The following is a 72,089-nucleotide window of genomic DNA, read 5'->3' on the forward strand; positions in this document are numbered from 1 at the left end:
ACCCGCTGGGAGTCACATGGTTGTTAGAAACAGACCTCAGAACAAGAACTCAGGCCTATTCATGGCCCATCACTGTTCTGAAGCCTTAGCAATTACAGGTTAAGGTGGCAATAAACATGCCCTTTCCTTTATGCTAGACTCCTACAAAATGCTCCCACTCCATGAGGCTGCTGAAGGGACACACAGCTGGATGGAACTGGAGACAAAAGCAAAAAAAGCAAGAAAGCAAGGCCCCTCCTGCCACTCTCCTCACTGAGAACAAGGGAAATCAAGTTTGCCACAGATGAGCATCACTATGTGGACCTCTCAGGAGCTGTGCAGCCAGAGCCAAGAAAAAGCCTCAGTAAGCACCAGACAGATGGGTCTGTATTATTCATAAGCTGAATTTCTGCCCTCCTACAGGCATCAGGGGGATCAGAAATTACCCTTTTGGAAGTTCTGCACACATTCGGACAAGCTTTAGGAAACATCATCTCCACATGATGGGGAGTGGAGGGAGGACCTGGGGTTCCCAACCCAGAATCAAAAGCTCTGTGAAGATCAGGCAGAAGTTTCTTCTCTTGCCTGATAACCTGGCATCCTTGCTTACTCCCCACTCATCCCTAATACTTTCACTTCATCTTCTTCCCAATACTCCCCCAGAGCCAAAGACTTCAGCAGCCACAAGCTCTGCATGACATCTTTTTTTAAAAAATATTTTTTTTTAAAGAGAGAGTGAGAGAGGGAGAATTTTTTTTAATATTTATTTTTTAGTTATATCTTCACTCTCTTTCACTCTGCTCTCATTTCAGAGGCCTCCTTGCTTTTGTCTATTCCCAATTCAAGGTCTTTGCATATGGCTTATACTTCTGCCAGGAACACCCTATCTGCAGATGTCTATGTCCTCTCTTCCTTCAGATCTCAGCTCAAATATCATCCCCTCAGACATCTAGCAGACAATATCTACCCTTGTTCTTGATATCAGCTCAAACATCTTGAATGATAGCTTTAAGTAAACCCTATCATGCCCATACAATCTCTATAGCTCCCTGATAATTGTTCAGGAGAGTTAAATGATGTGGGCAGGTTTTAGTCCTACATAGACTGAAATAAATGTACCTTTCTGCCTCATTTGTTTCTTTGAATGTACCTGATCCAAGCCATGTTTCCAGTGACCAATACAAAAATCCAAAGCTCTTTCCTGCTGCTCTCTATATGCAAGGACCACAAGAGCCTGTAAAAGTAGTGCTTCAATTCTAACTGTGCCAAGCACCACATAATACTTCCACAAGAAGCGAGGAATTAGACACTGAATGTTAGCACAAAGTCCATCCTCATCAATGGGCCAAGCCACTTTACAGGTGAGATGCTGAGGCATCTCAGGAAATTTGTTCCAGACAACACATCAAAGCAACTACAAGCCCCCACATTTCCTCTGAACCCTAAACATGCATATGAAAAATTTAAAAGAAGTGAGAATCATTTACTTAAGAAGAGGATGTGCACATATGACAGCTAGAAGGAGCATAGTGGGCATGGGTTACATTAGCGTCAGATGACAGCAGATTTTCCAATTTTACCATTGCAGATTAAGCATCCCTAATCCACAAATCCAACATCTGAAACCTTTTGATGTCAACTTGATGCCATGGGTAGAAAATTCAACACCCAAACTCATGTGACAGTTCACTTCAAAATAACAGACCCAGAATAGCCAAAGTAATCCTTAGCAAGAAAAGTGAAGCAGGAGGCATCACAATACCAGACCTTAAGCTATACTATAGAGCAATAGTGACAAAAATACCATGATATTGGCACCAAAATAGACATGTAGACCAATGGTACAGAATAGAGACACAGAAATCAACCCACATAAATACAGTTATCTCAAACCAGACAAAGGCAACAAAAACATATATAGCCTCTTCAACAAAAAGTGCTGGGAAAACTGGAAATCCATATGTAGCAAGATCAAATTAAACCTCTATCTCTCAATACACACAAAACTCAAAGTGGTTCAAGGATCTAGGAATTAGACCAGAGATCCTACACCTAATATAAGAAAAAGTAGGCCCAAATTTCATCATGTCAGATTAGGACCCAACTTCCTTAACAAGAGTCCTAAAGCACAAGAAACAAAAGCAAGAATCACTAAATGGGATGGATTCAAACTAAAACAATCTTCTCAGCAAAAGAGATAATCATCGAGGTAAAGAGAGAGCCTACAGTATGGGAGTGTAGTTTTACCACACATACATCAGATAGAGCACTAATCTCCAGTATATTTAAAGAACTCAAAAAACTTAAAATCAAACAAACAAACAAAAAAAACAATCCAAACATTAAATGGGCTAAACAACTGAACAGAAATTTCTCAGAAGATATACAAGCAATCAAGAAATTGATTATTTGTATTTGTATTGATATACAAGCAATCAACATCTTTAGTGGTTAGAGAAATTTAAATCAAAACTACTCTAAAATTTCATTTCAACCCAGTCAGAATGGAAGTTATGAAAAATACAAGTAATAATAAGTGTCAGGATGTGGGGAAAAAGGTACACTCATACATTGTTGGTGGCTGCAAACTAGTGCAACCACTTTGGAAAGCAGGATGGAGAGTCCTCAGAAAACTTGGAATGGAATCACCATTTGATCCAGCTATCCCACTCTTTGGTCTATACCCAAAGGACTTAAAATCAGCATACTATAGTGATATGGCCACACCAATGTTTATAGCCACTGAATTCACAATAGTTAAACTGTAGAACTAACCTAGATGCCCATTAATAGATGAATGGATAAAGAAACTGTGGTATATTTACACAAAGGAATATTACTCAGCCGTAAAATAGAATAAAATTATGGCAATTTTAGTTAAACGGACGAAGTTTGAGAATATGATGATAAGTGAAGTAATCCAATCCCAAAAAAACTAAAGGCCAAGTGTTTTCTCTGATTAATGGAGCTGATCTATGATGGAGAAGGGGCCATACAAAGAATGAAAGAACTTTAGATTGGGCAAAGGAGACAGTGGGAAAGGATTATGAGGATAGGAAAGATAGTGGAATTAAATTGTACATAATTACCCCTAGTACAGGTGTAATTGCACAAATGGTACATTACTACACCATGTACAACCAGAGAATTGAAATGTTGCACTTCATTTTTGTACAGTGAATTGAAATGCATTCTGCTGTCTGAATACATTCTACTGTCTACTTGTACAACTATATAGAACAAATTTAAAACTTTTTAAAAGCCTCCAGGATTTGAATACAGCTCTGCCTGAGCCTGAAGTACCTTCTTAACCTGCTTCACTGGTCCTGGGTCCTGATGGGTTTCTAGGTCAGCACTAGACATATTTTCCAGCCTCATACTCTTATGCCAAGTCCTTAGTGGCTGCTGAGGATCAGGCCAAACTTGGAAATTGTTCAGCTTATCTAGGAAAACTGATTAAGACTCACCTTTCAGAAAAAAAAAGGGTGAGGCACTGACAATCAGGGAAACAGCTCTTCTGAACCCAGAGGGAGGGAAGAGAGAAGACCTGATTTGGTGCTCAAATTTCTGAACAAGAGCTTTCAATACTATCCCACTGAAAACTGGCCCTCTGACATTGGAATAGATGTCTCTTGCCAAGGAGGTAAGTAAAGGAACAAAAGAATGGAGGAGGTCTGCTTTTAGGGACATAGATGTTTTTTAACCAAGCCCTTAGGGAACCCATGCTCAAAAGAGAGCTCAAAGATTGCAAATTTGAACCAGTTTCCCTCCACTGTATTTGTGTCCGTGGACCATTGCTTACTCTCTCAGGGCCACAGGATTCCAGTCTATACATTACAAATTATGCCCCCCTCACATTCCAAGGATGTGGCGATGTGTGGGATTGGATAGAAACATTTGTGGTACCGGGGCAGTGGGTAAGAGCTTGGCTCTGATGTCAGACAGACCTGGGAAATAAGTCCTAAATCTGCCCCTTTTTGACGGGATGCTCTTGGGCAAGTCATTGCCCCCTGTGAGCCTCAGTTGAACTCTCTGTGAAATGGGGACAAACTACCCAACTCATAAGCCTATTGTATACTCGAGAGTATGGTGCATACTATTCACTGGTAAATGGAAACTCTTATTCCTAAAATGAGGGCCCCCACCAATTCCGGATATTGAAAGCACCACAAATTTTCAACTGTGATTCCAGATCTGGAGTTCAACACATCTGTCCAATGTAGCAAGGTTAGGCCCCTGCCCCTCCAAGACACCAAGCAGGGCAACTAGAGGTCTCTTTGAGTATGAGTAGCTCTCAGCCTATAGCCACACAGAAAGCTTATTCCAACCCTAAACCTTTCGGACCCCAGGACAGAGGCCCAGAACTCTGGCCACTAGGGGCAATGCACAACCCACAGCCTGTTCTCTAAACCAAGCTGCACTGACAAGGACCGGACTGGGACATCAGGATAAACTCATCCTGCATATGATAAATTGAGTCCTAGAGAAGGAAAGAAATTAGGGCACAGTTCTGAGGAAGCTGGTGGAAAATCTAGGACCAGAACCTGAGCCAGAGCCCTCCCAGAAACTTTGCTGACACTCTCCCATGTGCCATTTCTCAATTCTGCCCTTCTCATTTGGACTAGCCTGCAAGTTCCTTACAATCCTGGGCCATTCTGAGGGATCCCAGATATCTTGCATATTTCCTTATTGGAAAACACCAGGATTACAAACAGCCTTGGATCTGATTCATAACACAAAAAAGGAAAATCCACACACAGAGACACATACACACCCATGCTCCCTGCACAGAGGGCAGCAACAGATCCCAGTCTCCAGGCTGCCCTAGGGGGCTATCTGCCTCCACACAGAAAGGGACTCCTTCATTGTGCTCTTCCACTGCATGCTTCAACCCCTAATGCACACATGCACACACACACAAGCACACCCATGCACACACAAGGAGCAGGTTGGCCCACAAGGTCTACAGCCATGCATAATCTTGGGCTTACAATTCCTAAGATTTATACATGGCAATGTAGGCCAGGCTGAGTAATGGGGGGCTGACAAGGGAAGGGCCACACACTCTCCACACAAATACATAATCATAGCCTTATTGATTCACACATATTCACACTTCATACAAATATAGACTCACAGAAACAGATCACACATACAGATTCACATACACACAATACCTAGATATACACTTGGACATCTCCAGACAAACGCATATATGTTGTCACATACTCCACCCACATGTCCTCACACACCCACACAAATACACACACAATCATAGCCTTATTGATTCACACATACTCACACATATTCACTCATAGCCTTATTGATTCACACATACTTATTGATTCACTCCTTTCTGTATGGAAATGTTTTCCTTAGCCCCTGCAACTATAAACATGCCCTACATCTACAGGTACCTGGGAGGTGATTGTTATGAATCCAGAGGCCAGACTTAGCTCCAGGCTGGCCCCAGGGAGAGTGAAAAGGCAGAGGAGCAGCAGAAGCCTGTCATCTTCCTGTGTGTGTGTGTGTGTGTGGGGGGGTGCTGAGAGGAGAAGACCCTGCCTAACAAGAAAGCAGTCCAGACTACGACTTGGTACCCTCAGTGAGGGAGCTTCCTGGAGATGGCTCTAAGGACTGAGAATGTGGAGGTGCAGGAGAGAGTCTTTATGTTTCCAAACTGAAACTCTCTCCTTTGCTGAAGGCTGGGACACTTTTTGCAAGTTCTTTAAACATCCTCCCCCAACAGGCCTGCTTGTCCCGAGGAGCTTGTCTCTCCTTTAAGATCACATTACTGAGACCCACACACATATTCCATCACAAAACAGGCTCCCACCCAGACACCTCAAGGCATGCCTCCCACCTGAATAATCCTCATGCTGCATCTGATCCTGTATATATCTTTTTATATATATTTATTTTTTAGCTGTAGGTGGTGGACACAGTTCCTTTATTTCATTTTTATATGGTGCTGAGGATTGAACCCAGTGCCTCACACTTGCTAGTCAAGCCCTCTACTACTGAGACACAAGACCAGCCCCCTACACAGATCTTAAAGATGCCAGAGGTATACCTTGCCTCTAGCCCCACAGACCCCAAACTCACAGGCCACACCTCCAGCCCTGCTGAGGTAGACACCCACAAAGGGTAAGCCCCCTTCTAACATGTCGGGTCCTGTCACCAAGTGGCACCTCTAGAGAAACTTCATTCTCCCACCCAAGGCACCTGCACCCTTTGCGATTAGGTCCCAGTACCTACCACCTTTTCCAGGTTGTTCTCCAATTTCTGCTGGGTCTCCAACCCTGAGAGACACAAAGCGGCAGAGACTGTCCTCCCTCACGCCTCCCTTACCCCATGGAGGCCACAGCAAAGCCTTGCACAGAGTTCATTTGGCTTGGATCCTGTCGTGAGCCGCTTTAAGGTCTGGCGGCTGCAGCGGCTGCGGTGGCTGGGGCTCCTGCCTTCCTGAAGCTCCTGTGCTTCCTGGAAGCCGAGATAGCAGAGTCCTTGTCTCCAGCTATCTGGTGATGCCGGCGGGGGCTCTGGCGCTCAGGACGCAGCAGGTGGCTTTGGCTCCTGTGCTCTAAAGATGGTTGCAGTGACAGTGACAGCTTCTGCGTCCTGGAGGTGGCTTTGGCTCCAGTGGACCTTTGCTATGGCGGCAGCAAGGCTGCGGCATTGGCTCTTGGCTCCAACAGCAGCAGCGGCAGCGTCGTGGGTTGCAGCGTAGTGGCTCAACAAGGTGTTAGCTCCAGTAGTTCCTGTGCTCTGGCAGAAGCGATGGCGCTGGCATTGGCTTCTTGATCTGGTGGCGGCAGCGGCATTTGCTCCAGCGTTTCCTGTGTTCTGGCAGCAGTGGCGACTTTGTGCTCTTGGTGGCTAGGATGGCTCGGTGAGGCGGCGTCAGCGATTCCTAAGCCCCGGACTAGGCGTTGGCTCCCAACAGTTTCTGTGCTCTGGCGGCGTTGGCTCCATGCTCTGGGGCTCTGGAGGCGGTGGCGGTTCCTGCGCTCCCGAAGAGGCGTTGGTTCCAACGGTTCCTGCGCTGCGGCAGCGGCTGGGGGCGGCGGCGGCAGCCGGGAGCGGCGGCGGCGGTGGCCTTGGCCCCAAGGTTCTTGTGCTCTAGCGGCAGCTGTGGTAGTGGCGTTGGCTTGGTGTTCTGGTGGCAGCGAAGGTGGCGTCAGCTCCCTGCTATGGAAGTGACAGAGGCATTTCCTGCGCTCCCAATGAGGCAAGGTGTTGGCTTCAACAGTTCCTGTGTTCTGGCTCCAAGATTCCTATGCTCTAGCGGCAGCTGCAGCGGCGCCAGTTCAGTCTGTGCTCTGGTGGTAGTGATGACGGCGGCTGCTGCAATGGCCTTAGCTCCAACGTTCCTGTGCTCTGGTGGCAGTGACAGTGGTGTGAGCTCCCTTCTGTGGTGGCAGCAGCAGCAGCTCCTCTCTGCTGTGGCGGCAGCGGCGATGGGGCTCCCTGATGTGGTGTTGGCATTGGCAGCGGCAGTGGCAGAGGCTTTGTGCTCTGGTGGCAGCCACTGTGGCTTCCTGCCTGCCCTGGTGGCATTTGCTCCCTGCTGTAGAGGCTCTGTGACTGAGGCTTCCTGCTGAGGCAGAGATGGCTGTGGGACTCACTGCTGTGGTGGTGGTGGAGCGACCACAGCTGCTTCTATGATCAAAACACAGCTACTGCAGCAGCTGTGCTAATGGTAGCAGGGAAATGGACACTTGCTGTTGGTTAGCTCAAGTGCCCTGCCCTGAAGTGCCATGCCCTCAGGGGGCATGGTGGCAGAGACAGTTCATAAATTTGGACCAACAGTGTTGCTACTTTATCCAAATCCTTTTTAGCATAAAGTAGAACCAATAGCATTGACAAAAGAGATATGTACATGCTAGCTCCGCACACTCAAGCACCAAGCCTCTGTGCAATGTTAGGAGACAGATTTTGGCGTTTGGATTCAGCATACTCAGCACCCCCTAACCCTGTAAAACAAAATTGGTGGTGAGCTTCTGTGGTCTGCTTGAATACCTGTGAGTAGAGCCTGCTATTAAGAACTGCTTGGCTGTGCAGTCCTGTCACTAACTAGGAATTCACCCGCCAGTACAAGCAGGAAACTACTTACACTACAGGGACGTTTTAGCAAGGTGTACTTATTTATATATATGAATACAAATAGGATTTTATTTTCTTCATATAATTTCGCATATTATTCATTCAAAAAATTGATTTAAAAATTAGACACAGGCAATACATGGTGGCACATACCTGTAATCCTAGTTATTGGGAAGCTGAGGAAGGATGGTTGCCAGTTCAAATTACCTTGTTATTTTAAATGACCAAGAGAAAATCTATTTCCTAGAATTTATGTGTTTTGCATAAATTGCCAAATTTGAGGATCAAGAGTTCTCTAGTATTATATCATTTTCATATCAATATCTGTAGGGTCATTGAAGGTGCCTCTTCTTTTATGTAGGATATTGACAAATTTTGTCCCATGCCTTTCAATCAGTATGGTTAAAAATTTATCAATTATGAGGGTTGCTTTAATATCCAGGTTTACACTGAATTTTCTTTATTCATATTATTTTGTCTGTTTTACTGATTTGAGCTTCATATTTTTAATATTTTGCCATAGATTTAATGTTTTCTTTTTTCACTGTGAATGCTCAGGTTAATTATTTTAAAACTATTTTCATTCTAATAGAAACATTAATGCTACACACATTCCTCTCAACACTATATAAAAGCACTCCATAGATTTTACTTGTATCTTCAACCTAGTCTAAATTTTTAAAAATTCTATTTGTACCTTGGATTCATGGATTATTATAGTATGCTCTTTTATTGCCAAATTGTAGGGATATTACACATTAACTGTATCTCTTTCTCGTGTGTATATGTGTGTTGCCCACAAATAGACCCTGTGCCTCAAGTAGGCAATGTGAGTGCTGTACCACTGACCTATTATCCCAGCCCCATTACTATTGAACACATACTTTGTATTGTGTCCAGAATAAAACATTTTGAGGTTTGTTTTACCTGTGGTCTAGATTGTTGAATATTCTGTGTGCATTTGAGAAGTGTCCTTTTTGCTATTGGTGGGATTTTTCTGTAAATAGCTGATGATTTTGTAAAAGTCATTTTCTTCTATGAATTTGCTGAATTTTTGTGTAAGTTTTCTATGTGTTGTTGAACAAGTACTGTTGAAATCTCCATATTTGTCATTGGATTTAAATAGTTTGCTTATAGGTCTATAGACCTATAAGCAAACTATTTAATATATAAAATAGACCTATAAGCTTAAAATATTTAAAATTTTTTTGGGAGAACATGCAAATTTAGGATTGTTAAGACTTATGGAATTTTTCTGTTAATCAGGTAATATGCGTTCTATCTCACATAGAAGTTCTGAGGCTTATTTCACATCACTAGACCTATTTTAGACTTCTTTTGGTTAATGATTTCATAATACAGATTTTCTTCCCATTGCTCAAAAGATGATAAATGATTTTAACTAAATGCCTGCCAATACAGAAATATCCTTATTGTAGTAAGTTTTTATTTTATTCTACAGTATCATGGAAAACATTTTATAGCTTTTTTATTAATATTTATTTATTTATTTAAGTTTTCTACATTTTATAGTTTTTTAATTTTGAATTTTGTAAATAAAGTATTAATATTACTTTCAGACGATGCTTATTAATAGTGTGAATTTTCTATACTGTGAAAAATTCAAATTTTATAGTAGTAAAATTTGCACTGATGATGACCAGTCATACTGACACTAAATTTGACTTTCTATATTTTGTAAATGTTTGACATAAACTGAAGCAAATGTGTCCAGAATGAAGAATGTTTTTAAATTGAGTGTGAAAATAAAAATTTGATTTTTACTCTTGTCTATTGAAGCTATTTAAGTTGAAAATAGTAGTAAAAAGGATAATACTATATTGCTAAGCTAACACATTTTAAAAATAAATCTAAGATTATGCAGGCATAATATTGGAATTGGAACATAAAATAAATGAAGGACAAAAGGTAAAAGTCAAGTATCTCACCATTGGAGTGGAATTTTGTTCTGTCTTTTCAATTTTTCTCTAAATCTTTAAAGATTTACCCTAAAACTCTCTCTCTCTCTGTGTGTGTGTGTGTGTGTACACACATACACATAAATGCACACACATATTCATTCATTCAACAGAAAGGGTTCTAGAATATACTTTATGGACAAACCAGAGAAAAGTTTTAACTGAGGAAAAAAGAAATGTTAAAAGCAGTAAAATGTGAAAACTTTATTTTTGAAGGTAGAAAACTAGCAAAATGTCCTTTATAAAATAAAATACCAGAGCTTCAGGAAGGTGTGGGGCGGTGAGTCTTCTATGGAGTTGCTTTTCACTTAGGGATACATGTTGATTCCAGAGAGTGTTACTTAAAAACAGGATCTGCTTTACTTTTGACAGCTAACATTTAAAAAAAATATTGCCCAACTAAGTTGAGACCCAAGTAGCTATAAGATAAAGAAAATGGAAAGTCAGAAATTGATAGGCCTTTACAGAAGCTGTAATTAAGCTTGTAATCATTACATACTTTGAAATTGCAATCTTGTATTTTCAATTCCTGGAACTCTGAGTAGTAATAGCAGAATTAAATATACATCTATTTTTAAGGAAAATCATATGAACTAGCTGTGTGTACAATGATTCCTATACTTAGCACTTACAATCTTCTACATTCACATGCACACTCATACAGACATGCACACAAACAAAACACAGAATGAAGACATGGAAGACAGCCCATAGATATAGGGTTCTAAGACACAGGTTTTATAATTTTGTTTACTTTATTTAAAAAGTAAGAAGTACATTTTGAAAATGACTGCAGACATAAAATAATAAAATAGTCTAAAAGGAAATGCTGTGTTTAGCCAAAAGGCAATTAGAATATTTTATATCTCAGTGGCAAGTTTTATCTTAAATTTAAATACACTGAAGCATGAATTAAAGTACATGGGCTGGGGAGTAAGGTTGGAAATTGGAGGAGACAGAAATAAACAAAGAAGTCCATATTTAACTGTGGTACAATGCCAAGTTAGGATAAAACATAGACATTAAAAATTGCATGTTAGGGGGCTGGGGTTGTGGCTCAGTGGTAGAGCGCTTGCCTTGCACATGCAAGGCCCTGGGTTCGATCCTCAGACTACATAAAAATAAATAAATAAAATATCTTAAAAAAGAACATATATTTTTTAAAAAATTGCATGTTAGGACTGGGGTTGTGGCTCAGCGGCAGAGTCTTCACCTAGCACGTGTGAGGCCTTGGGTTCAATCCTCAGCACTACATAAAAAGAAATAAAATAAACAAAGGTATTTTGTTCAACTAAAATATAAGATTAAAATAAAAAAATACATATTAATGAATGGATGAATGAATGAGGTACAAAATATATTCAGTGAATTATCAATTATCATGTATTTGTTTAGCATTTATTTTTCTCTGTTTGGTAAGTAATACCATCATTTATGATGCTATTCTTTTGACACAATTTTTTTTAAATTAGTGCTTGGGATGTAACTCAGTTGAGGGGTGCCCACTTAACATCCATGAGTCCAGTGTGTGATCCTTAGCACTGAAAATAAGGAGAAAAAAACTTATTGTTTAAACCAAAACAATATCAAAAACTAGTTATGTGATTATGGACAATTCAGAAATACCAATGAAGGTCTGAGATAGATTTATAAAATTTCTGCCTTTATGTTTGGCACATGAACCATATATCCAGTCATAATACTCCTAATATGGTCTAATTTATGCCAGTACTTTGACTTTTATCAGCACCTATATGGAACCTAAAGGGAAGGCATTGATTACTCCATTTATTAGATATAAGAAACATTATTTCAGTAAGAGAATTCCTCAATATTATCCTTCAGAGATATTTTTAAATAAATCATTATTATTTAAGTGAAGTCAATGAAAATCATTATGACTTTAGTATAGAAACATTTATTTGCCTCATAAAGAAAAAAACTCCAATATTTGACATTATTTAAAACTGAAAGTCTGGGCTTGGGTTGTAGCATGTGGAAGGCACTGAGTTCTATCCTCAGCACCACATACAAATAAAAGTAATGGTTTTGTGTTCACCTACAATTAAAACAAATATTTTAAAAACATTGAATGTCTTGAGTAAAATTTATGAATGATGGTTTTATTCTAGAATTCATCTCCTAATGAGACATATCATTAGGATATTTAAATTTTTTTTTAGTTGTAGATGGACACAATAGCTTTTCTTATTTTTTAATATTTTTTAGTTGTAGTTGACACAATAAGTTTATTTCATTCATTTATTTTTATGTGGTGCTGAGGATCAAACCCAGCACCTCACATGTTCGAGGCAGCACTCTACCACTGACCTATAGCCCAGCCCCCCAACAGGATATTATGTCACCTAAAAACAGTACTTAATTTGTGGCCAGCACTGATGTCATCTTTCAGGAAAATTCCTACTGAATATTTCCTAATATTTTCCCTACTCTCATGTCTTTTCCAGACTATTTCATATGCAAACAACAACAACAAAATGATCAGCATGTTTCCTGAAACTCCATTCTTCTCACAGAGCAGAAAGATAAGTTGGTCTGACCATTTTTTTTCTCTTCCTGTCTACTCTGTCATGAGTTGAGTCTTCCTACCTGAAAATAAATCAGAGTGTATGAAATTAACTTCTGCTATTTAATTCTGTCTGCTTCAGGAAATGAAATGAGTTATCAAACCTGAAGCAAATTTATCTTCTTCCTCTTATTTCCCTCCTCTCTTTTAGAAAAACTTTCATGCAATTCTATTTTGTAAGGATGGGATTTAGACCCCATCACTGAATTTAATCTTTCTTATAAGATTAGCATCAAACACTGCTTGAAAGTACTTGACTCATATTTTCAGTCAGTAACATTTACAATTAACCATGATTTTTGGAAGACTCCACAAGTTCTAGGCATTTACTGCTACATATTTAGATACACTTAATTACATGTAGACCTTCTATTTTTATTGCAATACCCTACAAAATATTTCAGTGTTTTAAAACTATTTTACAAGAGGAGAATCATTTCACCAAATGAAGAATTATACCTGCTAGGTGGTAGAAAAGAATTGAGAAATGATATTATAGTACTAAAAGAGAGCTTAGAAATCAGTACAATTCCCTTATTTTTACAAAAAGATAAGGCTCAGAAGTGAAATGAAATGAAATTTTCAAAAAGTATAACATTTCTGTTCGATCTTCTCTGGATTCAAAACCATGAATTGTGCTAATTTCTACCCTCATTGGGTTCTTTCTCTTATTATCCATACTTTTCATTGTTTACTACCTCAATTCATCATTCCAACTAACATTGATGAGTACCTATTCTATATCACATACTGTTCTAGTTTTTGAAAATACAAAAGTGAGGGAAAATTAAATTTTCTTTATCATCCAAGCTTATATTCTCATAAGGAAGATGGGACATAAGAAAATGAATAAATTAATTGCATAAAAGAGGCAAATGAACCATGGAGCTAACAAAGCCCAATTTTTCAAAAAATCTCCTAAGAGCAATTTATAAGATTATAATAAATTTTATTTAGTCACTATGTAGTATAACATACATACCTCTTCATCTTATTCCTCCTGTATAATTAGAAATCTGTGTCCTTTGACCAACATCTAATTCCCCAACTCCCTCTTCATTCAAATTTTTAGATTTCATATGTAAATAAGACTGTGAATATTTGTCTTTCTGTTGAAGCTTTGCTTCACATTAGAAATGTCCTCCTGATCCATCCATGTTGTCACAAGTGATAAGACTTCTGGAAAAAGGAAAAAAAAAGTCAAATAGAAATCCATTCTGTATATGTACCACATTTTTACTCATTCTCCAATTGGTGGATAATTTGGTTTCATCCAAGTGTTGAATATTTTGAACTATGCTGCAGTAAGCATGGAAATACACATATCTTTTCAAAATATATGAGCCATATATTTGTAGGTAAGTACGTAGGTAGATTGATTCATTCCATGGAGTATTGCTGAATCATATATGACCATATGGCCTCTTTAGTTTTAATTTTACAAGAAGTCTCCACAGTGTTTTTCATATGGCTGTATGTATACTCCTACCATTAGCATATCAGAGGTTCACTGTTTTACATTTCTTCTCTGAAAATTCTTATATTTTATCTTTTTATAACAGCCATTCTAATGGTGTGAGGAGATATATTTCTTGTAGTTTTATTTTTCATTATGTTTATGATTAGGGATATTGATCATTTTTTTCATGTAAAATTTTTATCATTTTTATCTCTAGAGAAGCATCTGTTCAAATTCTTTGCCCTATATTAAATATTTTTTTTCATGTGAAATTGAGTTATTAGATTTTCTTATATCCTTTACACATTAGCACCTTATGAGGCATATATTCTTCAGATAATTCTCTTCCATTCAATAAGGTTTCTCTTTACTCTGTCAGTTGTTTTCTTTCCAGAGCAGAAGCTTTTAGTTTGATGTAATCTCATTTGTCTACTTTTACGTTTGCTTATGTGTACATATCTTGGTCATTCTTATGTCTTGAAGTTTTTCCCCTACATTTTCTTCTAGTAATTTTATAGTTCCAGGTCTTGTCAAAAGAGTTGTTGCCAAAACCAACATTATGGAGATTTTTCTCTATTTTATCCTTTAGTAGTTTCATGGTTTCAGATATTTTAATTTAAAATTCTAATCCATTTTGAAATCTTTTGGTATATTGTGATAGACAAAGTCTAAATTTATTCTTTTCCATTTTGCTATGTAATTGTCCTAATACCATTTATTGAAGACACTGTTCTTTCCAGATTGTGTTTAGTACTTTTATTGCAAATCAAATGACAGTAAATATTTCTGGTCTATCTGTTCCATTTGTCTATGTATCTGTTTTTATGTCAGTACCATGTTGTTTTGGTTACTATATCACTGTGGTTCATTTTGATGTCAGGTGGCATGATGCATACAGCTTTGTTCTTTTTGTTCAAGTCCTTTTGTTATACTTGTGGTCATGTTTCATATACATTTTCTGTTTGAATTTTCTGTTTTTCTAAAAATTGTTGTTTCAGGGGGCTGTGATTGTAGCTCAGTGGTAGTGTGCTTGGCTAACATGTGTGAGGGAGTGGGATCAATCCTCAGCACTGCATATAAATAAATAAATAAAATCCACTAACAAGTAAAATAAAATATTATTAATAAAAAATGTCATTTGACTTTTGGCAAAGATTGCATTGTCTGACTCTTTAAGAGAACTTTGTGAATTGTAGATCTTTAAATGTTACTAGTTCTTCTAATTCATGACCATGGGAGGTTTTTCTTTTTTGTATCTTCTTATAATTACTTTCTAACATGTTGTACTTAGCCACCCTAAAATACCTCCTATCTATTCTCCTGTTAATAAACCTCTTCATTAGAGTTATCCTCCAAATTAGCTAAGATATATTAATCCCCATACCCTCACATCTTTCCTCCTAAACATAAAGTCCTATACCTGATCCTCAGTTCTCTATATGCCACCAGAATCTGTATGCCTTTGGTGAAGCTAATGAATATATTTTAAACTATAATTGAATCCAACATCTCTAGACATTGTCTCCCATCACAAAGGAGAGATCTCGGAACTATACAAGAGCAATACTAATTTATAGGTGAAAAATAATAACACAACAGTCACACAGAGCTGGAAAAAAACATGAGCAACATGAAGAAACAAGGAAAGAAAGGGCCACAAACAATGCAGGACAACTCAAAAAATAGAGGAGATAATAGCTATAGCAGAAAAAAATGTCAGATAAAGATTTTAAGATATTCATGGTTCAGATGATATGGAGTCTTAAGGAGGACTTTAGACAGCAAATTCACACAATGAAAGATCACTTTGACAATGAATTACATAAACAAATCCAAGAAGCAAAAGATCAACTCTACAGGGAGATAGAGATTATACAAACAATCAAACAAATAGAGATCCAGGAAATGAAGGAAATATTAAACCAAATTAAATACTCAAATGTGAGTATCAGCAGCAGAGTAGAACACTTAGAATTCAGAACATCAGACAACAAAGGCAAAGTATATCATCTTGAAAAGAGTGTAGACAGCTTAGAAACCATGAGCACAACATCCAAGAAATTTGGGATAATATAAAGAGACCAAATTTAAGAGTTATTGGGCAAGAGGAAGGTATAGAGGTCCAAACCAAAGGAATGAGCAACCTCTTCAATGGAATAATTTTAGAAAAATTTCCAGACATGAAATGTTGGGAGTCACCCCGGCTCCAAAGACTAACTTCCTCATCCCCCAAGACAGCGGCAGGAAGAGCCATCCAATAGTGAGCCCTGCTGACTCACATGATCCTTACCCACCAATCACAAAGTGCCCCATGCCAACTGTCAAACCATTAAACTGTTAAACTCTCAAAACACCCCCAGGTCTATAAATGTGAGAGCTGTTCCTCAATAAACAGGTACTTCTCAGTCGATGATCCTTGTCCAGTCATTCTTTCATTGGTACCAGAACCTGGGAGGGGGGATTCCTCACTGTTTGAGGGCCCCCTCTCTCAAGGCTTGCCGTCCTTGTGCACTCTTTCGAGTGTTACTACTACTCTACTCGCACAACACTGGCTCATCAGTAAGTGAGTTCCCCTACCAGGTATCCAAATTCAGATGGGCTATACGCAGGGGCTTTGACCATGATCATCCGTCAAAACTCTGACACCCAATCTGGAGAGAGAACACATCCCGCCACGACTTTCACAGTCACAGTGGACTCTCTGGAACCTGGTCACAATTCTCAGAGAGCTGTTTAACTTCTGCCAGCACTCAAAAAAGTGGAAGGAGATCCCCTATGTTCGTTCTCACCCCAAACTATCCAGCAGATGAACCCCCTCCCTAATGATCTCCCCTGTTAGCTCTGTCCAGCCCCTCAGGTGCTCTCCCTGACTCGGCTGAAACCTTTAGTCCCCCCCAAACTAGATCTTGCTCCCTAGTCCCACAAACCATGGCCCCCTTAAGAGAGGTTGCTGGACCTGAGGGCATTATCCGGGTACATGTCCCATCTCTATGAATGACCTCACGCAACTCGAGCGAAGTTTGGGCTCATTCACCACAGATCCCACCACTTACATAAGAGAGTTTCAATGGGTCCTCTAGGCTTATAGCTTCACTCACCATGATATATATATAATTTGCTAATACTCTCCTTCTTGAGGAATGTACCGGAGTCTAGGAACTTGCCAGAGCCCATGGGGATGAAACTCAACGAGGTAATCCCAATCACCCTCCGGGGCCACTTGCTGCCCCAGATCAAACTCCCAACTGGGATTATAATACACAAGCTGGCATACAGAGTAGGGACCGATTCTCCACATGTATTATTGCTGGGCTCAAAAAAGTGGCACATAAAGGCCATCAGTTTCCAAAAATTACAAGAGATATTCAAAACCGAGAGGAGACCCCATCAGAATTTCTGGATTAGCTTATAAAAGCCCTTCAGCAGTATACTAACCTAGATCCTGAAACCCCAGATGGCCATCATGTCCTTATGACATATTTCCTCTCAAAGAGCTACCCCGACATCCGGGCCAAACTAAAAAAGCTGGAATAAGGCCCTGCCATCCCCCAGACTGAGATCTTGGTGGTAGCCTTTGGTTTTTCACAACCGGGATGAGGAAATCGAGCACCACAAGCAGAAGGCCAAACACAATAAATTTCAGATGCTCGCCCAGGCCCTGCAGGGTGCTTCCTCGGGTTGAAGCCCATCACCACAGGTCAACCCCCCCACCACATGCCTGCTTCAAGTGTGGCAAGGAGGGACATTGGGCCACAGCATGCCCTGCACCACGCTCTCTGTGTACCCCGTGCCCTAAATGTCAACAACAAGGTCATTGGGGCTCTGACTATCCTAGATCCCGTAGTGGGCCTATGGCCAGGGAACCCTCCGACCTTCTGGGCATGGCAATCAAATATTGATGGAGCCTTGGGTCCTTGTCCCCGCTGTAACGATCAATAGACAGGAAACCAGGGTGTGGATTCAGGTGGATGGACACAAGGTTGACTTTCTCCTTGACACCGGGGCTACCTTCTCAGTCCTGACAGAATTCTGGGGGCAAACAATGCCGTCCACCTCTCTTCTTGTCGGGGTAGGAGAAAAAGACCATCTATCCAAGAAAGACTCCCCTATTACTCTGATCCATAGACAACTTCCCATTCTCTCAGATGTTCCTAGTTATGCCCCAATATCCAGTTCCTTTGCTCTGCCGAAATATTCTCTAAATTCAATACAACAATCAACATCCGGTCTCCTGGCATCAGGCCCCAGAATTGGCCTGTTCATCTTTTCTGGCCCTTTTGGCAGAATACTGGCCATTCTGCTCCACTTGTGAGGCTGACATGAAACTCCATACTAAAAAGGATCACTACCCCTTACCTACAAACCTGGTTGATTCGACCCACACCCCCTTCACCATTTCCTGCCCACTAGTTAACACCTTCCCCAGTCAGGTTCAATACCCACTGTCCACAAAAGATCTTCTGGGCCTACAACCTATTATTCAGGACCTTCTTAGCAAAGGGTACCTCCGTCCTGCTCATTCCCCTTACAATACTCCCATACTAGTGGTAAAAAAGCCAAATGGGTCCTATGGCTTAGTTTAGGACCTACGACTCATCAACACCTCTGTTAGGCCCATACATCCTTTGGTTCCCAACCCATACACCCTGCTGTCTCCGATCCCCCACACTGCCACCCACTTCTTGGTCATAGATTCAAAGGATGCTTAGTTCTCCATTCTCCTTGCCCCTGAATCACAAGATCTTTTTGCCTTTACCTGGACAGATCCCACCACCAGACAGTATCGACAACTAACCTGGACTATCCTTCCTCAGGGATTTTGAGAGAGTCCACACCTCTTTGGACAAACCTTGGCCTCTGACCTCCAATATTTTCACCCCTAGGGCCCCAAATCCACCCTCTTGCAATATGTTGATTATCGTCTGGCAAATCACTTTGCCCACCTGTGGGGAGGAAAGCAGCACCCCACCACAGCTTTTAAGGCTATGGGGGCCCTCAGGGACTCCTTCCTTGGGCAAATTTGAAAGTCCTAATCCTCTCACCTTTAAGACTTGGCTGCTAGAGAGATGCTTACCCTCCCCTTCCTCTCTCTTGCCCTGCCTCTCTATTTCCCCTATTTCTGGCCCTGGGAGTATCCGACCTCTCCAGGAGGGGTCCCAAAAAGCCTTGGCCAAGGTCTCCCAAAGCTTGGGCCCCATCCAGGATGAGAGCTTCGACTGTCAGGATTTGCTGACTACCAATCTCTGCAGCTCGAACCTGCCACTTAGGCACTCCTGATTTTTGGCTCTAGCAGGGACGCCCCTTTTGCCAATAAATCAGTTTCTTCCATCTCTCTTATATCACTTGTGTCTTCTTACCTCCTCCTTACATGGTTAATGTGTCCTCTCTGCCAGTCTACTCTCCCCTACAATGCCTCTTGGATCTAATATAGCACCCAGGCCTGGCCCACTTATTTCTTAGACAACCAAAGCAGATGGCCCCTTTTTGGGTCCCTGGATCCCTCCATTCTAAGGGATCTCTACAATTACTCTGAGCATTCAAAAAATGTGTAGAGATCGCTTATGTCCATGCTTTCTTCTTGCTCAGATCCAATCCTGCTCTCTGCATCTCTTGCAAACTTCTACAAATTCTTCTAGCCCATCCAAAGGGCACTCAACAGATGACTCAGTTCTCCTACTTAATTTCTTGGCCTGGTGCTCAACAGATGACACAGTTCTCCTATTTAATTTCTTGGCCTTAAAGGGATATTGGGCCTCTCCACAAAAGGCCCAAGTAGCATGTAAAGAGGTCACATATCTAGGGTTCTGTGTTTCAAAGGAAAAAGGCCATTACAGTAGACAGAAAATGGCTTATTGTGTCTATACCTACACCAAAGACCAAAGATGACATACTCTCCTTCTTGGATTTGGCTGGCCTCCTTCAGGGCCTGGATTCTCTCTCCTTGACAGGCCGCTATATAATCTGGCCAAGGGCCCCCAAGATGAACCCCTACTCTCAGTGGTAGGGAAGTCCTTTATAATCCGTAAAAAGGCCCTTGTCTGGGCACCCACCCTGCATCTCCCTGACCCTTCACCCTCTATTTACTTGAAAAACAGGGACAAGGTCTGGGCATTCTGGGTCAGGAATATGGCCCCACATTTGCACCAGTGGCCTACTTATCCAAACAGCTTGACCCCACCATCAGGGGCTGACCCCCATGCCTCAGAGCCCTAGCAGTGCCCCTTGACCTCCAGAAAGAAGCACACAAGCTTAATTTTGGCTCCCCATTAACCATCTCATCTCCTCACCATCTAAAGGATTTCCTCACCTACAAGGGGCTACAGTCACTTCCTCCTTCCAGGGTACTATCTCTCCTTGTCTCATTCCTTAAAAATCCCTCTATCTCTTTTCAGCCCTGCTCTCCATTAAACCCTTCCTTCCTCATCCCATCTTCTTCCTCACAAGATGCCATCCACCAATGCCTAGAGTTATTAGAGATGATTTTACCCTGCCCTACCACCATTTTTGAGGGACCCCTGCCCTCTTCAGACCTCGTCTGGTTCTTAGATGGTAGCTCCTTTATACACAAAGGGGTTAAAGTGGTGGGGTATGCTGTCATTTCCCTCTCATGCATCATAGAGGCAAAACCTCTCCCACCCAATACCACCAACCAACAAGCTGAACTTGTAACTGCCACAAGGGCATTCGAGCTAGCAGAGGGAAAAACCCTCTCCCTATATACAGATTCCAACTATCAGGTGCCCTATCCTGAAAGAAAGGGGGCTATTGACCACCAGAGGGATGACAGTCATTAATTCCACATTTATTTCTGGCCTACAAGCCTCCAGGCTGCCTTCCCCACTGGGAATAATCCATTGCAAGGCCCACCAAACTGACTCCTCCCTTACTACTATGGGGAATTCCAAGGCTGATCAAGCAGCTCTATCAACAACCCTACAGAGCTTCACCTCCTCTCTGCTACTCTTTGTTACCACTGGGGATCTGCCCAAAGATCCCCAACAACTCTTCCAGTTTCTTCACTCTCTATTCCATTGTAGTCCACAGAGTTTCACTACTTTCCTTCACTCCTTTTTCACCCTTTCCCCACTCAATAAGACCCTCCTACAACAGATCACTTCCACTTGTCAGATCTACCAGAGAACCAATACCAATACTCCATTAAAACCTAAACCTTTCCCTTCTCATCAGGCCCATGGTCATACTCTGGTTGCAGACTGGCAGATTGATTTCACCAACATGCCCCAAGTAAAAACCATAAAATATCTTCTTATATTGGTAGATACTTTTTTGGGATGGGTTGAAGCCTTTCCTATTTCTAACAAGGATGCCTCCTCAGTAGTTGATCTGTTGCTTTACCCACATAATCTCCCATTTTGGGATGCCCACTTCTATCCAATCAGACAATGGCCCAGAATTCACCTCGCAGATAACTCAGGGACTGGTTCACACGCTATCACTCCCTTGGCATTTCCATTGCCCTTACCACCCCCAGGCTTCTGGAAAGGTTGAAAGGTTCAATTGGTTCCTTAAAGAGACCCTCACAAACTCACCATGGAATTAAGCTTGGACTGGGTAAAGGGGCTCCCCTTGGCTTTATTGCACATTAGGGCCTTGCCAAAGAAGCCTTATAATCTCTCACCTTTCGAAGTTATGTATGGCCGTCCCTTTGTTCCTCCCGGATTGCCTACAGAACCCCTACCCATCTCCGAAACCTATGCCCTGCCCCTCCTTTTCCATCTATGCTCTGAACTCTGGTACTATCAAGACTGGCTCCTTCCTGACCCCAGTCTCTCTCAAAACCCTACTTCCTTAACACCTGGTCAACTTATTTACTATTGCTCACCGGGGGAACACCCTCTAAAACCAAAATGGGAGGGTCTTGCTCAGGTGATTATGTGCACACCCTTGGAGGCCAAACTCAAGCTATCTAATAACCAACTTAACTCATAGATTAACATTTCTAGGCTTAAGCCCAGTGCTCCTACACCTTCATCAGAAGTGCCAACGATCATCACCTGTCATTAAGTACTCTTGTCATCCCTCCCCACAAGCTCCCCCTCTCCTGTAATGTTCTCCCTTATTTCTGGCCCCTCTTGGATCCTCTCTTCACCCTATGTCTGGAGATTCAAGGCAAGTGACACTAAGGGCCCCCTCCAGCCAGACCCCCCTTCTCCTTATTACAGACCTCCCTATGAAAAGGTTAAGAATGTAAGAATTAAGTTCTGTTTTCCTGGAACCTGAAATTCATGTAGAAGTTGAAAATAACTCCCAGAAATGCCCACTAAATGTATGTTAAAATATCCCCTGATCATCTGGTTGCTCTACGAAAACAACCCCTCCAAGCAACTGTGAAATGATTGGCTATGCTGTATGTGAAGTCCCTGCCCTCTCCAAGGAAAGTATATAAGCTCTGCTTAAGCTGTTCCCGGGACTCTCTGCTCTATTCAAGTGAGCTCTGAGCCCCAGCATGCTGGACCCCCAATAAACCCTTTGCTGTTGCATGAGGCACTCTCTTGGTGGTCTCTTCCTCCGACACTCGCCTGACCTTTACACCTACTTGCTTGGATCTGGCCAGTAGTGGGACCATTGTGTATTGTCCTCTTTATGTGCCTGTTTCTTCCCTTTATCATAAAGTTCATTCAGACTCAGGTGGGTAAAATTTCTAATCAAGCTTTTAACTAGCTTCTCAGGAATTATGAACCAGCCAGTTCTTCTACACCTCATAAGTCCCTGGAATATCTACTGACATCATCATGGATCTGTGGTGGAAAGGAACCTTCATTGATCAGGTTCCTGAAGATATACCAGTCTTCTCTGCCCTCCTGTGGGGATTCCTTATTTCCCTCCTCTCTGATTCTCCCACCCTGCCCCATCTCAGCAGGAAGCAGCCAGAATGAGTCTACGCCCACTCACATTTAATAACAAAGAGGGGGGAATGTTGGGAGTCGCCCTGGCTCCAACATTACATGAAGAGGAAATGAAAAATAACAATGAAAATCAATAGTAACTGTAAATGTTAGTGGCTTAAACTCACCAATCAAAAGACTAACTTCCCCATCACTGAGACAGCAACAGGAAGAGCCATCCAGTGGTAAGGATCACATGATCCTTACCCACCAATCAGAAAGCACCCCATGCCTACTGTCAAACTGTTAAACTGTCAAAACTGTCAAACTGCCCCCAGCTCTACAAATGTGCAGAGCTATTCCTTAATAAACAGGCACTTCTCCGATGAGGAGCCTTGTCCAGTCTTTCATTCATGAAGAAACGGAAATCCAAATCCTAGAAGCCTACAGAACTCTGCATGTACAAAACCACAAGAGATCCACACCAAGACACATTATAATGAAAATGCCCAACACACAGAACAAGGAGAGAATTTTAAAAACCACAAGAGAAAGGAAGCAGATTACATTTAAGAGTAAACCAATTAGGTTAACAGTGGATTTTTTCAACACAGACTCTGAAAGCTAGAAGATCCTAGAACAATGTATTTAATTTAATTTTATTTTTTTAATTATTAGTTGTTCAAAACATTACAAAGCTCTTGATATATCATATTTCATACACTTGATTCAAGCAGATTATGAACTCCCAATTTTACCCCATATACATATTGTAGATTCACATCAGTTACACATCCACTTTTTACATACTGCCATACTAGTGTCCTATCCTCTACTATCCCCCCTCCTCTCCCCTCCCATCCCTCCCATCTTCTCTCTCTACCCCATCTACTGTAATTCATTTCTCTCTCTTGTTTTTTTCCCCTCACTTCCTCTTATGTGTAATTTTGTATAATAATGTGGGTTTCCTTCTTTTACCATGCAATTTCCCTTCTCTCTCTCTTTCCCTCCCCCCTCTCGACCCTGTTTAATGGTGATCTTCTTTTCATGCTCTTCCTCCCTATTCTGGTCTTAGTTGCTCTCCTTATATCAAAGATGACATTTGGCATTTGTTTTTTAGGGATTGGCTAGCTTCACTTAGCATAATCTGCTCTAGTGCCATCCATTTCCCTGCACATTCCATAATTTTGTCATTTTTAGTGCAGAGTAATACTCCATTGTGTATAAATGCCACATTTTTTTATCCATTTGTCTATTAAAGGGCATCTAGGTTGGTTCCACAGTCTAGCTATTGTGAATTGTGCTGCTATGAACATCGTTGTAGCAGTATCCCTATAGTATGTTCTTTTAAGGTCTTTAGGGAATAGTCCAAGAAGGGCAATAGCTGGGTCAAATGGTGGTTCCATTCCCAGCTTTCCCAGGAATCTCCATACTGCTCTCCAAATTGGCCGTACCAATTTGCAGCCCCACCAGCAATGTAAAAGTGTACCCTCTTCCCCACATCCTTGCCAGCACTTGTTGTTGTTTGACTTCATAATGGCTGCCAGTCTTACTGGAGTGAGATGGTATCTTAGGGTGGTTTTGATTTGCATTTCTCTGACTGCTAGAGATGGTGAGCATTTTTTCATGTATTTGTTGATTGATTGTATGTCCTCCTCTGAGAAGTGTCTGTTCAGGTCCTTGGCACATTTGTTGATTGGGTTATTTGTTATCTTATTGTTTAATTCTTTGAATTCTTTGTATACTCTGGATATTAGGGCTCTATCTGAAGTGTGAGGAGTAAAAATTTGTTCCCAGGCTCCCTATTTACCTCTCTTATTGTTTCTCTTGCTGAGAAAAAAGCTTTTTAGTTTAAGTAAGTCTCATTTGTTGATTCTTGTTATTAACGCTTGTGCTATGGGTGTCCTATTAAGGAATTTGGAGCCTGACCCCACAATATTTGTAGATCGGAGCCAACTTTTTCTTCTATCAGATGCAGAGTCTCTGATTTGATATCAAGCTCCTTGATCCATTTTGAGTTAACTTTTGTGCATGGGGAGAGAAGGGGATTCAGTTTCATTTTGTTGCATATGGATTTCCTGTTTTCCCAGCACCATTTGTTGAAGATGCTATCCTTCCTCCATTGCATTAGCCCCTTTATCAAATATAAGATAGTTGTAACTTTGTGGATTAGTCTCTGTGTCCTCTATTCTGTACCATTGGTCCATCCACCTGTTTTGGTACCAGTACCATGCTGTTTTTGATACTATTGCTCTGTAGTATAGTTTGAAATCTGGTATCGCTATACCGCCTGATTCACACTTCCTGCTTAGAGTTGCTTTTGCTATTCTGGGTCTTTTATTTTTCCATATGAATTTCATGATTGCTTTATCTATTTCTACAAGAAATGTCATTGGGATTTTGATTGGCGTTGCATTGAACTTATAGAGAACTTTTGGTAATATCGCCATTTTGATGATGTTAGTTCTGCCTATCCATGAACAGGGTATATTTTCATTTTCCATGTGATGTAGGATTTTTCCTTTCTTCTTTTATCATTGATTTCCAGTTTCATTCCATTATGATCAGATAAAATGCCTGGTATTATCTCCACCCCTTTATATTTACTGAGGGTTGCCCTATGGCATAATATATGGTCTATTTTTGAGAAGGATCCATGTGCTACTGATAAAAAAGTATATCCACTTGATGATGGTTGATATATTCTATATATGTGAGTTAAGCCTAGGTTATTGGTTGTGATATTGAGTTCTATAATTTCCTTATTCAACTTTTGTTTGGAGGATCTGTCCAATGGTGAAAGAGGTGTGTTGAAGACACCCATAATTATTGTGTTGTGGTCTATTTGATTCTTGAACTTGAGGAGAGTTTGTTTTATGAATGCCGCAGCACCCTTATTTGGTGCATAAATATTGATAATTGTTATGTCTTGTTGGTGAATGGTTCCTTTTGACAGTATATAATGTCCTTCCTTATCCGTTTGGACTAACTTAGTCTTGAAGTCAATTTTATTCAATATGAGGATAGCCACCCCTGCTTGCTTACGAGGACCGTGTGCTTGGTATATTTTTTCCCAACCTTTCACCTTCAGCCTGTGTATGTCTTTTCCAATAAGATGTGTCTCCTGGAGGCAGCATATTGTTGGATTTGTTTTTTGAATCCATGTTACCAAACTATGTCGCTTTATTGGTGAGTTTAAGCCATTAACGTTTAGAGTTACTATTGATATATGGTTTGTACTTCCAGCCATGTTTGATTATTTATCTTTATTTTTTAAAATTTGATTTGTTTCTCCATGATTTACTTTCCCCCCCTGCCCTCTGGCTTTACTGAGGTACTTCCCACTGTTGGTTTTGGTTATTGTTTTTCATTTCTTCCTCGTGTAGTGTTTTGCTCAAGATGCTTTGCAATGCTGGTTTTCTGGCTGCAGATTCTTTTAACTTTTGTTTATCATGAAAGATCCTTATTCCGTTGTCATACCTGAAGCTTAATTTTGCTGGATACAAAATTCTTGGTTGGCATCCATTGTCTTTCAATGTTTGAAGTACGTTGTTCAAGGATCTTCTCACTTTCAGCGTCTGTCATAAAAAATCCATTGTTAACTTTATTTGTTTACCCCTGAATGTAATCTGCCTCCTTTCTCTTGTAGCTTTTAAAATTTTCTCTTTGTTCTGTATATTAGATATCTTCATAACAATGTGTCTTGGCGTTGGTCTACTGTGATTTTGTATGCTTGGTGTCCTGTATGCATCTACAATTTGTATATCCATTTCCTTTTTTATTTCTGGAAAGTTTTCTATAATTATTTCATTCAGCAGGTTGCTCATTCCCTTGGTTTGAACCTCTAAACCTTCCTCTATCCTGATGACTCTTAAGTTTGGTTTTTTTATGTTATCCCATATCTCTTGGATGTTTTTCTCACAATTTTTTACCAGCCTTTCTGAGTTGGCTAGACTCTTTTCAAGATGATATATTTTGTCTTCATTATCTGATGTTCTGGCTTCTACTTGCTCCACTCTGATTGTGATACTCTCATTTGAGTTTTTAATTTGGTTTATAGTTTCCTTCATTTATAGAATTATTGTTTGATTTTTTTATAATCTCTATCTCCTGATAAAGATGCTTATTTTATTCTTTTATTTGCTTGTGTATTTCATTTTCAATGAGTTCTTACATTGTTTGAATTTGCTGTCTCATATCCTCTTTAAGATTCCATTCCATCTGTCTAAGGTATTCTTTGAGTTCTTTATTTGACCATTTTTCTGATGCCTCTAGGTCCTCCTGAATATTTAGGCTATCCTGCATTGTTTGTACTCCTTTTCTTCGTTGCTTTTTCATGCTGCTTATGTTACTTCTTGCTCTGTTTGACTGCTGAGTTACTGTTACTCCTATAAATTTATTTGGTTTTGTGTGTCTCTGGGGTCTCTCTTTTGTGATGGGAGACTATGACTAGAGATGATGAGTTTTGTTGCACTTTGGTGTAGATTCCTTTGTTTCCTAAACTGTGTATGGATTCTGATGGCATATAGTGGTCTGTGGTTTGGTCTTGGGACTTATATTTAGGTCGAATGATGTGATGGTATTGAGGTTGGTATCTCTTGGCAACCTTGGAAGGTTGCTCTACTGACGAGGGATATTAACAGAAGAATGGTCTGGAGTATTTCGGGGAAGTTAAGCTCTTGGTAGCACTATATAACATTTCGGAACATTGATGTATACATATTTAGTAAATTACATATAAACAGCATCGTATTGCTTGGGAAGAAAGGTATTAGAAGGGAAGGGAAGAAGTCACTAAAGAGAATTAGAGTAAACAGATAGAATTCAAGGAAAGGGGAATAAGGAAATTGAAAAGAAATGAAAAGACAAAAGAAAAAAGTAGAAAATAAAAAAAGAAAAAAAATTTTTAAAAATCACAAAAGTGAAAATAAAAAATAAAAATATAATACAAAAAATATTTTAAAAAAGAAAAACAATAAAATTAAAAAAAATTTAAAAATACAGTCTTAGAGTTTGATTAACTTCTCTTCCAGTAGGTGGAGCTGTGCCCACTTGGACAAGTTTCTCCTCTCAATGCTCGGGAATCAATCACTGTGCAGCAGGTCCTCCTCCCCAACTGGGCGGGTCTCCACTCCTGAGTGCCTCAGGCCTTCTTGTGTCTAGTCACCTTGCCACCGGCCCCATTCACAGGTGATGCTCACCACAATACTGGTTACCCACCAGGTCTGCTGCTCATGGGAGCCCTATTTTCTTGAACAACTGGGCACACTCTCCAGGCTTACCAATCCCTCAGCCCCTAAGGTTGTGGAGCTTGGGGCTGAGAGTCCTCGGTGTATTTTGCTTGCCCTCTGGTAGCCACGCCCCGGGAGCTGATGCAAGAGACCTCAGTTGTCTGCGCTGGTGGGAGCAGTAGCCGGGTCCCGGTCCCACGCCCCTCCTGAATCCCTCAGTCTGACTATCGCTCTCACAGGAGAGCTGGGAGGGGCCCTTGAGGTTTCCCTGCTGTGTGAAGAGGGGGGCTAGGGGGTTACACACCTGCTGCCACTGGTTTCGATGAAGTTATCTCCTCCACCACATTCTGGTGATGTCAGTTCTCTGCCATATTAGTATCCCATGCGAATGGCAGCATTTCATTCTCTTTGCCGGGTGACCAAAGCAACAGGTGGGACCTGACCGGCCCTCCCAAGCCCCGTCTCAATCCTGTTGCCACTGCCTATGAAGGCTCGGTTGGTATTTACCTCCACAGGATTCGGCGGGACTGGGACCGACAAGCAGTTTATGTGGGTTCCTTTAGCACTGAGCCAGAGCATTTTGTCTGCCAGACGCAGGTGAACGGGAGCCTGAATTCGGCCGCTATGAGCTGGGTGTGTGTTCTGAGAGGAGCAGACTATTTGCACCAGATCCACGTTAGCTCAGCAATGCCTAGTGATCTTGAGCAAACAGCATTTAGACGATTTAAGACTCCCTATGCCCGCGCAGCTGGAGAGGTCAGAGACTTGATACCTCCGTGCCCACCGCCATGTGGGATCTCCCCTGAAACAATCTTTCAAAACTAGCTTTGCCACTGTACTTCTTCCCATGCCAACTGGTGATAACTTGATATTGATAATCCATCATGTACCATGGATACTATAATGCCATTTTTTTCCCTAGGAAAGCACATCAGCTATTCAAGCATCAAGGTGAGAGACCAATTTTATTGCATATAAATTAGGAATTTGATACAGATATAAGGTGAAGAATTTTATAAAATACATTGCATTTGACAAAACTATAACAGGATTCCATTAACATCTTTCATCTAAGGGCAGGTACAGACAACTTGAAGACATGTTGTTAAGGGAGGATGTGAGATAGTCCATAAAACTTTGAGAGAAAGACAGCAAAAATGGGGGAAGGAAAATGAGAGATAATCACCCAGATTTTATTTTGTCCCTTTCCTATGATCTCTTGACTAGATACTAGAGAACTAAAGCATTTTGATGCAAACAATATCTGCCTCCTAGAGCACAGCAGAATTGAGATGGGTGGAAAGCAAATGTAAGACCAAATGGAAGGAAACCAGCAAATGTGGCTAACTCTCTTTCACTCTGGTTTTATGAAAACACTTTGTTTCAAATCTAGTAATTATTTTTCCATTTAACTTTTTTCCATTTTTTAATTTAAAATTTTTTTCCTAAATTTATGTTTTTCCTATAAATGTATACCTGCTTTGCATGTGTGTCTAAATGTACTACATATGTTCATTTTTTAAATGTTTTTTTTTGTAGTTGTTGATGAACAGAATGCCTTTATTTTATTAATTTTTATGTGGTGCTGAGGATTGAACCCAGTACCTCATGCATGCTAGGAAAGTGCTCTTTCACTGAGCAATAGCCCCAGCCCCACATGTTCATTTTTTAAATTCAGTCAATTTTGAAGCATCACACTGAGTTTATCAAGTGTCCTTTAATTTTCCTTTCTTACTCTTTCAGGGGTGAATTTTTAAAAATATTTTTTAGTTGTAGATGAACACAATATCTTTATTTTTATGTGGGGCTGAGGATCAAACACAGTGGTTCTCGTGTTCGAGGCAAGCGCTTTACCACTGAGCCACAACTCCAGCCCCCAGGGCTAAATTTTAACTATCATCCAACTATAGAGGATGATCTATGTGGGTAATCTGAAGAGGGTAATTTCTGTGTATTTATAGGCACACACACCTAAACAAACACTCAGGAAAATGTATAAGATAAATGAAGTGTAAATGTTTGAATCAATTAACCAGTGCATTTTCTTCTCCAGATGACAAACTATTTTTTAATCCAAGTTTTAGATGTATAGCAAAACATAGTAAGTAGATTAAGATATATATTATTTAATCTTTACTGTATAACACAGCCAACTTTAATGTATTTTGCACATTAGAAAATATAAGGTTAATAAAATCAAAATTCACATAAACAGATGTTTTGATTCCAATGCAAAATATAGGCAAGAAATTTGGTATTATTGATACCATTATTTGTATAATGAAATGTTTTTTTTTATAACATTGCCATAGGAAATAGCTGGTATACCCTATGTATCTACTCTTTTACTTGATGGAATAATTAATCAAAAAATGTAATCTACATATAAGCCATAGTATTTTACTATTTGATGTGTTTTTATATTTTTTCATTCATATGTGTTACAAGTAAATATATATTTACTAAATAAAATGTTGAACGTAATCACAAGAGCTCAAAAATTAACACAATTATTTAAATAATTAAAGTACTACTTATGTTATTACATATTTTGGATGCAGACTATATTGTTAATTATAGTTAAAAATTACTTGGTGAAATTATAACAAAGTTATTTTTTAGTTATATCCTTTCTGTTATAATTATAAAATTCTTAATATAAAAAAATCCTTTGGAATAAATCTTTAAAAGTCAAACTTCTAAGTCCTCTGCAGTAGTTTAAAAGAAATTTTGGACTTGGGTAAATTTGTATTAATGAACCAGCAATGTGTGCTATCTATAACTCTTGGACTTTGAAGTAGGGACAATTCTACTAACATTTATCATTATAAGAACATTATTAAACAGTCACAAACCAGTAGGTGTGTTGAATATAATATAATTCATATAGTTCTTCTTAAATAAACATTTCTTTATAAATTTCTTTTATTTATATAATATTTTTATTTGTTCTCATTAGTTATATAGGAAAGTAGAATGTATTTTGACATATCATACATAAAATGGAGTGTAATTTCTCCTTTTTCTAGTTGTACATGATATAGATTAACACCAGTCATGTAGTCTTATATACACATAGGGCAAGGGTAATAATGCCCAATTCATTCTACTGCCCTTCCTACCCCAATACCCCCTCCCTGTTCACTTCCCTCCACCTAATCCAAATTACCATTATTCAACCCTACCCCCCTTATTGTAAGTTAGCATCTGCATATCAGAGAAAATATTTGGCCTTTGGTTTTGTGGGACTGAATTTCTTCACTTAGCATGATATTCTCTAGCTCTATCCATTTACCAGCAAAATGCCATAATTTCTTTCTTTAAGACTGAGTAATATAATCTTTGACATTCTGCAGCATTCCATATATTTCAAAGATACATGCTGCCTAAAGGAAAATAGGATTTCAGCATATATCTATGCAATGATATTTCACATATGTGATATTTCACATATAGGACAGTGTTATGGTTTAGATATGGGGTGTCCCTCAAAAGTTTACATGTGAGACAATGCAAGAATTTTAAGAGGTGAAATTATTTGATTATGAGAGGTGTATACTAATCAGTGTATTCAACTGTGATATGGATTAACTGGGCAGTAAATGTAGACAGGGAGGGTATGGCTAGAGGAAATAGGTCATTGGTGTGACTTTGGGTTTTATATTTTGTCCTTGGTGAGCTGAGCCCTTTCTCTGCTTCCTGATTGCTATGTCCTTACCTGCTTTCCTCTGCCATGCCTTTCTGCTGGGGTGTTCGACCTCACCTCAGGCCCAGAGCTACGGAGTTGTCTGACTGAACCTCTGAAACCATGAGTGAAAACTTTTTCTCCTCAAGTTGATTTTTAGTTAGCAGCTAACTAAAACAGCAAAAATCTGGGAAGTATATGAAAATTGAAAATACTTGCAAAGGGGAATAAAAAGGATATCACATTAGGAATTTTCTTCGTCTCTCACCAAAATAGTGAAAGAAAATAAATGAGATGGAATATTTTGGAACTATTTCATTTATATATTTATTTGATACCATTGACAAATTAATTCCCTTTAGGTGCTAAAAGCTTCTTGATATCCAGTAATAAGCTTTCAGAAATTGACACGCTACCTGTCACACTTAATTTCTAGAATAATTATATTTCTCCAGATTTTACATAAATATTTTACATAAATATTCTAGCTCTCTAATTATATTATGAAGATGTTGAATTTAAGTATTTTAAAATTTAAGGAAACAAAACCACTAATATAAGTTAATTAACAACACATTCAGTCTGTTCTTTTGATTGCTTTTTTCATGAAAATAATACTCTTTAGCCATCAACCTCCCTTAACTTTGAGTTCATTTTTGACAGGTTCAAGCTGTTACCTTACCAGCTTGCTATCACACAAACTGCCAGAGTTTGTGTGATGATGTCAAACTCAACTTCACATAACCCACTGAGCTGCCCTGAATGCTCCCTTACCCTCAGATGTCAACAGCTGCCATTCCCTCTACTCTATAGGCTGCTAGGGCCCTAGGCCATTTCCCTGGCTGGACGATATCTCCAAGGAGCCAGGTCCTGGATAACCAGGTTGGAGGGCAATGCTGCAGGGGCCCTTGCTGTTCTGGGTGATCGTGCATCCCTAGGATCCTCTCAGGTTCACTGGACGTGGTCGGGGGTGACTGCCTGCTGCAGGATGCTGGTGTCTAGGTGGACAGCTTGCCTAGTGCTGCCAAACGTGGACTATGCCTCCTAGAGGACATTGAGGGTGGGCAGGCAGGCAGGCAGGCAAGCAGGCAGGCTTCGGCGTTGGGTGTGGACCTGGAAGGAGCAGGATCGCCCACAGGACAGATGGGCCTCAGCCCCAACAGATCCTCACTCCCCTTCCACTGGGGGGAAAGTTGGGATGGCATTTCTTGAAAAAAGCGTGCCCCTGAAGCTTGGTCCCTTTGTCTCCCTCATACCATCACAGCGGAGCTGGCACTTTTCTTGAATCTTTGTCTGATTCAAGGGAGCTTCTAGGGTTTCCGGGGAACGCTGACATCATAGCACTGTCAGTCCACCTGTCTGTGACATCAGGAGGTATCTGGAGAGCGGCCAGGATGTCACAGTGGGCACTAATCAGGACCCATAGTGCCCAAGGCCCAGAAATGCCCACTGGGGAGAGAAAGCAAGTGCAATTGCCAAACAGAGCCTGCAATCTCCACGCCATTGAATCCCAAGTTGCCAGATGCCAGTCTGTTCCACTTTGAATGTCATAGTCTTCACGTGCTTTGCCGATATTAAACAGGGGCTTAGTTAACAAAGTTAAGCATTTCATTGGGAAGGATCAATACCAAGGGGGCTGGGGTTGTAGCTTAGTGGTAGAATGAATGCTTGCCTCACCAGCATGAGGCCCTGGGTTCGATCCTCAGCACCCCATAAAAATGAACTAATAAAAATAAAGATTTTGTGTCCATATACAACTTAAAAATAAAAATAAATAGGATAACAGAATTTTTGACTGGAAGTGAATGTGAGAAGTTCAAAGGAAATGTCTTTCTGCAAGTTGATCTCAGTGCTGTCACTGCAGAGGGGAATTCCTGTAAATAGGACTATCTGGAGGGCTGAAAATTTCATAAGTTTATTTTTTTCTATTTTTTTTCTAGCACATATTGAACCCAGGGGCACATATCCACTTAACCCTATCTTCTGCAACTGCATACTTATATTTTCAGTCAGGGTCTGGCTGAGGTGCTTAAGGCCTCTGGAACTTGCTGAGGCTGGCTTTGAACTCAAGATCCCTCTTCTAATTCAGGCTCTGCACTCCCTGAAATAACAGGAGAGAGGGAGCACCCCCCTCTCAGCCTTTCATTTTGGCTAAGATATCTGCTGGCTAATATTTTTGTTGGGGAATGTCCCTGAGCAGGGAGAGTTTGTAAAAAACGAATTGTTTGTTGTTGTAAGGCTGTGGGTTAGGGTTAAAATTAACACAAAATTCTTTCTAAATGATAATGATCTGGGAGTTCACTTTATTCAGGTGTCCCTTCCTCTCCTCCTGCCCCAGGCCACTTCGGATCACTGAAGATTTTCTATAGCCAGAGTCCATTCACAACTCTTTTCTTGCTGAAAAAGACTGGGATAAAATTTTCATGATACACTCCAGGACTGCAGATCTCGACAGGCAAGTAAAGCTTCTGGCAATATTGATTTCAAATATGAAAGTGATTGGTTAGGTCTTCGGATCATTTTCCTACAAAGCTCTCCATGGAGGTCAGACTGGAAGAGGACCCAGTCACCTGACATACTCACCCTCTTCAAATAATCCAGATCCTCAGTGCTTTTCAACATTGCTTCCTCTGTTGAATCAAGTCAGTAAAATGTAGTTGGAAAAGTATTAGGCTTGAAATGGAAGCATCATTACAGTGAGAGTTTTCAGCAGAAAGCTGGGGTAGGACTTCTCCGTGCTTCCCCAGTGACCTTGCCTCATTAATTGTAGGCATCCCAAAGGATGGGACAACTATCAGTAACTTATAGGTAACTCCATTCACATGAAACAGCTGATGTGTGGGGTTGATCAGACTATTCTTAAAGAAGAAAGGGTGTTTACAAGGAGTTCATGGCATGAAATTCAAAGGAGCACCTGCGCTAGTCTTGGGGAGGTAGGAGTCTTCTGGGGCAGGCTCTCTGGCTCTTTGCAAATCAAGTGGCCTACTACAGGTGGGCAGGGTGGAAATCAGCCTCAATGTCAGCTTGAAAACAGTGGTGATGACAAAAGAGAGCTGCTCCTTGGCACCGCATTTTCTCCTTCTATTGGGCTTAGCAGTAAGAAGATATTACTTTTCTTCATGGAAATGAATGAATAGGTGGTGAAAAAGCCTGGCATCTGTGTATAATTTAAAAACCTGGCATCCGTATATCATTGTACATCTAGTCACAACTCTAATGAAGCATTTTTATAGTCTTTTGGTGATGTTGATGGATGTTTTCCAGCCATGCTGTGTAGAGTTGTTGTGGGAAGCATTTTTCTTTTTATCAGTGGTTCTGTGGGACTTTGTGATTGGGCTTCTTAGGTTAAGGCATCAAACATGAATAACTGTTTGAAAGAATTCACATTTGAAGGAACTAAATAAAAATCATTAGGGAGCCAGCATCTTTGTGGTGAATATAAGCAATTGAAACAGGAAAAAAGATGTTGTATTTCAGAAAGATTTTAGGGTATGATTTTTTATGGGGAGGGAAATAACTAGCATAGCTTAGTGTTTCATTAAAATTTTCTGGTTTTTGAATTCATATCTGGCCAATGTGAGGTCTACATTTTTGTATATTAGCAGAGTTTTATCTTGTTTTCATATTTGTTGATGAGGAGCCCCAGATATTTTGAGAGACATCATTCAGTTCTGCCTTTCCCAATTTGCACTTGTGTAAATTCTGATGCTTGGGGGAAGGTGCTGTGGTGTAAGGAAAGCCTTCCCTCATAGGTCATGTGCCAGAAAAGCAAAATCAGCACACGTGTAGTCTGCTGTCCATTGTATGTCACATGAAAGAGCCCAGAAGCTGCAAGTATATTAAGGTCCTTGGCAAGTTGATTTATTGCCAGTTCTTATCTTTGCTTCACTAATCTTCTCCCCTTTAGTTCTTGTTGATGGTTGTTTGAAGCTGATAAATCTACTGGTATTTTTCAGAAGACTAGTTGCAATTTCAACTTTTTACAATGTCTGTTCAAAGAAGTTAGCCTTTTATTTCCACCTCCTTTAGGAAGACCTACAAGGTCTTCCCTTTTTTAATGCTCAACTTTGAAACTTTATACAATTTCTCTCTTTGAACATGGTGCATGTTTAAAGATGACATTAAGCACTGGATAAGTGTGATGATCACTTCATCATCAGGGTTTGTTTCAATCATCACATTAACTTTTTTCGAGCATGGTTGTGCCAAAGGCAGTGACATTTACCAGAAATTTCAATCTTCCAGGGAGTGCTACCAGGACCCTGAGGGACTTAGCAGATGATCCAGCAGCCCCCAAGGCTCTGCAATGTGTGTGAGGACTTCTGTCTGTGCATCACAAGCTCTGGGACCTCTTGACCATGGTCTCTGGCTGGTAGAGCTGGGTGGCCAGCTGCACCTTCTCAGGGATACCCTTTAGGCCAGAGGATGTGCAGGGAACTGGAGAACCCCAGGGAAAGGCATCCAGGAAAAGAGACCAGAGACTGTGCAGAGAGTGAGGGTGGTGAGAGCTGTCAGCATGGAGACTGCCACCCACCAGACCTTCCTTTGGCCATTTCTAGGGATCTTTCCATTGGCCAACACACCAAGGTGGGTGTAGAGCTGGTTAGCTTGTGACCTGAATGCATGTGGCCACATGTAAATGGCTGCTCTCCATGGAGGCACAGAACTCTCAATGCCTCAGGAAGGCCCTCCCCAGCCCAGGCAGTCTAGCACTTTCTTACCCCTCCCCAGGGGTGGCTGCAGTGTTTTCTTTGTCTGGGCAGCATGGTGGCCATGCTGAGGAACGCATGCCCCTTCAGAAGTCCCCGCAACAAGTCCACAGAGCCACTGGAGCCCTGGCAACCTCTTGAGGGAAGTGGACATTGCATGACAGATGAGAAAATGTTTTTTGGGTTCTTGCTGAGCCCAGGGCTTGAGCCAGCACTAAGAGGAGCCTTGCTGGAGTTTTTTTGGCTCAGGAAAGTCAGGGGAACTTTCCAAAGGGGGTGGTTGGTCGATGGAACTTCAGGCTGAAAGCTGATCCCTGGGAAGACTCTTCTATCACCTCATTACAAGGTTCCCAATTAGAGTCAAGAAGCTACAGTCTGTCTGGTGAGATGGGAACCATTTTTCTGCTCACTCTCCTCCCTCTAGAAAGGGCAGGGGCCAGTTGGTGGCTCTTGGTGGGTTCCTAGGGTGGGCATAGGCAGCTGGGTAGCTATGGGCAGCCAGATGGTCTGGGTCTTTCAGGAGGGAGGTGTGGGCTTCATTCTGTGTCCCAGGATGAGGTTGGGGAAGTGCCCACCTAACTCTGGTGAGGTGTGAGGTTTTCAATTTCTTGCTTAAGTCCACTTAGTTAAGTGTGACTGGGAATTTCAGTCTCACTGAAGAAAAGATCCAAAGCAAGTTTTCCAAGCGCAAAAGCCTCTGGTGGCAGGTGAACAACCTAAAGAAAATAATCTGGCCAGGAGGGAGGTGATAGGGAGAGGTGGGGACTGGGGCAACCCAGGAGCTCATATCCCATGGAAAGGGGCAGACACTTCTGAGCTCCAGCTGACCACAGCTCTGGGAGAATGTGATTCTGATGTGCTTCAAATTGTAAAGATTCTGAGAGAGACCAAGAATCTGTACTTTTATGTGAAATCTCTCCATCTTTAAGTGTTGGAAACTTCTTTAACTAAGAAACAATGATGAAGTATAACATCAACTAAACAAAACACATCTGGGAACTGGATGATGCTTGCATACTATGTGACTCTGATCTTGAACTTCTTGACTCACAACTGTAAGTTGAGTGGACTGAGGCACACAGTGGCATAATCTGTACCAACAGCAATAAAGGCCACACTGTGGGCTGAGCCAGGTGTTGGGCTGAGGATTTTATATACTGAGCTCCTTGTATCTGGTGGGCAGATTTCAGCATGCTCACATTCCAGTTGGGAAACTGTAGTCTCAGAGAGGGAATGGCACTTGACCAATGTCACAAGTTAAGTGGTAGAACATGGATTCCAGCACAGGCCTATCTGAATCCAAGCACTTGGCTGAAATTAAGTGATTTGCTTTTTGGTGTATGTTATTGTTTCATTCATTCATCCACATATTCCAAAAATGTTGATCAGACTTTTGTATATGCTGGGTGTAGGGCAAGGAGTTTTACATGCAGTAAATGAGAAAATATTCATAAAGTGCATACAACATGGAGGAAGTGCAGTTTTAACTGCATTATTACTATTACCAACACACATCTACCTATCATAGGGGGGCTCCTGCACAGGTCATGGAGAGGGGTAGATTGGGAAAGCAATTGTAAAAATATGAATATCTGTAGTCTTCTTTTAAAGATACCCACCTTCCTGGGTCTCCATGGGAGGTTCCACAGACTGCCTCCATAACCCTGATCAACCCTTCCATCCTCATCTGTGAAATGGGCAGTAGCCTGATCCAATCAGCCACCAGGCAAATAGATTTAACTTGTCTCAGAAACCTCCAGCTGACAAGCTTTGCAAGGACATCTTGACCAACTTTATGCCTCCAGGAACTACAGTGCTACTTGTAAAGATGCCAGTCAAGGAGGAGGGCCAGTAGGCTTGGGGCAAGCCAGCCTTGGAGCAGGGGGTAAGTGTTGAGAGCCACAGCCAAGTCGGAATGGCCCCTGGAATTTTGCCAGAAGTAGTGGTTGAGAGGCGAGCCATTAAGATGATGCTGGATTGATTCAATTGTATATTAGACCTTTACACCAGTAATGGGGCGGCTCTTGCTGCCTGGGCGCCCACTGCTTTGGAGTTCCGTTGAGTTCTCACGAGAGTGAATGCCCGTGCAGCCAAGGGAAGGGAGTTCCAGTTGGTGTGTGGTGTGTTCCAGGAGGAGCCGTGTGGGTGGCATTTAGGAGAGTTCCCCGGGAGTGTGTGCATGGAGTGCTGATGGAGTTAGGGCAATAAAGTTTCCTGTTTGAAGATGCAAGTGCTTTGTGGTGACTTGTGATTTGTGCCCAGCCAGACTGCGGCAGGTAAGTGGCTGCAGCAAAATAACGGGGGTGGGGGTGGTGGGGGGGTGGGGGTGGAGGTGGTGGAGGTGGTGAGCAACTTGTGTAGATCAATACAGCAGGAGTGGGAGCCGTTTATTGTAGGATAGGAGGGGTATTTATACATTCCACACAGCTTATCTTAATTAACATAAACAACCAATAAGGAATCTCCACACTTAATGGCTCTCTGGCGTTACTTCACAAACCACTCCCTCTGGCAAAATGCCAGGCGCCATCCTGACTTGTTTACAGACCCTAACAGAGTCCAAGACCTGAGCCCTTCTCTGTGGGGCTGTAAGTCCCCAGGACAGACTGACATTTACAGTTTGCAAAGCTGGACAGTGAACCCAGCCCTCCCCCACCTGCTCATGAGCATTTACTAGTGCCCCTAGTGCCCCTTAGTAGTGAGAGGCAGGAACATGAAAGGAAGGCAGGTGACCCCAGGCTTGGCTGGTCCTTTCCAATGCACTTGGCTGTCAGAGATGGATAGTGAGAGTCAGCACGTGGTGTTCTGGTGTTCTCATGGAATTCCAGGGGAAGCCGGGGAGTTGGGGAGCCCAGTAGAGAGGTGGAGCAAACCTAGGTATGGACTTCTGGGTGGTACCTCTGGTCCTATTCCTCCGTGACAGTTATAACTAGAGAGGTGAGTCCACTTCTGGGTTGCGTGGGATGCCCAATCTGCACCTGGATCCTTTCTCTTCATAGAGCATTTGTGTGCCCAGCAGGGAGCCCCACATTGCCCTGGGAGTACTGTTGGAGTCTTGGGCTTGCCTGTTCAAGGCCAACCTCAGCAACTTTGCAATACCCTGTCATAAAATAAAAAGGACTAGGGATGTCATTCAGTGGTATAGCACCCCTGCACTTTATTCCCAGTATCATAAAAAAGTAATAAAAAATAAAATGAGTGGATAAATAAAAGGACAAGTAAAATAATCCAACTTATTCTAAGCTTGATTCTCATATTTTAAAATATGTTGAATTAAATCAATCACTAGAATCAAGACAATTATGTTAAAGCATAGTGCTAAGAAATTCATATCTTAAGTAAAATGTTGCTATTAGCTTTCCCTTAAGCAGGAAAACATTGCATGGATTTTCTAAAAATACTAACCTCAAGGTTTTGTTACATGAATTTTAGACAAGTCAGGCATCTCCATTATTGAAAGCAGGAGTAAGACAGTGCTTGAGTTTGTATACTTCATCTTCTCTGAGATAGTGATTTGTGTCTAACAGATATTCTACATGTAGATTTTACCATGTAAACTATTACACAGTAATTTGTACAATTTTTTTTTGTTTTAATTAGTTACACATGACAGTACAATTATCTTGACATATCATACATTTGAATCAGATGGGATATACTTTCTCATTTTTCTGAGTGCACAGGTTTCAGAATTACATTGGTCATGCAGTCACGTATATACCCACAAATTTTAATTGTGCAGTCTGATGAACTTTAGGTAATCCAAAGCCAAATATTGGTTAACAACAGAAGGCTTGTTAGGTGGTGTTCTTATTGTGTAAACACAATAGAGTGTATTTATGCTAACCAAGAAGGCAACATTATTACCAGGCAATAAAATCTTGGGGGAAACCACAGTTTCACACACAGTCTGTCATCAAAAATCCTTGATGGTGGCACATGACCATTCATTCACTTGGTGACTGTCACTCAGATCAAGATAGAATCACCAACATCATCATCACTCGCATATCTGGGATTTATGATTAGAAATACAGTATAACTACACAATAGTTTGAGGAAATTCAGTATCTCAATATGTTTAGTACAGGCATGGTAGAACCTTTTTTCATTCATACATTTTCAATCTTTCTATATTCTTATATTTAAAGTGTGTTCCCTATAAATGAAAGATAGTAAAGTCTTGTTTGCTTATACATTCTGAAAATATTTATCTTTTAAATGGGCACTTATATTTGATGTAATTAATAATACACCTGGATCTTAAGTTTTGCATCATGTTATTGATTTGTATGTGCCTCATTTGTTCTTGGTTCATTAATCCCTATTCTTAACATTTTCTATCAAGCAAAGTTTATAATTCAATTGTATTTTCTCAATTTTTTGTTATACCTTTTGATATCATTCATTTCATTGATTACACTAAAATGAAATAATTTTAATAGTGTATATATTTAAATATTGCAAAGGTCAGGATCTTATACCTACCTTTCCCACCATTTGGATATTTTAATTATCTATTTGACCTCAACAGATAGTATAAGCACCACAAGATATTCCTGTTCTTTAGGTCTTTGATGTATTCTCACATAGTTAACTTTACTGGAGTGTTCATTCTGGTTTACACCTTTGTGATTCAATAACAGATTGATTTCTTTGAATGGAAAACAGCCTTTGAGGCTCTTGTAGTTTATGGTTCCCTGACAATGTATTCTCTCAGTTTTTGATAGTTTGTTTCCATCTGCTGGCAGCTGTTGGGGGTGGAGAGGGCTGGCTAGTGCAGGGAGTGCACAGCATGGGATGCTGGCTTGCTCTCTCTTGCCTTACCTCCCAGAAACATGTCCAGTGACTCCCTTCTTCCTGCACACACTAGAAAGCACAGCCACCACCCAACCCCCCTTAGCGTTCATTCTTCACAGGTTCCAACTGTCACCTGGAATGGCTTTCTAGGAATGGAGGTGCACCACGCCAGAGTCTGGGTGATGTTTTTAAGTTCAAGCTACCCAAAATCCACCCAGCTGCATTGGATGCTCAGCTACCCTCAAATGTCAATGCCACAACTCTATGTGGCTGGTTGGGTGGTAGGACATTTTCCTGACTGGGCAAAATCTCGAGAGAGCCAGGGTGTGATGGAACATTACAGGAGGGCAATGTGGCTGGGGCCAGTGCTACAGTGGGTGATCCTCACGTCCTACTACTGCCCTCTAGCCCTCCCGGTTTCACTGGATCTGTGTGGTCCTTGCCTGCAGCAGGATGCATGCTTCAAGGAGCCCAGAATGCCTGGTGCTGTCAACTGCAGACAGCGCCTCCTAGGGGCTCTGTAGCGTGGTGTTGGCAGGTGGGCGTCAGAGATGTCCCTGGCCCTGGAAGGAGTGAAATTGCCCATAGGCCAAATGGGCCACAACCCCAACAGACCCATGCTCCGCCTGCAGTGGTGGAAGAAATTGGGGTTGTGTTTGTTGAAAAGAAAATGCCCCTGGAGTTTGGGGCCTGGGTCTTCCCTCATACCCTCACAGATGATCTGGTACTTGACTTGAATCTTTTTCTGAAGTTGCCAGTCCCAGAAGCTCCTCTTCCTGACCTGACATGGTGATGTCATACTGCTGTCAGTCAGCCTTCCTGTGATATCAGAGGTATCTGGAGAGCCACTAGCATGTCACCCGCAGGCACTAAGCAGGACCCTTGGTGACCAAGGCCCAGAAGGAACAGCAGGGAAGAGAAAGCAAGAGCAATCTCCTGTAGAGCCTGGAATCTCCAAGCCTTTGAATCCAAAATTGATGGATGGCAGCCTTTTCCACTTTGAATGACCTAGTTGTCATATGCATTGTTATCACTTCACAGGAACATAGTTAACACAGGCATTTCATTGAAAATAATCAAAACCAGGGTAGCTAGATTTTGAGAGGAAGTGGATGTAGGGGTGTTCAATGGAAGTGACTTTATAGAAACTCATCTCAGTGTCATGATTCCTGACGGAAATTTCAGAATAATGGACCATCAGGAGGGCCAAAAATTTGGTGAGGCTTTTTATTATTTTTTTATACTACATATGGAACCCAGGGGCACTTATCCACTGAGCCATATCCTTTGTCAATTGTATATTTATATTTATAGACAGGGTCTGGCTAAATAGCATAGGCCTTACTAATTTGCTGAGGCTGGCTTTGAACTCCAGATCCTCCTGCCTCAGCATCCTAGTCCCTCAGATGACAGGTGAGAACCTTCAATACATCTAGGTCTTTCCTTTTGGGCAAATCTCTGCTGGTTAGTGTTATAGTTAGGAAATGTCCAGGAGGAGGGAGAATGGGTCATAAAATTGATTTGTTAGTTGTTCTAAAGAGCTGGGCATTAGGGTTTGAATTATCCCAATAACCTTCTTAAATGGTAATGACCTGAAAATTTAATTTTTCCAAGATGTCTCTGCCTTTCCTGTGGGCCCATGTAACCATGGATCACTTACACAGGCTTTTCTATGGTCAGAGTTTATGCAAAAACACTTTCTTGCTCACAAAACCTGGAATAACTCTTTCTATAATGACACTCCACTACTGTGGGTCCACAGTTAACTAAAGCTTCTGAAAGTATTGCTTTCAAATAAGAAAGTCTAAATTCTAGGACATTCAAAGTGGAAAAGCTGCCATCCATCAACTTTGGATTAAAAGGCTTTGGATTCAATTGGTTTTTTCCATGGATGGTTGCTCTGCAAAGCTCTTCATAGAGGTCAGACTTGAAGAAGATCCAGTCATCTGCCATACTGACCCTCAGATGTTCCAGATCACCAATACTTTTCAACCTTTTATCTTCTGTTAAATAACGTCAATATAATGTGGTTAGAAAAGTATCAGGCTTCAAATGAAAGCATCCTTATGATTATTGTTTTCAGCAGGAAGCTGAGTAGGAGTCCTCAGGGCTTCCTCAGTGACCTTGCCTTTTTGATAGTTAAGCAGCATCCCTGGGGGTTCCTCAACTATGAATAGAGTGTTAGGTAAAAGCATTCACATGAAACAGGTGATGTGGGGTATTAATCAGCCTATTCTTGAAGAAGAAAGAATGCTCACAAGGAGTTAATGGCATGAAATTCAAAGGAGCACTTGCATAAATCTTTAGGCTCTAGTAGCCTTCTGTAGTAGGCTCCCTGGATGTATGAAAATTAAGTGTCCTGGTACAAGTTGGCAGGGTGGAAGTCAACCTCCACACCAGCTGAGCAACCTAGAGGTGATGACAAAAGAGAGCTGCTCCTTGGCACTGCATTTCGTCCCTCTGTTCTCTATTGCATTTGGAAAATTTGATGTTTCTTTGAGGAAATGAGGGAATAGGTAGTGAATAGATATCTTAGTTTCTTCTGATGTGAATCTGGAGCCCTAGAAGGAATTTAAAAGGCTGGCTTATGTGTATCAGTGTACATTCAGTCACAACTCTTATGAAATGTTTTCATACTATTTTGTGCATTTGTTGGATGTTTTTTCAGTTATGCTGTATAGAGTTGTGTGTATGAGGCTATTATCTCTTATAAATGTTTCTGTGGAAATTGATGATTAGTCTTCTTAGTTTAAGGCATTGTAAGGGTCCGGCGAAGCGTCGGAGAAAGAGACCACACGAGACTAGCTCCATGCAATGGCAAGGGGGATTTATTGGGGACCCGTTCCAGCACGCTGGGGGTCCGTGCTCACTCAAGAAGGGAGAGCAGCCCAGAGCCCAGAGCAGAGGTCAAGCAGAGCTTAAGTACACTTTTTGGAGAGGGTGGGGGGCTTTGCATACATCAGAACAAATCATCATGAGGCGCGGGAAAATTGAACAACAATTCTGATACATGATTAGTCCATTCATTGGCGGGAACAGTTTGGGCAGGGGTGATTGGTCACTTCTAAACGGGGTACACATTTAAACTGATTGGTTCTGGGGCCTATATGCTTACGTGCCATGCTACCTGGAGCCCTTAGCTATTAAACAACCAGGGAATCAATGGAGATATTTACTGGGCAGTTCCCGCATTGTCCTAACAACTTTACAGAGATTACAGGTTCCAGGGATAGCAGAGGAATTGTAACAATAGACTTTTACCTTGTAGCCCAGGCCTTGTAATCTAGAAGCTTTACAATGCCCTAGTCTTTTACACTTTAACTCAGACTTTTGCAGCTTAGAATCAGCTTAGAAATTTTACCTTTACAGCATCAAACATGAATACATGTTTGGAACAATCCACATTTAAGCTAACTAAATCACAGGCATTAGGGATGTGAAATTTTATAATGGCTAAAAAACAATTTAAGAAGATAAAGGATGTTTTATTTTAGAAATGATTTAGGATATATTTTTGGTGGGTCAAAAACTAGCATACATGCTTGTGGTTTAATAAAATTTTTCTGGTTTTCAAATTCAGGTTTGGCCAGTTTAAGGTCTACATTTATGTATATTTGTAGGGTTTTATAGTGTTTATTTATTTGGAGAGATATTATGCAGTGATGTCTTTCAAAATTGGCATTTGTGTTAATTCAGATACTTGGATGATGGTGATGTTGTGTAATGAAAACCTTCACTCCTAGGCTTCATGACAGAAAAGCAAAATCAGCACGTGTCATCTGCTGTACACTGCAAGCAAAGGGAAATAGCTCAGAAGCTGCAAGTGCATTTAGGTCCCTTGGAAGTTGAATACTGTCAGTTCTTATCTTTGCTTAACTACTTCTCTCCCCATTAGTTCTTATTTATGGTATTTTGAAGCTGGTTAATTTACTGGTGTTTTTCAGGAGACCATTAACATTAATACAATTTCTTTCAGTGTCTATGAAAATAATTTAGTTTTTCATTTCTAACTCCTTTCTGGTATTAGTGCTCCACAGAAAAGTCTTTAGCTCTTCCCCTTTTAAATATTCAGCTTTAGAATCTTTGTATATTTCCTCTCCTTGAGTGCTGTGCATGTGTAAAATTGACAAGAAGCACTGGATGAGTGTGTTTATCAAGTGAATTACAGGCACTTATTTCATTCATCACACAAACGTTTTTGAAGCATCTTTGTGCCAGGGGCTGTGACATTCACATGAAATCTGTTTCCTCCAGACACTTCTGCAAGAAACTTTGGCATTGTCTCACTGTTCCTTGTGTCTGAGAGGCTAGAGTCAGGCCAAGAGGATGAACCATTATATTAAGCCAGATTGACCAAATATTTCTGCATCTAAATGTCAGTTTAAGGGATCCTTAAAAATTCAGGCAACAAGAGCTTCTGAATGGGGCCTGGATGCAGGGCAACAGCAGCAGCAGCAGTGAGGCCTGGCTGGTGCAGAGGATGCACAGCTGAGGATGCTCCCTTGCTAGCTTGCTCCTTCCCTCCCTCACACATGCTGAGTGACTCACTCCCATGGGCCCTCACTATAAAGCACAGCCACCACCCACCTCCCCTCAGCTTTTATTCTGCACAGATTCAAGCTATCAATGCTAGTGGCTTTCTATGAATGGAGGGGCAACCCGCCAGAGTTTAGGTGAAGTTTTCTACAAAACATCCCACAACCCACTGAGCTGTATTGGATGTGCCACTGCCCTCAGCTGTCAACAACCGCCAGTCCTTGTGGCTGATGGTGACGTAGGGCAGTTTGCTAACTGGGCAAAATGCTGGGAGAGCCAGGGATGGAGAAGCAGGGTAGGAGGGGAATGTGGCTGGTGCTGGTGCTATACTGTGTGATCGTAGCATTCTCCTGCTGTCTTTCTTCCCTCCCCAGGGAAACTGGCCCTTTGGGGTTCATTGCAGGCAGCAGGATGCAGGTGTCAAAGCACCCAGCATGCCTAATGCAGAGAACAGTGTACTGCGCCTCCTAGCGGCCTTAAATGGTGTTGCTGGCAAGCGGGCAATAGCGGGGACAGGGCCCTGGAATGAATGGGATCACCCATAGATCAGATGGGCCTCGCCCCCAGCAGACCCACGCTCTATTCCAGTGTGAATAAATGGGGGTCATGTGTGTTGTAAAGAATAATCCCCTGGAGATCAGTCCCTTGGGCTTCCATCTTATCATGACAGCTGAGTTGAGGCTTCTATCTTCCTCTGATTCAGCCAGGACTGGAAGCTTCTCTGCTTTCCCACGCAGGGTGATGTTATAGTACTACCAGTCTGGACTGTGACATCCGCAGATAGCTGGAGAGCAGCTGGGATGTCATAGCAGCCAGTAAGCGGGAACCTTGGTGCCCAAGGCCCAGGCCCAAAAGACCCACTGGAGAGAGAAAGGAAGTGCAATCCCCTACAGGAGCTTGAAATCTTCAGGCCTTTGATCCAAAGTTGATGGATGCCAGCCATTTCAACTTTGAATGTCATACTCCCAGGAGCATTTCATTGAGAAGATTAAAAAACAGAAAAACAGGATTTAGAGTGCGAGTGAATGTTGGAATGGAAGTAACTTTCTGGAAACTCATCTCAGTGCCATGATTCCCAATTGGGGTTGCAGAAAACTGGATCATATGATGGGTGAAAATTAAATGAGTTTTAAAGAATATTATTAATATTATTTTGGTACCACATATTGAATCCAGGGGCAATTATCCACTGAACCATATGCCATGACATTGATATATTTATATTTAAGACAGGTTTACTTAGGGCCTCCCTAATTTGCTGAGGCTGGGTTTGAACTCCCTTCCAGATCCTCCTGCGTCAACCTCCCCAATCCCTGAGAAGACAGGCCAGAACCACCACCATATCTGGGCCTTTCATTTTGGCCATATATCTGCTGGTTAGTATGTTTGCTAGGGAATGCCCAGGAGGAAGAAGGGTTTGTCATGAAAAAATTATTTGTTGTTCTAGAGGGCTGGGGGTTAGGGTTTGAATTAACCCAACACTTTTAAGTCATAATGACCTGAAAATATATCCAGATGTCCCTGCCTCTCTTACTGCCCCATGCCACCAGAGATCACTGAAGGTTTTGTATGATCAGAGTTCAGCCACAGCAATTTCATTGCTTACCGAGACTGGGATGAATCTTTCTATAATGACACACCCCATGACTGTGGGTCTTGACAGGTAACTAATATATCTGGCAGTAGTGCTTTCAAATATGAAAGTATAAATTCTTCAGACAGTGATTGGTTTTGTATAGGGATGGTTTTCCTCTGTTTCCACAGAGGTAAGACTGGAAGAGATCTAGTCACCTGGCCTACTGGACCTCTTCAGATATTCCAGATTACCAGTGCTTTTCAGCCTTTTCTCCTCTGTTGAATCACATCAACAGAATGTGGTTGGGAAAGTTGGAGGCTTAAGATGGAAGCATCCCTACAATCAGAGTTTTCAGCAGGAAGCTAGGGTAGGAATCCTCAGTGCTTCCTCAGGGAGCTTGACTTTTTTGAAAGTAGGCGTCCCTGTGGGTAAGACAAGTATCAGTAACTGACAGGTAACAACATTCACATGACAGAGCTTAATTGGCGTGTTAATCAGCCTATTCTTGAAGAAATGATGTTAACAAGGAACACATGGTGTAAAATTCAAAGGATTACATGCACTAATATTTGGATAGTCATAAGCTTCTGGTCCAGGCTCCTGGTTGTATGCAAATTAAGTGGCCTGTTAGAAGTTGGCAGGGTGAAATCAACATCCATATCAGCTGGAAACCTAGAGGTGATAACAAAATGGCACTTCATTTTCTCCCTCTGTTCTGCTTAGCATTAGGAAGATGTGATGGTTCTTTGAGGAAATGAGGGAATAGGTGGTGAATAAATATCTTAGTTTCTTCTAATTTGACTCTGGAGCAATAGCAGGTATTTCAAAAGCTGGCTTATGTGTATCATTACACATCCAATCAGAACCCAGTGAAATATGCAGGATGAACCAAATGGCCAGATATTTGTGCACCTAAAGGTCAGTTTAAGGGACTGTTGGAAACTCAGTCAAAGAGAGTTTCTGGGTTGGGCCCTGGTGCATGGTAGCGGCAGCTGTGGTGGGGCCTGGCTGGTGTTGGGGGTGCACAGAACGGGTATGCTGGCTTGCTAGCTTGCTCCTTTCCTCCTCACACATGCTCAGTGACTCACTCCTGTCGTCACTAGGGAGCATTGCCACCACTCATGTCCCCTTAGATTTCATTCTGCAGGTTTGAGCTCTCACCTGTGTTGGCTTTCTATGAATGGAGATGCATCCCACCAGAGTTTGTGTGATGTTTTCAAGCTCAAACTTCCCATCACCCACCAAGCTGCATTGGATGTGCCACTGCCCTCAGATATCAATAGCCACCACTCTGTGGTTGGTGGGGCCTTAGGCCAGTTCCCTGACCGGACAATACCTTGGGTGAGCCATGGCCTGGAGGATCATGGCTGGAGGTCAATGCCACTGGGGCCAGTGCTATGCTGGGTGATCCTCATGTCCCTCCCATACCCCTCTGTCTCTCCCAGGTCCAGTGGACCTGTGGGGTCCCAACTGTCTGCAGCAGGATATGGGTATGGAAGTGTTCAGCATGCCTGATTTGGCCAATTGTGGACTGAGCCTCCTAGAGGCCCTGGAGGGTGTGCAGGCAGGCGGGCTTCAGTGGGGTCCTGGGTCTGGAAGGAGATGGCTCACCCATAGACTAGATGGGCCATGCCACCAACAGACCCTCAATTCATTTCCAGTGGGAGAAGAAGTTTCAAGCTTTTATTGAAAATAACATGCCCCTGGGGCTTGGTAACTTGGTTTCTCTTCATATCATCACAGCTGACCTGGTGCTTGTCATGAATCTTTGTCTGAAGCAGCCAGAACCTGAAGCCTTTCTGGTTGCCTGGGAACAGTGATGTCACAATGCTGTCAGTCTGCCTGTATGTGATATCAGGAGGTATCTGGAGAGTGGCCAGAATGTCACAATGGGCACTAATCGGGACCAATGGCACCCAAGGCCCAGAAACACTCAATGTGGAGAGGAAGCAAGTGCTTTGAATCCAAAATTGCTCAATGTCAGCCTGTTTCACTTTGAATGTTGTAGTTGTCATGTGCTTTGCCATCATTTCACAGGAGATTTGTTTATGCTGTTTGAGCAGAATCAAAACCAGGGTAGCATGATTTTGATTGGAAGTGAATGATGGGAAGTTCATTGGAAGTGACTTTCTTGAAGCCAATATCAGAGTCATGATTCCAGAGGGGAATTGCAGTAAACAGGATCATCAGGAAAGCTGAAAATTTGGTGAGTCTTTTTTTATTTTTGGTAGCACTTATTGAACCCAGTGGCATCTATCCACTGAGCCATATCTTCTTCCCTTTGTATATTTATATTTACAGATTAGTGTTTAGGGTCTCACTAATTTGTTGAGGCTGGCTTTGAATTTGTGAACCTCCTTCTTCTGCTTTCTGAACCACTGGTAACACAGGAAAGTGCCATCATTTCTGACATATTTTTTCATTTTAAAACAATAGGGTGTGTTAGAGAGCTTCCTATTCCCATATTAAGTCTATAAAGAGGAAAACTTTAGTTTGGCTCAGAATGTTAGTGGTTTCACAGTTTATGGTTTGTAGGCCCTATTGGGTTGTGGCCAGGTAGAACATCAGAGCTAGAGCTCCTGGTAGAAGAAGCTGCTCACCCAGTGGCATTGAAGAAATAAAGAAAAGAGATGCTTGTCTTGAATCTTTGTCTGATTGTCCCCAAATCACCTTCAAGGGCATGTACCAATGATCTACCTTCCTCTCCCAGGACCACCTCTAAAAGGTGCCACTGTTGCACCTCCACCCCACCCCATCCAGCCTAGGCAACTGAACCAAAATCACTCATGTGAATTTGGGGTGATGCGAAATACGATGCTGACATGGAATAACTTTTTGTATGAGCTTCAGGATGGTTTCCCTGGCTCCCGGCCTCAGGCTCCCACTGGGGGGGGGGCAAGAGAAAATTATGAGAGGCTGAAGAGAGAGAGAGGGGGAACACATTCTGGAGTTGGATTTTATTGGGGAATGCTGTGTCTTAAAACATTCTGACAAAGGGCATTGGGTAGGATTACAAAGGAACAGGTGAGTGTAACTCAACCCTACCAGGCAACACCTACTCCTGGAGCCATGCCTCATTATCCCAGCAGAGGTAAAGCCCAAGTTATTGCAGAGTGCAATAGTTGTTCAGTATCTCTTGCTCAGGACTTAAGGGTGTGTATTTGCAGAGTGGATCTCGTCATGCCACCACCTCCTAATATTTCCACAGGCTTGGATAAAGTCTTTTCCACACATCAGTCTTTGTGGACACTTGTCTATACCATAGCCGTAGAAATAAGTTCAAGAGATTCATTGCACCAGACGGTGACCACAGTGGACAACCACATGCAGCAGCCTCCACTTATCCTTGAGTGATGCATTCCAGGACTGCAAAGCTGCAATCATGGAAAGGACCAAATCTTTGCATAGACAATGTTTTCTCCTGTACATACACATAAATGATAAGGTTTGATTTATATTAGGTGCAGTCGGAGATCAAAATCAGCAATAATAAAATGAACAAATGTAACAAGTCATTGTAATAAGAGTGGTTTATTTCTGAAAATTTTCATTTCATATCTTTGTGATTGATCATGGGTAACTGAAACCATGGAATACAAAGCCATGGATAAGTGGGAGGGGGCGGCAAGTGTATTGTATTTTTTTTAATTTTTTTTGGTACCAAGGACTGAATACATGGATGCTTAAGCCACATTCCCACTCTTTTTATTTTATATTTTGAGACAGGATCTTACTAAATTGCTCAAGGCCTTGCTAAGTTTCTGAGGCTGGCCTCAAACTTTTGAACATCTGCTTTAACCTCCTCAGCCACTGGGATTATAGGCATGCACTAGCCTGCCCAGATTACTGTATTGTATTCTTAAAATTTGTGAAGAAACTAGAATTTAAGTGCTCTCACCAATAAAAATTAAGTGCAAGATGGAATGCATACATTAACAAGTTTTATTTAGTTTCCATGTATAGATTCATTTGTGAATAGCATGTTGTACATGATGACCACATATGATTTTGATCTGTCCATTAAAAATAATAATAAGATAAAATGAGAGTGTAAGCATGTGTACCCTAAGAGTGGCTTTGGGCATCCCAGCTATAGGGCTCACTGTAGGGCAGACCCCTTTGAACATATCTACTGTTTCAGCTATTCAGTTTGGACCTTTTTAGCAGCCAACTCCATTTGACTTTCCCCCAGTTGGGTGTAATTAACTGAAACCCTTGTCACTTGCTGTGAGCAATGCCTCCAGGGACCCTGGGAAGAAAGAGGGCCCGGGACCCAGTTATGGTATGTGGGGGCAAGGGGTGCCTGGGGAACAGGAAAGTCAGGGGTGAAAATGACATAATACAAACCAAGACATTTGGAAAATGGTGTATCACCCTCAACTCCTGCCCACAATCCCCAAATGACAAGAGGTCTACAGACCTTTATACTTTAAACTTTATTAAATATGTTGACCCAGGAGAGTCTAGGAAGTTAAACTGCTCCATGTCTTTGAGGAGTCTTTGGTGGTAAAATACGGAAAACCCAACTCAAAGTGGTGTTAAAAACAAAACAAACCAACCAACAACAAAGGAACAAAAGGCTGGAGAGGAATTAATTGGCTTCTATGACTGCAAAGTTATTGTTCAAAGTAAGCTTCAAGTACAGTTTGATCCAGAGTCTTCTTTCATGAGAAGAAAGAAGCCTCATTCTGCACCATCAGGTTACAGAACACCTTCCAATAACTCATACTTAAAAGAAAAAATATTTCCTATTTCTCAGCATAATTTCCTTTTGTATCATGAGCCTAACTGGGTCCCATGACTTCTGTACCAATGTTTGTATCAGGAGAATGGAAAGCATTGATGAATTTCTTTAATCAAAGATTGGGAGACATCCCTGCAAAGGTAACAGGGTATTCTGATAAAGTCACCAGGGAATATCACGATTGACTATCACAAGGAAAAGACATTCATAATTATGTGAGAAAAGCATAGGGTAGAAAGTAAAGGGACAGTGAAATAATTAGCACATAAAATGTGTCTACAATATGGACTCACTGATGTCTGCCTCATTCTGAGTACATGAAGAAAAGACCTAGGACAAAGCTACATCAAGGTGTTCCTTTGGGATTTCCCTAACTGGTAAGACACTTCCATTTTCAACTTTGTTACACAGCTGCATCAACTAACCACTTCACATTGTTAATACAGAACTTTAAAACTTTAATTACTGGGCAAAGAATAGCCTTTATAGTTTTGCCAACTTAAAAAACAAGGAATTTGCTCTTTTTTTTTTTTTAGTTCTCGGCGGACACAACATCTTTGTTGGTATGTGGTGCTGAGGATCGAACCCGGGCCGCACGCATGCCAGGCGAGCGCGCTACCGCTTGAGCCACATCCCCAGCCCAGGAATTTGCTCTTAAAAAAAACAATTAGGAGGGGCTGGAGCTGGAATTCAGTGGCAGAGCACTTGCCTAGCATGTGTGAGCCACTGGGTTCAATCCTTAGCACCACATAAAGATAAATAAATAAAATAAAGGCATGCTGTCCATCTACAACTACAAAAAATAAATAAATAAAAAAACAACAATGAGGATGTTGATGATATGACCATGATATCAATTCCAAATAACTGTCTTGAAGCTGCCCCTTTTTGGTCCTTTAAATCTCATATGCCTCTCAAAGCAAAGTTGAGTTGAAAGGCTCTGGCGGGGAAGATCTGTTGTTCTTTTGAACAGTCCCATTGTTCATCCAATTCATGTTTATTGAGCACTTACTATGAGATGAGGAGGCCACTAGGCTATAGGGGAGCCCTTTCCTGAAGTGTTTTATTCAATGTCAAGGTTGAGTTTTCTGGACCATCACCACACCCACCCAAGAAAGGGGAAAGAAGAGTGGCTGGCATGTGCGGAGTTCTTACATCCTGTCAGGGTTTGGCATGTATCAAAACTTATTTGAATCCTAATGGATAAGTTCTATCTATATTTTACAGATGTCAAAAATGGGAGCTGAGAGAGACCAGATTATTTGCCCAAGGACACACAGCAATGTTGTGCCAGAGTTATAGCCTATGGCTCCAATCATAAGAGCACACTCTTTCAGTGATGGTGGCAATGACAGTCAATCAGGAAATATGGCAAATAAGAAACAACAAAGAGATAATATGATGTCAAGACCTGGAAAGTTTTGAGAAAAAAAAAAAAAAAGGTGAGAAGCAGGAGGTGATAGATGGGTTCGGGAGCATCTATCTATTTCGGGAGTGAAACATTTAGGCCAAGGCTGGATGAAAGAGCAAATATGTGGGTTAGAATGGACCCCAAGCAGGGTCAGAGGAGAAGGCCAAGGTGCCAAGAGGTAAGATGAAGAGGTCACCAGAGGGGCTGGGGTTGTGCCTCAGTGGTAGAGTGCTCGCCTAGCATGCACATGGCACTGGGTTCGATCCTCAGCACCACAACAATGTAAAATAAGGATACTGTGTCCACATAAAACTTAAGAATAAATATTTAAAAAAGAGGTCACCAGAGCACTCAGGGCCACGGAGAACTCAGAAATACCCCAGACTGTTCACCACTCAGGGATTTTGTGCAAGGCCCATGTGATCACAAGCCTGGTGGTCTCCTGAGAGGAGAACAGGCCTGTGGGGGCAAATGGAAGTGTCTACTTCACCAGTCCAAGCGAGAGATGGGTGTGGCTTAGATGGGTATAAAAAAGGAGTCCCTTTCCAATAACAAAACAATGTAATTTAACAAAGTAGAACCTGTTTATGTTTTAATAGATTCAGACAAACTGATTTTGGATGTACCTTCTTCCTTTTGACATTCATAGGACAATGAGCAGAGATGAAGTCTCCTTGACCACCCAGTTACAGATGAGAAGACTGAAGGTCAGAGAGGCCAGGAACCTTGATTAAGTTCACATAATAAATTGTCCATATTCACACATGTGGGAAGTGGCAGGGCCTGGGTGTGAACTCTGACAACCAACTCCCAGGCTCAAATAACCACCATCATAGTACCGTGATCACCCAGTTGACAAAAAAGTGTTTCATTAAGTGACAAATCTATGAATGACATTTCTGAGGGCCTATCCTATTCCATGTGGCCCTGAAGGGCACAGATTTTAGCAGTCAGAATTCTGCATAGCTGAAACTTGCTGTGGGAATGTGGTAGAGAGTTTCCTGTCCCTGGAAGCAACCAAGCAGGAATTAATCACTGCAAACATATAGATTTCAAGCTTTTAATAGAGATTTAACTAAATTATCTGTATTACCCCTCCAACCTTAATATCCTGGGCATGGGACAGCCATTTATTCATATAGTGATTTGATCAATTATTAAGCTTCTACTGTATACCAGCCTTTGGGTTAAATGCAAAGTCACCAAAGAGGAAAAGGTCAATATGGTAGAGCTCACAGTGAAAATGACATTGAATGAATTTGCCAGTATTGCTCTCTTATGAGAAGTGGTGCCTATAGCTCAGAGATGTTCATATCTATTAGCTTTATTAAACTTTTGCAAGAAAGTGTTAGCATTCTCATGAAGCACAGAGGGAGGGATTCACATCCCTGCTGGCCCTGCAGCCAGTCATACCCTGGATCCTGCCAGGTGAGCAGCTTGCCAAGTCTAGCTGAGCTTGTCCTGCCCAAGCAGCAGCTGCCCCATCTGCAGGTGCCTGTGACATGGTGTCTAGGGTCCCATCCCTGCTTGAGCCCACTGGCTGTGTGCTAGCTGTCTGTTCTCCTGAGTGGCAGCCAGCCTGAAGAGCTTCATAGGGCTGTGCCTCAGCCTGAACAGAGTCCATCAGCACTGGGCAAGCAGTAGCTGCCTGGGCACCATAGAGGCGAAGAACAAGTTTGGAGCTGAGTTTCATCAATTTTTGCGGGAAAGATCAAAACCTAGAAATTTGTTCACAAGATAGTCAATGCAGACATCCAGGGAGACTTGCTGCCTATAAATAATGACAATTATCACAAATCTATGTCAATAGCCAATCCACTGTTTAGGATTTTTATACAAAAGAAAGAAGCAGAAGACTACAGTGCCTTCAGTATAGACATGCTGATAATGATGAAGAATGTTTTAATTAATGTGTTCAGTCCAGATAACCACAGAAAAAAGCCATGCATTAGTATGCCCCAGGATATCAGGCCTCTGTCTTCCATCATAGAAATGGATATTCTCCCAGAAACACACTATCAGGCTTGTCTTTACAAATATGGCATTGGGAAATGCCCTGGTTTCTACATCTAGGATGGCTCAAGTGTCAGGGTAACACCACACCACCTAGAGAAGGTCCCTGGGATCTTTATATCCAGGATCCTCTCAGTATATCTGGCTCAAAGCACAGGACTGTTAACTGTAAATGATGACATTTTTAGAAGTTAATGGTATGGAATTTTCAGGGAATAGTATTGACCAAGTAACAGATGTGTTGACTGCAAACAGCTGCAACCTCATCATAACAGTGAGACTAGCAAACCAGAAGAATAATGTTGTTAGGAAAAGTTGGACTTCCAGTAGCTCTGGCCAGTCTACCAATAATAGCCTTCTTAGCTATCCACAGCAGACGAAACCAAGCTTTGAGTGAACAGATGAAGACAGTGATGAAGAGGACATTATTATTGAAGACAATGGAGCACAACAAGAGATTCCAAAGGCATTTCCTGAGGTGGGGATCCTGGAATCCTTAAGACAAATAGAACTCAGTTTTGAGTCTGGGCAATATGGTTTTATTCCTTCTCATGAATTAGAGCTTAGCACCCGTAGAAAGTGACATAAACACAGAACTTGAAAAACAAGCTTCAGATCAAAAACTCTTAGAAGAAGATGGAAAAATTATAACATTATGAAACCATCGATTGAATGTTTTCTGAATGATGAGGAGGCTGTGGGGACTCTAATTTGGCAGTAATTGAAGCATTTATAACTCTGAACCACTGATGTGGGATAATCATGGGAAACAATAATGCAAGCTTGCAGGACACGGTGGCCCACCTCTGGAATCCCAGTGCCTCAGGAGGCTGAGGCAGGAGGATTGCAAATTCAAAGCCAGCCCCAGCAAAAGTGAGGCCCCAAGCAACTCAGTGAGACCCTTTCTAAATAAAAAATACAAAATAGGGCTTGGGATGTGGCTCAGTGGCCAAGTGCCCCTGAGTTCAATCCCTGGTATCCCCCCCAAAACAGCAAATTTAATCTGTTATTAAAATAGGTCAAAAACTATTAATGTAACTTTTGTGGCTAAGAGGTAAATTTAGGTCTAAAACATAGGGAAGTTGCTTGTGAAATTATGTACTGTTGCTATATTTTCTAGAACAACTTTTTTTGAGCACATTCCTATACACGTGTGAGGGGATTGAATCATTTCTGTTTGAAGTGGTGAGAAAGAGAGGTTTTTTTGTTGTTGTTGTTGTTACATGTGGATTTCCAGTTTTCCCAGCACCATTTGTTGAAGAGTTTTCTCCAATGTACATTTTTGGTGCCTTTGTTTAATATAAGATTTCTGAAGTTATGTGGGTTAGACTCTGTGTCCTCTATTCTGTACCTTTGGTCTACAGGTCTATTTTGGTGCCAATACCATACTGTTTTAGATACTATTGCTCTGTAGTACAGTTTTATGTCTGAAATAGTATTGACACCAGCTTCATTCTTCTTGCTAAGGATTACTTTGGCTCTTCTGGGTCTCTTATTTTTTTCTGATGAATTTCATGACTGCTTTTTCTATTTCTATAAGGAATGTCATTGGGATATTGATTGAAATTGCATTGAATCTGTATAGTGCTTTTTGGTAGTTTGGTCATTTTAACAGTATTAATTCTGCTTATCCAAGAACAAGGTAGACCTTTCCATCTTTTAAGGTCTTCTTTAATTTCTTTCTTTATTGTGTTGTAGTTTTCATTGTAGAGGTCTTTCACCTTTTTCTTGAAATTTATTCCCAAGTATTATTTTTTTGAGTTATGGTAAATGGAGTGGTTTTTCTAGTTTCAATTTCAGCAGATTTGCCACTGATGTACAGAAATATCTTTGATTTATGAGTGTTGATTGTATATACAGCTACTTTTCTGAATTCATTTATTAGTTCTAGGAGATTTCTGGTGGGATGTTTTGGGTCTTCTAGGTATAGAATAATATCATCTGCAAATAGTGATAATTTGAGTTTTTCTTTTCCTCTCTGTATCCCTTTAATTTTGATTGCTCTGGCTAGAGTTTCAAGAACTATTGTTAAATATAAGTGGTGACAGAGGGCATCCCTGTCTTGTTCCAGTTTTTAGAGGAGATGCTTTCAACTTTTCTCCATTTAGAAGGATCATGGCTTATGGCTCAGCATAGATAACCTTTACAAGGTTGAAGTATGTTCTTGTTATCCCTAGTTTTTCAAGCATTTTTAACATGAAGGGATGCTGTGTTTTATCAAATGCTTTCTCTGCATCTGTTGAGATGATCATATGATTTTTATCTTTGAGTCTATTGGTGTGATGAATTACATTTATTGATTTCTGTATGTTGAACCAAACTTGCATTCCTGGGATGAATTCTACTTGATAGTGATGCACTATTTGATTTACCAGAATTTTATTGAGAACTTTTGAATCTATATTCATTAGAGATATTGGTCTGAAGTTTTCTTTTTTTGATGTGTCTTTGCCTGGTTTTAGAATCAGGGTGATATTGGCCTCATAGAATGAGTTTGAAACTTCCCTCTTTTCCAATTTCATGAAATAGTTTGAGAAGTATTAGTGTTATTTGTTCTTTCAAAGTCTTGTAGAACTCAGTTGTGTATTCATCTGGTCTGGGGCTTTTCTTGGTTGGTAAACTTCTAATGGCATCCTCTATTTACATGCTTGAAATTGATCTATTTAAATTGTGAATATCATCTTGATTTAGTTTAGGCATATCTTATGCCTCCAGAAATTTATCAATGTTTTCTATATTTTCTATTATATTGGGGTACAAATTTTCAAAATAATTTCTAATTATCTTGTGTATTTCAATGATGTCCATTTGATATTTTCCTTTTCATCATGAATTTTAGTAATTGGAGTTTTCTCTCTCCTTCTCTTCATTAGCATGGTTAAGGGTTTATCAATTTTATTTATTTTTTTCATAGAACCAACTTTTTGTTTTGTCAGTGTTTCAATTGCTTCTTTTGTTTCAATTTTATTGATTTCAGCTCTAATTTTAATTATTTCCTGTCTCCTACTGCTCTTGGGGTTGATTTGTTGATGTAAGGTTAGGTCATTTATTTGTTGACTTTTTCTTCTTTGAAAGAATGAACCCCATGCAATTAACTTTCCTCTTAGCACTGCCTTAATAGTGTCTCAGAGATTTTGATACATTGTATCAGTGTTTTCATTTACTTCTTAGAATTTTTTAATCTCCTCTTTGATATCTTTTGCAACACATTGTTCATTCAATATCATATTATTTAGTCTCCAGGTGTTCTAGTAGTTTTATTTTTTATTTTATCATTGATTCCTTATTTCATTCCACTGTGGTCTCATAGAATGCAGGGTAGCATCTTTACTTTTCTATATTTACTAAGATTTGCTTTGTGACATAACATATGGTCTATTTTAGAGAAGGATCCATGTACTGATGAGGAGAAAGTGTACTAACTTGTTGATGAATAATATACTCTGTATATGTCAGCTAAGTATAAGTTATTGATTGTATTATTGAGCTCTATAGCTTCTTTGTTTAGCTTTTGTTTGGTATATCTATCTATTGGTGAAAGAGGTGTGTTAAATCACCCAGAATTATTGCGTTGTGATCTATTTGACTCTTGAACTTGAGAAGAGTTTGATTAATGAACATGTTTGGGGCTTATGTATTTATATCTGTTATGTCTTGTTGATGTATGGTACCATTAATCAGTATGGAATGCCCATCTCTATCCCTTTTGATTAACTTTGGCTTGAAGTCTACTTTATTTGGTCTGAGAACGGAAACCTCTGCTTGCTTACATAGGCCATGTGAATGGTATATTTTATCCCAACCTTTCACCTTCAGTCTGTGGGCATCTTTTCCTATGAGTCTCTTGAAGGCAGCATATTGTTGGGTCTTTTTATAATCCAATCTACCAGCCTATGTCTATTGATTGATGAGTTTAAGCCATTGAGATATAATTTGTATTACCAGTCATTTAAAAAAAATTTTTGGTATTTAGCCTGACGTAGTTTCTCCTTTGGTTGGCTTTTCTTTTAGTGTAGTTCTTCCCTTTGCAGATTTTCATTGCTGTTTTTCATTTCCTCCTTATGGAATATTTTGGCAAGAATGTTCTGTAATGCACACTTTCTTGCTGTAAATTCTTTTAGATTTTGTTTATCAAGAAGATTTTATTTCATTGTCAAATTTAAAGCTTAATTTTGCTGGATATAAGATTCTTGGTTGGCATCCATTATCTTTTAGAGCTTGGCATATGTTGTTCCAGAATCTCCTGGCTTTGAGGGTCTGGGTTGAAAAATCTGCTGAGATCTGAATTAGTCTTCCCTTATAGGTAATCTAATTTTTCCCTCTTGCAGCCTTTAAAATTTTATCCTTATTCTGTATGCTAAGCCTTTTCATTATAATGTATCTTGGTGTAGATCTGTTGTAATTTTGTATATTTGGTGTCCTATTGGCCTCTTGTGTTTGATTTTCTAATTCATTCTTCTTGCTTGGGAAGTTTTCTGGTATTAGTTTATTGAGGAGACTATGCATTCCTTTGATTTGAATCTCTGAACTTTCCTCTATCCCAATAAATCTTAAATTTGGTCTTTTGATGGTATCCCATAATTCTTGGATGTTCTATTTGTGGTTTATTACCATCTTCACTGTGAGGTCAACTTTATTTTTAAGTTTGTATATTTTTTCTTCATTGTCTGAGGTTTTCTGTTTTCCAAGTAGTCTAGTCTGTTGGTGATGCTATTTATTGAGTTTTTTAATTGGCTGATTGTTTCTTTCATTTCAAGGATTTTTGTTTGTTTATTTTTTCAGTATCTCTATCTTTTTCTTGAAATAATCTCTTGCAACCTAAATTTGCTCTCTTATCTCTTTGTTAGTATAATTAACGGTCACCTGAATTTGTCCTTATCTCTTTGTTGGAGTGATCAGTTTTTGCCTGTATCTGATCACATTCTTTAAATCCCAAATCATTTTAGTAATGTATATTCTGAACTCCTTCTCTAACATTTCACCTATTGGGATATCTATGGATTCTATTGTTATAGTATCTTGGTTTGTTTGGGGCACTCTCCTCCCTTGTTTTTTAATGATGTCTATGTGTCTTCCTCTCTTGCAATGTAGATCTGAGGTATTACAACTTCTGCACTATTGTCTTATAGTGTCCCTATAGGTTACCAATACCTTGCTTTTAGGGGAGAGATCAATATTACAGCACTCAATGTACCCACCTGTGCAGCTACATATCAGCTTCTATTTTTACATTTACAGTTTTGTCACTATAATCAGAAATTTCTGTTATCTTCTACCATACAGTCAATAGGTTTGTGTAATGGTTTACAGTTTCTAATGGTAGAAAGAGGGACTGGGGTGTTGCTGAGATGTTTATGAGATAGGATGTGAAAATATGGAGGTATTGGATTATACAACTTGTGAGAGGGTAATCATGAGAAGTTAACTGTTAGTAGAAGAAAAAAGAGATAGGCAACCCTAAGCAAGACTCCCTGTTACCTGTTAGGACCCTAGTAGAGAAACCCCTGGTGCAGCCAGGCAACAGGGACTTTGGTGATGTCTTATCAGGTCCTTATTTTTGTCTCTTGATAGAAACAGAAATATTCCAGTTTCATGGTGGTGTTACCCTCAAGCCTGTATGTTTCCTGATGTTGGGCTGTAGAGAAACTTTGGTGAATAAGGAATCCCAGAATGGGGTGGCTCTGCCCTGGAACTCTGGGCTTCAGTTGCATGGGGGTGCAGGCCTTAGTTTTCTTCTTGATGACTGCTAGTCTAACTGGTTTGAGATGTAATCTCAGTATGGTCTTGATTTGCATTTCCCTAATTGTTAATGATGAATATTTTTTATATATATTTTCTAGCCATTTGTGTTTCTTCTTTTGAGTTGTGTCTTTTATTTTATTTACTAATTTTTAAGTGGGTTATTTGTTTTTTTTTTAGTTTTTTTAAAATATATTCTACTTTTTAATCCTCTGCCAGAAGACTAGCTAGCAAAGATTTTCTCTCATTCTATGGGCTCCCTCTTCCCATTCTTAATTGTTTCCTTTGCTCTGTGGAAGCTTTTTCATTTCATCCCATCCAGTTTAGTAACTTTTGGCATTATTTTCTGAGATTTAGGAGTCCTATTGAGAAAGTCATTGCCTGTGCCTGTAAGCAGAAGTATTATTGACCCTATATTTTCTTCTAGGAGTTCCATAGTATCTGTTATAATTTCTACGCTTTTGATCCATTTTGAGTTGATTATATATTATATAAGAATTCAAACTAATAAAATAGAGCTATGTATATGAAAATTCTATATTTTTTGGAAAAACATTCTGAGAACAATTTATTCCTCATCAACCTGCCAGACACAGTAAATAGCCCTCCTTTTAAGACTAACAGTGTATGTCCCTCTGAGTGTCCAGTGTAAAAATTTTTCCATGGAAGTAATTTTTTAAATTTAATTTAACTCAATTTATTTAAACAGGGCCTCTCTGTGTTGTCCAGGCTGGCCTTGAACTTGTGGTCCTCCTGTCACAGAATCCATTGGGATTACAAATGTAAGCCACCCAACTCAGCTTGGATATATATTTGTTTTCAGTGCTGAGGATTGTATTCTGGGCCTTATGCATACTGAGGTGAGGATTCTGCCACTGAGCTAAATTCCTAAATTGCTAATCCCTGGAAATAAATATATGTATATGGGTGTGTGTATACTATGTATATATATACAGATATGTATTTTTTCTTTTTTCCTAATACTGGAGATTGAACCTATAGGTACTTTAAAACTAAGCAACATTTCCAGCTTTTCCTATTTTTTTTTTTAATTTTGAGAAAAGGACTCACTAAGTTGCCAGGCTGGCTTCTAACTTGCAATCCTCCTGCTTAAAATTCCCAAATTATGGGGATTACAGGCATGTGCTCCCACATCTAGCTGGCTGCATATTTTTAAAGCATGGAAGACAGATTCTGTTTTCTAGAAATCCCAATCCTAGAACTTTTCAGGTCCATTCCAAGTATATTATCAATCCCAATGATTATCCCTGCAAAACTCATGGTTGATCTCTCAGCTGGCCTGTGGACCTTCCTCTAACCCAGGTGTCTACAAGTCAGTGTTCCTTTCAAGAAGATTTGCTTGGGCCAGGCACAGTGGTACATGCCTGTAATTCCAGACACTTGAGAGGCTGAGGCAGGAGGAATGAAACTAAGTTGCCAGCCTCAGCAACTTAGTGAGATCCTAAGTAAGTTAGCAAGGCCTTATCTCAAAAACAAAAAAATAAATAAATAAATAAAAATGGTTGGGGATGTGGCTCAGTGGAAAGCACCCCTGGGTCAATCCCTGGTATAAAAAACAAATTTAAAAAAACCCTGCTTTTATAGATGACCTATAACACTATAGGCAGCAACTCTGAGATGTCCAATGGCAGCCCCAGTTCAGCTCCTATCAAATGAAAGAAATTCTATTACCCTTTTTGCTGGGTGTCATGGTTAATGCCTATAATCTCAGCTACTTAGGAGCCTAAGATAGGAGGATCCCAAGTTTGAGGCCAGCCTGGGCAATTTAGTGTGACCTTATTATAAAATTAATAAATAAAAATGGCTCTGGTTGTATCTCAGTGGTAAAATACCCTTGGTTCAATCACCAGCACCAGGGGGAAAATTAAGAAATTCTGTTACTTTGCCTGATTGATCATTTACCTGGAAGCTTATATAAATTTAGGATAGATGTTAAACTAATAACAGCACAAGTTTTTCATAATCTCTTAGCATATTTCACATAAAGTATCTGCCCAATGCTGGTTCATGGTTCTGGGGGCCTCTGATAAAATTCCAAAACAAAAAGTTAATATAGTTACCATAAAATGATACTAATTTATTGTAAACAATAAAGAACTAGAAGAGAGGGGCTGGGGTTTACTGCAGTGCTAGAGCACTTTACTAGCATGCCCAAGGCCCTTTTCACTTTTTAAATTTTGAGTGAGCATCTCCCTTAGTTGCTTAGGGCTTGCTAAATTGCTGAGGCTGACCTTCAAATTTGCAATTCTCCTACCCCAGCCTCCTGAGTTGCTGAGATTACAGGCATGTGCCATTGTGCTTGGCGAGACACCACCTTTTAAAAACAACAACATTAATTTTTGCTCTGTGACAGACTTTTATTAAGAGCATGAGAAGACAAGAAACAGTGGGGAAAAGACTTGTGTGCCACATGTTTCACAAACAACTGGTATCTTGACTACAGAAAGAACTATTTTCATGTTTCCATTTTAATTTGATGTTTCTAAGTATTCAAAAATCTAGATTCTTGAATCAATTATCTCTGATAACACCATGCACAGCAATTCAGTGTGAAAGCAGCCACTTTTCCACTTCAGTGTTGCATATATATATATATATATATATATATATATATATATATATATATGAATGATTGACAGGAAACTGGATGGCATGCACTTCATTGAAATATGTCATCTCTTTACAAATACAACAACATGTGGGGTAGTTTCTACATTACCTGCAAGTCAATTACTTGCAGGCAAATACAATAACTGCTTATTTTGGTTTTCACATGAGGATTATGGAACTTAAAATTTTAGCTGCCAAGTTTTGTTCAACTAACCCACAAATAAGAACAAATGACAGTCTGCAAATTTTGGAGGGTTAAGATAGTAGATAGTATTGGTTATCTTTAGCAAGTAAAACTATTGATTCAGAACAGGTCAACTTTTTCCTTTAAGTAAATCTCTTTGGGACTTTCCTCTAATTTTGTTAGATTGGGTTCCAGAAGAACAGGAGAGAATTTTAAAAGTAAAAATTCTGAAGTATTCTGTAGTATTATATAAATCTTTGCTAGTTGTAGAGACTAAAACCAGTTGATCTGCTAAATGGAAATTAAGAAGATTTTGATGGCAATATGTAACACCAAAATGTTTCTCACCAAAGCAAATTATACAAAATCTTTACAGGCTAAGTTTCAAGATATGGTTAACATTAATATTGCATGCAACTTGTTTTCCATAGGTAGCAATTTGCTATGAATATCCCTCCAGAGCAAAGTAGTTAGATTGTTCTCTTTAATAGCTTCATAGTAATCTATGTTATAGATATTCCAAAATTCATTCAATCTCCATTTGATGGATTTTTGGAAATTTCCTGGCTTTCACCTCTAGAAGTAATGCTACAGTAAATCTTTAAATGTACCAACTAGTGCTTATTTCTATAGGATAGATATATACAAGTGGAGTTACTGAGGCAAGGATTATATGTTTTTCAATTTTTAATGGTTATTGTCAGTCTGATTTCCAAAAAAGAATTTAGCAATAGCCACTCCAATACCAACATAGGAAAGTGATTTTTTTTCTCTTCCTTGCTGGTACAGAAAACCAGAACTTTAAAAAATTTTTAAAAATGTTTTGTCAATCTGAAGGATGAGAAAAATGACATCTTTGTTGTTTTAATTTAGATTAGCATTATTATATCATAGATTTATTGGCCATTTGGATTCCATCTTTGAATTGCCTTCTCTATTGTGATAAGTTGGGCTTAGTCATTATGTATATTATGGGTATTTTTCCAGCTCTCATTTGTATTTTGACTTTGTTTACTATTGACTTTTGTCAAAAGATATTTTTAAAATTAAAAAAAAATATTGCATGTTTTTTCATGTCAAATACAAGGTCCTAGCTGAGTACAGTGGTGTATGCCTGTAATCTCAGCAGCAAGGGAAGCTGAGACAGGAGGATCACAAGTTTGTGGCCAGCCTCAGCAACTTAGCAAGTTCCTAAACAACTTAGTGAGACCCTGTCTTAAAATTAAAAATTAAAGGGGTTGAGTATGTATCTCAGTGGTAAAGCACTCTGGGTTCAATCCCCAGTACCTCCTCCAAATGTACACATATATAGTCCAAGAGTTATAAAATAAGTTCATGCATTTTACCTCTAAGAATATCATATACAAGATAAATCCCCACAAGTACTTGTGGTAGCATTTCAGTTGGAAACATTCTTATATATAAAAGCAATCCAGTTTCTCTGCTGTTAAATATATAAAGAAATTTCAGAGGTTATGGAGAAAAAATCATTAATCCATTGGTGGTTGACACAAAGTGTCAATTTGAAGGATTTAAAAGGGTTTCTTTTTCAAAAGCACCAGAATACATAATCTCATAAAAAAAGAAAAATATAAAACTTTTGTATAATCTTGTTTGATTATACTATATAATTAAAAAGAAATGTTATTGATTAAATGTTTTTCTATTTCATTCATTCTGTTGAATGATAATAATTTATTAATTTGTGAACTAACATTTATATTTAGTTCAGCTGAATTTATGGCACAGGATGTCATTTTCAAAATGGGGTACCAATTTTCCTGAAGTATAAGAATTTTATCAGCAAATATAAGTTTAGAGGTTAACAATTATATTGAGTAAATGTTTTAACTGTACTTTATACTCACCAGTTACAATCTTCATAAAAGGCTAAAGTCAACATAAAAAGTGACCTTTCACTCTCTCAAACCCATATTCTGTGAAGGATTTTTCCCCTCCCCCCTCAGTTTTGACCTTATGGGTGGGACAGTGAGGGAGTTTCAAACTAGGTACTTAGTGTTTTAAATGAGATTTTAAGCAAGTATAAAGGCTAAGATGAAATAATTCTTATCTTAGGTGTGTTGCAATGCCCAAAGGATAGTTATGTGACAAAGAGTATTTGTTGACAACCTAGAAAATAAGAGACATTCAAAGGTGCTTTCACAATCTTAAGCCCCAAACAGCTGAATAGCAAAGTAGTCATTATACTCCACTGTGGGGCAGCCATCACTGACTGATCTTGAAGGTGAGGCTTCAATCCTGTGGTTATTGGTAAACATACACGTTTAACAGAAGTTGGAGAAAAAAAGCTGCTGCTTACCTGTGCTCCTGCTATGGCAGCTGTCAGGGAAGAGCTAGGTTCCAGGCGGGTGCGAGGAATTTCGAGGAATCAAGAAGGCAGGGCATCAGTGCAATGGCAGATGACTAATAGAAAGAATTCTTAAAACTCAATTGTAGGGAGCTGGAGGTGCAGCTTAGTGGTGAAGTACATGAGTATCAGGCCCTAGGTTGTTCAATCCCCAGCTCCACAAAACAAAACAAACAAACAACAACAACAAAAAGGATAAGTTTTGTCCTAGGCTGAATCCTTAGCACTTAAACAGGAAAATTCTATGCACATTTTTGTGTTGTTAAAAACAGTAATGGGAGGCCATTGCTTAGGACTGTTGAAATTGGTGGGAGAACTTGAGTTTGGAGTGAGCTCATATACTGGGCCTAGTAGGCCAAGTCAATACAGAGTTTAATGAGCAACAGCTATGGTTAGTTGGGAAGACCCTATATCCATTAATTACTTCAATTGTAATCAATTGACTGCTTAACAAAGCTGTAGCCAATTACTTTGTTTCCTATGGCTTCCCTCTGTTTTTCTCTAAGTGCTATTTGATCAGGTGGTTGGCTAGAGTTCTCAGAACCAGCACTGGTTCTGGGAGCTGCCAGGTTAAAAAAAATGTTTTACTTTGTTTTCCTCTGTTGTTCATTGCTCAAGTAAACTTTACAAAAATTCAACTGTGGTGCATGCCTGTAATCCCTGAAGCTCAGGAGTTGAGGCATGCAGATCTCAATTTCAAAGTCAGACTTAGCAACTTAGGCCCTAAGCAACTTAGTGAGATATTGTCATAAAATTTTAAAAAATAATAAAAATGGCTTTGAATGTGGCTCAGTGGTTGAGTGCACCCAGGTTCAATCCCTGGTACCCAAAACAAACAAATATACAAAAAAAAAAAAGACTTTGCTAAACTTCATTAGTCTAAGGAATTTTCTTTTAACAGAACTGTGCTCCATTATTGGGCTGGGTGTATAGCTCAGTGATAGAATATATGCTCAGCTTTTGATAAATCATGGGATCAGTTTCCACTACCAACAAATAGACAGTAAACAAATAAGCAAGCCATCTTTTAAAAAAAGAAGAAAAGTAAAGAAGGAGAAGGAGAGGAAGATGGATTAGAAAATAGAATTATTCATGCTAATGTCCCAAAGTCTCACAGACATCAGGAGAGATCCAAATCTCCAAAATAGGCCAGTTTTAAGCAGCATCAGATGTTTCCTCTTTTAACTTTTACAAAAAAAGATAATCTGGAGTAACCTGACATTGACCAATCAGTTATTTTTCTATTGTCTTGTCTTCCTGTCCTTGTATTATATGGAAAATAATTTGAAAATCACAAATTTTGTTTTGTGTTCTCATGTTTACTCTATTTTTACAAGTTATTTATGTATTAAAACAACCTCCAATGCTCTGCTCATAGAACACACATTCTATTTGATGAAATGAAGTGTTAGCTGGTTCTAGAATTATAAAATAAAGCCAATGAAGATGATTGTTTAAATTTTGTCATTTTACAGTGTGAATATCCTAAATTTATGTGTGTGTTTATTTGTTCTTTCTTTTCTTTTTTTAATGGATGGTGAGAAATGGTACTGGGGATTTAATGCAGGGGCATTTTTCTATGGCAAAATTACCTCTCCATTTCCTTCCTTCCTTCCTTCCTTCCTTCCTTCCTTCCTTCCTTCCTTCCTTCCTTCCTTCCTTCCTTATTTCTTTCCTTTTCTTTCTCTTTTGATACTCCTGCCTCAGTCTCCCAGGTTGCTAGGATTACAGGTGAGTGCCACCACTTCCAGATTTTATTTATTCATTCCTGAAGACAGTTTTCTGGGTGAAAATGGGTGAAAAGCATATATAGTTTCATCACCACCATGCAATTTCAAGGCCAGCTTGGGCAACTTAGCAAGACCCTGACACAAAATAAAAATTCAAAAAGGGATAGGATCACCAGCTAGTGGCAGTTCCAGGGACTCAAGGGAGCTGAGACAGGAGAATGGCAAATTTAAGACCAGCCTGGGAAAATTAGAAAGACCTTGTCGCAAAATATTTTTTTTTTAAAAAGTACATAAGAATAGGAGATACAGCTCAGTGGTAAAGCACCTCTGGATATAATTCTCAGAAAGAAAGGAAGGAAGGAAGGAAGGAAGGAAGGAAGGAAGGAAGGAAGGAAGGAAGGAAGGAAGGAAGGAAGGAAAGAAAAGAAAGGAAGGAAGAAAGAAAGAAAGAGCGAGCAAATGGTCTCAGTGGAAACACTTTTGCCTAGCATTTGTGATGTCCTAGGTTAAATAGCTAACACCATGATAGATGAATAAGTAAATATACAGATGATAGGTAAATGAAATTGGACAATGAGCAGAGCAACTGAAAAGTCTTCAAAATTATATCCAAAACTTCTTGCTGCTGCTCTTTGTGTCATATTATACTAGTTTCTTTCAATCATGAAAACTATACAATTTTACTGAAATCTCCCCTCCAAATTGCACATCAACTCAAGCATCTTCAATTCAGCAATGGTTTTCTCACTCTATGTCTGTGAGTATATTTGTATGATTGTATCCATCCTCAATGCTATCAGACTTTGCTCATTTTCCTGAGCTGGGATAGTTTAGGTAAGGTCTTCCTAATTGTGTTAAATATTAAATCAATACAGGGATAAAATTTTATACAAAATCTGACAAAAAGAAAAATATAGTCAATCTGGGCTTCATGACTCACTCCTGTAATCACAGCTACTGGAGAAGCTGAGACATGAGGAGCATTTGAGTTCAGGAGTTAGAGGCCACCTGGTTCTTTCTCTAAAAACAGAAAACAAACAAAAAAGTAGATAAAAGGAAATTATTTGCTTTGCTGTTGGTAAATATGAATTGTGAAATAAGGCTTAGAGTAAGAATAAAATTGGGCTTCTTAGCCTGAGCCTCTCATTCCCTGGTTGTGGTAGGGATGGAGGGTAATTGATCAGCTTGTCCAGAATCAGGGCCTGCCTCTGATCTTGAAGATCTGCAGTATTCTTACTGGGCAATATTTATAAACAAAATATTTTTCTAGTCTTTTGTCATTAATGTCAGCCTTTTAAAGTAACTTACAGAAGCTGTTTCATATAATTTTGAATATTTCAATCATTTTTATATTCATTTATTTCCTTGATACTATTATTAAATCTCAAATTGTGATACCTCTAAAGTTACATATTTTTTCTAATATCAAAGGAATGCCTTTTCCTAATACACAGAATCTAATCCATAAATAAATTGGATATGAGTTGAGACTCTAAAAGGCAAATGATAATAAAGATTGTAAGAATTAAAAGTTATTGAATAGAAAATTTACCCAAAATTCATAATTCAGGAATTAATGTAAATTCACTCTTTTTTACTGTAATGGAAACTGATCTTGCTGCTTATTTTTCAACAGCTATGGCAGAAATTATCTTCCAAATTCTTCTTGACAATTAAATAACCTTTTCATTCCTCCTTTAGTTAGCTTACCCTATTCTTTGTAATTGATTAATTATAAATTATTACATATAATTAATTCTCACTTATCTCAGTGGTCACCTAGAATAAAGAAGAATTGGCATCTCAAGCCTGGGTGTGCTTCTCTATGTGACAGACACTCCAGCCCTGAATTTCCTGCTACTGTTGTTGGTGATAGTTTCAGGACTTAATCTGTGGGGAATCCCTGTCCCTTCACTCTCCCGACAGGGACTGGTGATTTCCCTGTGGGCTCAGTGCTGGAGGGCAGACATCCCAGTAATCATCCACAGAGGGATGAAGTGAGTTCCCTGAGGAGGGATGTGGCCCAAGCACCTTCTTAATACTCTGCTGCTCAACTGTTATTCCTTCACTTTCTGGTGTTTCTGTACCTACAGGGGATTCTTGAAGGGCCCCTAGGCTATTACTTAGCGTGATGTCTTTTCACCTCTTCCTGGGAAGGAGGATCTGATTTGACCTCACTGATCTCTGAGTTTTTTTCTTTCAGGGCCTTGGGCCCCATTTGTATTAACTCAGTCCTCCTCTGTCAGAATCTCCAGGGAAGACAGTCACCATCTCCTGTACCCAGAGCCATCACAATATTGGGAGCTACTATGTGCACTAGTACCAACAGCAGCTAGGCAGTGCTGTCAGCACTGTGATATATGTTGATGATGACAGACACTCTGGGTTTTCTGATCAGTTCTCAGGGTTCCATTGATGGATTTTCTACCACAGCCTCTCTGACTCTGATCTGCAGATTGAGGATGAGTCTGAATACAATTGTCAGTCTTTTGATGGCAGCTACAATCAGAGAGTGTTCCAGACACATGGGGAAGTGAGACAGAAACTCCTCAGTGTCTTCAGCTTCAGTTTCTTCTTTCATATTTTGCTGACTTATTTTCTCCTGTATTCAAAATCAATCCATGGAAGGCATGCAATTTAAAACAGGGATTCTGAGCCACAACTCTATTGATTTTTTTGTTGTTGTTGAGAACTGTCCTGCATATGGTAAAATTTTCAGTGCTCTATAACAGCTCAATTTTATTAAGTTCTTTTCTTATTTGTGACAACAAAATAGTTTCAAATATTGCCAAATATTCCCTTCCAGGAGGCAAAAGCAGCATTGGTTGAGAACACTCAGTTGAAGAGCTTGTCCTCAGCTATATTAAACTGGTGGACTTGAGTCTGTTCATGCCATTCAACTTGTGAAACGGGTTTTTTGTTTTGTTTTAATCTCTGAGTTTCTGGTCCCTATCTGTGGAGCAAAATAATAGCACAGAATTCAAATGAATATTTTTATAATTGAATAGTGTTCTAGGTAACATGAGAATAGATTCTATGCTAACTAATGGTATAGAACCCCCAAGGAAGGTGTATGATGTGGTATTTATCCAAGACTAGATGTTCTTATAATATTTCAAATAATTGTACAATGAACATGGAAATGTATTGGAACCATTCATCCAAGTGACGTAAAAGCTATGAAGAACGTGCTACCACATGGATGAACTTGACAAATTATGCTGGGAGTAAACAAACACAAAGGAGCACACATTGTATGATTGCTTTGATAGGCAATATCTAAAATCTTTAAACTTTTAGAGGAATAAGAGAGAAATTATACTCAAAATCTGTCACAGCAAGGGTGAGAGGAATGACATTGAGAATAGGAAACTATTTGAAAAAAAAATGATAAAAATTGATGGTTTCTCAATTCCTTGGTGAAATGAAGTCAACTAGGTGTAGCTGAGGTAAAAGTCACTCTTTTAATTTATTTTTTGAAATAAACTGAAGAGAATAAGGTGTTTGGTGCTGATTTTATGGAATCACCTGTAGATTGTAATGATAGTCTCTTGGAGCATCAGTATCTGATGAACTTAACTGCACACCAAGTGAATACCTGCAAAATCTTCAGGTAAGTCAGAAAGCCTATATTCTGGTGGCAAAAAAGGAAATGAGGCCAGTAGGGGTTACTTTGAGCCTTACACAAAGGTTGGATCTGGCCCTGCTAGCTGGATAGACAGACCCTCAGAAAGATGAAAAATAGCTGACGATACAATGAGTACCCTTCCTCTTGT

General features: G+C 40.2%; 1 pseudogene across 1 annotated transcript; it reads left to right on the plus strand.

The window, feature by feature from the left end:
- The first annotated feature begins 6,568 nt into the window (after positions 1-6,568).
- LOC308645246 (partitioning defective 6 homolog beta-like) lies at positions 6,569-56,320 on the plus strand (annotated as a pseudogene). The gene is made up of 5 exons: positions 6,569-6,705; positions 6,755-6,871; positions 6,926-7,551; positions 48,939-49,061; positions 55,217-56,320. The product of its transcript is annotated as a partitioning defective 6 homolog beta-like (transcript).
- The last annotated feature ends 15,769 nt before the right edge of the window (positions 56,321-72,089 follow it).

This window comes from Spermophilus citellus (assembly GCF_964194105.1).
Source record: "Spermophilus citellus genome assembly, chromosome: 3".
Lineage (NCBI taxonomy): Eukaryota > Metazoa > Chordata > Mammalia > Rodentia > Sciuridae > Spermophilus > Spermophilus citellus.